Raw genomic sequence first — 72,089 nt, 5'->3', positions numbered from 1 at the left:
TCGGCCAAGCTAGTGAAGACCAGGCCTTCCAAGCCGGGTTGCTCGGTTTGATGGAGCACTTCGATGTAGTTGCTCGGTTTGAAGGAGCTCTTGAAGATGTCCATCAAGGTGAGGGAGAGACGATGGGTCTGTTGGGGTTTGCATGGAGCACGCATGAGAGAGGAGAGAAAGGGAATGTGGTGGAAGAGAAGGTGGGAACGTGTGGTAACTCGGAACAGTTTTCCCCTCTGACTTTTGGAAATCGGTCTAAGTTGTAGAAGGACATTTTCAAACTTTTTGGTCTTAAAAATTCGTGTGCCGTGCACGAGACTCATTTCCATCCAAATTGATGGCACAAACTGACGAATGGAGTCGAAAAACAAAGAGCTGGTAGTTTAGGGGGCCGGAATCTAAGCTTTGGTAGTTTGGAGTGCCATTCGGAGAATCGATGGTAGTTGGGGGGGCTAAATTGTATTTTTCCCTATATATATATATATATATATATTTATTTAAACCAAGGTTTCATCAACAAATCATCCTGCAAATCTCAAGATACACATTCCTCAATTCAAGTCTCATACCTCACAGAACCAATGCTAATGTGCTTGTGATAATCAATTCAAACAAGTGATGTCTCTCAAATCTAACAGACGAGTCAAAAGATTTCTAATGACATACAGTGTTCAACATGTTAAACAAACTAATGACATTTAAACCATAGATGCGATGTAAGCATGCTCAATCAACAACATAACATTTTTTTTTTTTGGAAAACAAATAAAAAAACAAACAGACAGATTGTGTTTCCATGCCCCAAACTTGAATCACACATTGTCCACAATGTGTAGCATAGAAATACGTTACCAGGAGAAAGGAAATATCATGGTGTAAAAAAGGCCAGGGTATCCCCCAAACTTAAACACGAGCACACCTGTCATAAACTAACAATATTTCTCATAGAAACATACATCACAAGGTCAACTGCTATTAGAAACAAAAGAAAAAGACACAAATGAAATGAAAAATGACTAAAAGAAAATGTGCGGAAAATAAAATGTAAAAGAAAAGTTACCGCACTTTCCCCAATCATTGGGATGTCCAACTAATCCATTCCACCCTTTCTTCTTTAGAATTTGATAGCCATCTAGCAGAATGTTTCGCCATCTCAGGTAGACTACTTGCTTGCTTTGAAGGATCTTCTTAGGAAGATGATTCCTAGATTTGTGACCTTGTGTGCATAGATCCTTGACAAATTTATCATAAGATGGCTCTTTGAGACATTGAAGAACTGATGCTTAGGGCTCATGAAGTGTCTCAAAAGGGATGGTGATGAAGGAATGAGCTTTAGTACTCATTTCCTTATCATTGGATAAATTTGGAGCTGGTGGGGGCTCAATTTGCTCTAGGTGCTCAACAGACTACAAGTGCTCCTCTTTCTCTTCCTCCCTAACTGCTGATGAAGAAGGGAATGATATCTTTGTGGTTTCCCCATTCTCAAGTTGTATCTCAAGAGTGGAATCCAATACCTCAACTTGCTCACATAGCATGTCAAGATCCAGATCAAATTCGAATTGAGCACAACTCTCTTTTAAAGGATCTTCTAGACTTGGCTCATTAGCAATCTCCTCAACAACGTCTTCACTCTCCAGTGTGGTGGTGGCGTGAACATGCTCATGATGAGGATTGCTGGACTCATCCTCATCAATCATGCAATGCCTTTCAGCCATCAACTGGCTTTGAAGCTTATCTTCCTCTATTCTCTTGAATTCAGGAACCAGATAATCAAACTGTCCTTCCTACCTTTCAATCGCTTGGCCTGTCTGAACCTCCATCTTGGCTTGTGCTATGCATGAAGGACTTGAGAGTGTCTTCCAAAGTTGACTGTGAAGATGAAGCTGGATAATTGTAGGATGAAGGATGGGAAGATTGGTCATTGAACTGTGGATATTCAAGATGATGCAGCTTATGGTATTGGGGAGCAAAACTTCCCATCGCTTGAGCTTGCCACGAGAAATCAGGATAGTTGCTCCAATCCGGACTGTAAAAATTTGAATTTGATTCAAACCCTAGGCTGGAGAAATTGGTGTTCATTTGCTCATGTGGAAAATTATAGACTTGACCCCAAGATAGACAATTACTAGAACTATGATAAGGATTGGTGCAAATGAACATGGTCCATACAGGTGACAATTCATGTTTTACAATCACTAGTTAACATGCAAATATCCTACCAAAAATATGAACCCCTTTTTTTTTTTTTGAAAACTAAAATTTAACTAAAAGAAAATGCAAGTGGGGTAGACAGAATTCTCTAAGGACCCAAGTTCGTTCCTAGGAAAGTGAGGGGGGTCACGTGAACCTCTTAAGTCCCAAGACTTTCCTAGCCAGAACTTGCCCAGACTCTTGGATAGCGCTATAAGCTCATACTAGCAAATTTTTATTTTTTTTACAAGTTAAAATAAACAAAAATAAATAATATAAAATCAAAAAATGAAAATTAACACAGAAGTACAAACAAATACATCAAAAATTAAAAACTACAACTTAAAAACTCACAAAATCGACCAAAAATAAATTGTTGGCAAAGTTTCACTACTGAATTGCCGCAGGTGGTGCCTTTTGCGTTGGTGTGCTTGAGCACAATTCCGTGGATTATCTCACCAAAGCTGTAAAACAATGACAGCAACTTTTTTTTTTTTGGTTAGACAATAAAGCAAAAATAAAAATAAACAAAAATTGCAAAAAGAAGAATAAAACAAAAATCTACCTAAACTAGTAGAAAAATAAAATCAATTCAAACAAAAAATCAATTTTTACAAACAAAACAATTCCTTGGCAACGTCGCCAAAAACTTGATGTGTAAATTTTATTACTCACAAGCGCATGAATCGGTTGCAATATAGTGTATGTGCAAGTGCGAGGTCGAATCTACAGGGAATTGGGTTGTGAAAATTAATTTCTATTTAAACTAATTCTATTTTAACCTAGTTCCAATTTTTTTGGTATTTTGATGGAAAATAATTAGCTAAAATAAATAGAATAAATACAATTAATAAAAAGCACTAAGGTTTTGGAATCCACCTCACCAAATCAAAGCACATATTTTCATGTTTGTTCATACATCCTATGCATGTTCTAATTTTCATAAAATTACCCATTGAAAAATTCAATGAATCCATCATTTCCACAAATCACAATGAATATCCAATTTAATTCAAAACAATCCAATGTATCCGTTTGATTAACAAATCACAATGGATATCCAAATGAAATCAAAATATTCAATGTATCCGTTGGATGAAACACATTGAATATCCAACGTTTACACATACATTAATCGAAACAATCAATTAAAAGAGTTTTAATCCTTCAATTGAATTGAAATGAACATACATTCGGATTATATGAATTAAAACATGAAAACACGAAATCTAATCAATAGCGAAGCTTCATCTTCAACCTTAGTTGAAGACTTAGCCTCTCATAACTAAAAACAACACACTAGCTTCAGTTGAAAACATAAAGAAATAAATTAAAATGACGAAGCAAGAAAGAAAAATAGAGACTAAATAACTTTAAATAAATTAGAGGAATAAATTAAAATGAAGAAGAAAGAAAGAAGAATAAAGACTAACTAACTTTAAATAAATTAAAGGAAATAACAGAAGTATAAACTTACAAAAGAAAAGAACAAGACGAGAGCTAAAACAATGCTTTGAAGAAAATTGATTATATACAATGTGCAGGATGACCTAAGTGGTACCTAGCATGGGGTATTTATAGCAAAAAATTAGGTTAAAACCCAAGTTTTACAAAATGGCACCTCTACCTCTCAAAACCCTAATAGGAGAAAAGAATGCTAGGGTTTAAGGCCATATTTTGAAAATGGTGCATCTACCCCTCAAAAACCTAATAGTAGAAAATGATGCTAGGGTTTTAGGGTGTCAGTAGCCGTCAGGAGAAAGAATTCTTGTCTGTCAATTTTTTCACGATTGCGCTCGAGCGACAAGTGCCCTTGAGTGACAGTGCTCTCAAGCGACTTGTAAGTGCGCTCGAGCAACATCACAGTGAATTGCACGTTGCACTTGAACGCCTTCCAGGTCTTTAGCTCTCCTTGTGTCTTCAACAATGCTGTCACATTAGCTCTAACACCCGTGCTTGAAGGGCTCTAAAAACGCCATTTTTCTTGAATGACCAGCAATTTACTAAAACACCACAACTAGCAGAAAACATTAGAAAATAACAAAACTAAAGGTTTAACTAATGTAAATTAAAGGGTCCAAATATACTATATCTGGCACTCATCACCTATGATTCAAGCTGATTGACAGCTCAACTCCCTTAATTCACGAGCAAACAAGTCTCCATGTTTTCTGTGAAAAGTTGCATCTCCATGTAGTGTTTCCCTTCACTTCCAGCTTTTAAGCAACAACTACTGCTCTGCACAGCTGTATTACTCGACAACCTAATATCTTCTCTTTTTCCATAATTGTTTTTCCATGTATCACCTACATGTTAACCTTCCTTAAGTTGTTTCTCTTTCGGTTCTTCTTGTAAATCTTACTGTATAGAGATCTCAGCTTCTTTGATTATAAATACATGATACACTCACCATTTTGGATTAAGTTAACCAAAATAGATTTTTCAAATCTTATATGGTATCAGAGCATATTCAAAAGCCAACGCTTCAATGGCCATGCAGTTCAAGGTCCTCTTCTTCAACTAACTGAAACACTTCAACTGATGTGCAATCTGCAACATCTTTTCTACCGAATGCTGCACACTTTTCACTCTTCAACCTTGATGGCCAAACTGCTTAGCTTGGGTATTCAAATTCATGCCTATCCTTAGAGGTCATGATTTGCTGGGGATCATGGAAGGTTTAGAACCATGTCCCCCCCCCCCCCCCCCCCCCCCCAAATCCTTGACTAATCTTGAACCTAGTGAGTAGCCCTTGAACCCTACCTCTACTTTGTGGCAGAAAAAGGATCAGCTCCTGTTAAACTCGATCATCTACTCTCTGGAACCATATCATTGTTGTCATCAATGTATGGAATAAACACCTCTCACAGAGCTTGGAATGTTCTAGCCAACCATTATTGTAACACTTGGGAAAATAACACGCTTAGATTAATAATGCATAAAAATGAATATATGCATACATGTGTATTGTATAGGATTTAGTTAATTTACATCATGTATGTAATTAACCTGTGGAATAATTAAACGTTTGAAATAAGTATTCCATATATATATGTGTCTTGAGTTGTTAATGGTGATCGATCGCCCCAACCAGGCGATTGATCGACACAGCTAGTTCATGGGTTGCATATATATATATGTGTGTGTGTGTGTGTGTGTGTGTGTGTGTGTGTGTGTGGAGTTGTCAATGGCGATTGACCGCCCAAACTAGGCGATCGATCGAATAGCTATTATAGGAATTAAACCGGCACGTACACCTATCTTTCATCCAACCAAAATCCTTCCATACACGAACCCAATCCATGGGTATTTGGTTTACCATTTCCAAACGAACCAGACTTAACTAATTAAAAGATAAATTAGTTAGGAACCAAATATTTCCTCATATGACAACCCAACGAAAGTTTATCGAGTGATTATTTAGAGATAAGAATGATTACTGATATTTAGGCAAATTCACTGAATACTACCCAAATGTTCACCTGGACAGCGCATTAGCCACATGCCTTAACCCCATTCGTCGATTATGAAACACCTGGGTTGAATTTGACCGTCAATGGTTCTATAAAATGAGTGTTTGTCTTACTCTTGGAAAACCATAATTGATGAAAAATAAAATGACTTTTAATTTAATCGTGTGTGTGTGCAACGTGTAACAAAATATTAAAAATGCGGAATTTAAATGAGACAGATATTTTGTTAACGAAGTGAAAACTCAATTAAGAGAAAAACCACTCAGGGGCAGCCAAACCTTGTAAATCCACTATCAGAAGACAAAGCTAGTACATAGACAGTAACACTCACATACCCATATGCAGCAATCGTATCTACCACTTTGACACGTAACCCAACGTGAACGTCTCCCAACCAAGTCTCCTACTTGAAGGGGTCTTCAATGGATTCATTTACCTTAGGGCTCCTCCCTAAGATAGACTTTAACACAAGCACATCAATAGCACTACGTCAATGGCTTAAGAGCAAACTAATCAGCACAATAACTCCTAAATTATACTATCTAAGCTCTAAGGAATTCAATACCGAATACTTACAAATTACATGCCTAGAGGCCTTTATTTATAGGCTATAGAAGACCTAAATCGAGTCTAAATCGATTTTCTCTAGGCGGCGTCCGGAGGGTAGCTGAGGGCATCCGGACGGACAACTGTGCAACTGGCTTTCCAAATTCGCTGATATTCTTTTCTGAATAGGACCGTGTCCGGACAGTGTTGCCCTAGTGTCCGGACGGCTGCACTCCTACTGCATGCTATTTTCATAATAAGGACTGGGCGTCCGGATAGTATAGACTAACGTCCGGACGGTTGTAGTTGTCTTCCCATATCTGTGTTTGGAAAGGAAATCCTTTTACTTGTCAAACACTGAATAGCGTCTGGACGTGCTGCTTAGACGTCCAAGCGGATGTAACCTGGAACAGTTCGAAGCTTCTGGACATAGATGGGAGTCTGGACGGAAAGATCTCATCGTTGGGACGGATGTTGCTTGACTGATGAGCGTCCGGACGGAATACCACGTTGTCTGGACGGATGCAAGGGACTTGAACTTCACTGTCTTGAATTCTGCACAGGGTCTTCTTGAAGCACAAAACTAAAGTGTAGACTCTGAATATATCAGTATCCCTGATTAATAAGCAACAATACATAGAGGTGATTTTGTCCAACAGAATGCAGCCAATCATAAACTAACAAACTCCCCCTTTGGCCATTTTGGGACAAAAATCACTTGATCAGTTAAAAATACAATCCAGGTCAAAAAATAAAATAAAAAATACTCTCCCTTTTTGTCTCAAAAGAACAAAGGGTAAAATAGAGTATAGAAAAAAAAACACAATAAAATTACTCATTCTTAATGTCTCAGTAGGACAAGGGTAAACATAGTAAAATAAATCCAAGAGTTATAAAGTATTACAAGTAATGAAGCAATAAAAGCAAAATGTCTCAAAATAAATCAAACACAACATCAAATAAAATAAATCAATCCTCCTCAGCCAGGGTAGGATGGTCCTCGTCATCATGCACCGGACGATGGTGCTGGAGACACCCCTGGATATCCAGCTGGCACTGCTCCACACGGAGGTTAATAGAATGAACCACCCATTGCATCAAGCTCATACCTCCGTGAAGTGATTATAGAGAAGCTAGAATTTGTGTCAACATTGCATTAGACTGGGGAGGTGGAGGAGCAGTCTGTGAAGATGATGCTACAACAGGCATCTCAACATGTATAGGAGGAGGCTGAGGAGCTTCATCTTGGCCTTCATGCCTTAGTTGGGCATTTGACTTCATCAGTATCTGATTGCCGAAGGGCTCCTGTATCTTCATCTTGGGTTCTCCAGAGATGTTTATACCAAACTGAATGATAATTTGCGAGATCAAGCAGCCAAAAGGAAGTCCTGTAGTATTCTCATCTCGGGCCTCCAACATAATATTGAGAATATGCTAGCAGAAGCAGAATGGCAATCTCATAATGATGGCATACAAGAACAGAGCCCTCTTCTGGATCAAATCACTTCTGCGAATAATAGGCCAGAGATTATGCAAGACAATCTTTGTGAACAGGCGGTGTGGGGGAGAAAAAGCATCAATTATGATATTTATCGCTCGCTCTTCTCCTTGAGGAATAGCATGAAAGAACTCCCTAAGATCCTCCAAAGAGGGAGCCTCCACAACCTCATTGAATGGGTTGGCAGAAATTTGAAGTACTGGTACACCAATGATCCGGCTAATGACCTATGGATCAATCTGAATCACATGCCCCTAAATAGAAGACTAAAGGACAATGCCACTGTCCTCATCCTGCACAACCTTTAGATGAGTGTAGAACTCTCTGACCAGCCTGGTGAGCACGATGCAGGCACAATTGTAGAGGTAGCCCCAATTATATGTTTGAATGATCTCATAGATGACATCAATGGGTGCTACCATCACATTAGCCTTGACGACATTCCTCTTTGGAATGACTAGTCTGTTTGCTATTCTGGTTCTGGACGTTGAAACGCCTTCCTCTATCCTCTGTCGAACTCTGCGCTGAGAGATGCTGGTAGACATGATTCTGCAAAGAATAACCAAAAATAATATTTGCCAAAAATAATACCAATGATATTAGATTTTGCTAGTCTAAAAAAAAATTTGGCATTATAACGGCAGTAAAATTAACTTCCCAAACATTACAAACACAAAAACATTCCAAATAAATGCCCTAACAGTTATTGCAAACACAACAGCAGAGAATATGCTTAACATTTATCTCAAAATAAATTCTAGAATATTAAAAAGATTAGTAGTTAATATAAAATTGAAAATAATGCACAAGTTGAAGTAAAATACCTGGAAATGAGATAAAAGTGCACAACGGGACAAAATAAACGGAGAATATGCGAGAAACCATGAGAAAACTGTACCAAAGAGACAAAAAAAATTGAGTAAAAAAAAACAAATTGTGGTGCGGCGGCTAGAGCTGAAACGCGATACTTAACCTGTAGGGTACCCGTCCGGACGTATCGCTAACCTGTCCGGACGCGGGCTGCCACATAAGCATACGACAGAACCGCGTGAGTCTGGACGTGTCACCTGACCGTCTGGCCATTTGAGCCGCACCTGTCTGGACTCAAGAGAAGACAGTCCGAACGCTTGACACTGAAAAACAGAAACTGAGGGAAAATTTGCAGAAATAATAATTTTTCCTAAAGTTTGCTTCAGAACATGCATGTATAAATAATTGATAAAAGAGTCAAACAATAAATCAAAAATATGCAAAGATATAATTGATAGTTAAGTATTCAATAAGCACAAATTTTCCTACAGATAGAAATTACTAAACTAATGCAATGTGTGTGTGTGTGTGTGTGTGTGAGAAAGCTTTTTCAATAAGGTATGATGTTCGCTGATATGATTTAAAGCAACTAAATTTTCTAAACAAGAGAGAAATCCAATGTTGGATCAGTCAAAAGTCAAACCTTATTTTACTAGGACCTAGCCACCCTCATCTGATACATTCCCACTAAGCTGTAGCACTTTTCTTTTACTTAGTCCTTTAGTGACCGTTTATTTCCGCAATGATTTGGTCATTGACTGTTTCTATAGGGACAAGTTTAAGAATAGATTTATAGCACAAAAGCAGTGGATCTTTTTATTTATCCATATTTTCTGAATTTTAAATGCTTTTTATCACTTAGTGCTACAACCTAGAAAGAATTCCAGAATTTTTAGGTTCTAGGTTTAACTAGCGAGTTAGTCAATTTGACCACTTTAGCACAAAAAATCTCTCTTATCAAAATTTTTAAAAGCCAAAAATCAAAGAGTAAAAAAAAAAAAATGTACCTTAGGGGAGTTTTGGATAGTGCACAATTTTTCATCGCATGAGAAAAGCAACTATCTAGCTTTAAGATGCACATGAAAACTTAGCAGATATCAGTCATAAACTCTCAATCATATATAAGCATATTTAATCAATACACAATGAACTGAGGTATTAGGCAAAAAGACATGCAATATTTGAAAAACTATCAAAAGAAAAAATATAAAATTTCCGCATCTTCTCCCCAATTTTTTTATTTTTTATTTTTTATGTTGAAAAAGAAGATAGAAAAACAACAAAAACATGCTAGATGAAAATAAATCCACAAACACTTCCTAGCATGTGTGATAAAATCAAACTTGTTCACATGAAAGGTTTAGAATTTATTAAGACAAAAAAAACAGCAACCTAATGTGTTTTTTCTGTCATCCCCAAATAGTACCTGTAGAAATTTCTCAAGACAACAAGAGAGAATATGGGGGATAAAATAAGATGGTTCCTCAAACAAAATAAAAAGCATGAATAAGATGTGACATGATAAACAATGTAATGCAAACATACTTGACATGCACTATGATTTAGGAACCAAAATCTTAGGCATGGTGAGACTTCACCTTTACTAGGTGAGACTTCACCTTTACTAGGTGAGTCCACTCCCCCTCAAAGGCTGAATGGTCTCATCATTCTTGACCTGCACCTGCTTGACTCGTAGAGGTGGTTTGCAGGTCTTGTCCATGTTGTCCATTCTTCTTAACATACCTTGCATCAGGCTTAGCAACCCTTCATAGCCATGGTTGCTATTGAGCTTCTACGGCTTTCTCTTGCAACGCCTTGATTTATTCTTCTTTGGTTTGCCACTCTGATTGGCAGGAACAAACTTCTGCTGATGCTATGGAGCCTGATGTAGCTATTGCTGGCAGCTCCCTCTAAACCTTCGACTTCTGAGCCTGGAGCAGTGGACATTTGGGTCGGATGTGACCGGTGATGCCACAGTGATTACAGGTGGGCATGCTTCTTTTGTTTGAATGCTTCTTGACAGTCTTTACAGATTTTAGGTTAGCATTCTTATAAATAGCACTGCCCTTACCTTTTATCTGTCTCCTATGTGGAGGGACATATTTGGATTAGAAATTTTTTTCAACTTTACCTTTTCTCAAAGCATCCTTCTTAGGGGTGTGCAGATTAACCGATTACCGCCTACCGACCGCCTACCGAACCGTGACCGAACCGAAATTAACCGCCTACCGACTTAACCGACAAAATTTGGTTCGGTAATCGGAAGAGAATCTTTTTACCGAAATGTGGTCGGTTCGGTATTCGGTCGGTTAGTCGGTTAACCGACTTTCCGAACCGGCCCGAACTAAAAATTAACCGACCCATTAACCGGTCGGTTAACCGACCGCCTATAGCGAAACGACGTCGTTTTAGTGATAAAGAAACGACGTCGTTTTGTATGGAGTATATATTCATCGCATTCTTCATTTCTTGCTCTTCATTAATCATCAGTTTCGAACTTTCGAGTCCGTGAACCTCCTTGCCCACTGCCCAGTTGCCCTTGACCTAACCTTGACGGCGTTGACGCCTTGACGGACGGCTTTTGGGCTTTGGCAGGCCGGCTATCCCGACTCCAGTGATTCGGCCATTCCCAGATCCCATCTCCGCCTACCGGTTATCGCAGCGCCTTCCCGGGACCCAGAGTCCCCACGAGTCCACGACCCCACGGTCCCCACCTGGCACCTGGCTAGCGGCCACCTGTGAGTCGGTGACCTAGTCACTTGCCCAGTGCCGAGTCGCCGAGTGCTCAGTGCAGCCGCAGCCTGTAGCCGTGCAGCAGTGCTCAGTGCCGAGTCTGCCGAGTGCCAACTGCCGACTGCCCTCTTCTGAGTCTTCTCCAAATCTCCGGTAGCTCTCTCTCTCTCTCAGTCTCTCTTCTCTTAGTCTTAATTTTTTTTTATGTATCATACTATCATTTTTAATTTTTTTTTTATGTATCATTTTTAATTTTTTTTGAAATAGCCAGTCGGCTGTCGGCCATTGCAGAGCAAGTTAGGAACTGCCGAACTTAGGTAATTTGTATTACCTAATTTTTTTAATGTACTGATTCTACTGAACATTGAACAAGAAAAATTTTGACTTGGACAAAATTAGGTAATACAAATGTTTGTTAAACACATTCCTATTTCTTAAAATGCAATTTCAAATCTTTGTTAAACATAGGAATTGTATTAGTTTTTTTTTTTTTGGATAGGTAGGAATTAACAATATTCCCATAAGTCCATAATAGTCAGTTTCTGGCTTTGTGTTTACTGTTTAGGAAGTCTTTCTGTTCATTGTAATTTGGACCTTTAGGGTATTTTAATGAATGTTGATTCCTGATTTTTTTTTTTTTTTTTTTTAATGCAAATTAGGTAGCCAAGAGGCAAGAGCAAATTAGTACAGTTTAATCCTAGAAACTAGAAAGATAGGGGTGAAGTTTGACTTGGACTCATGTGATTTATGGTAGATGATCAACTTGTTGGAAAATAAAAAATAAATAAATAAAAATCTTTCTTCAAATTTGTATGCTATGACTATGACTCTATGAGAATATGAGATGACACTGAATTGTAATATATGTGTAGCATCTTGAATAATTATTTGTGCCTTGAAGTAAATCTCCATATGTAATTTGTTGATGTGATCCTTTCAATAAGAAATTTTGATAAACCTCTAAGTTCTCTAACGATCTTTGGAATGCTTGAGCTTTTCATGGTAGTATGAAAAGTTTGATCATTATTTTTTTTTTCATAATTCAGATGGTCAGATGGATGCACCTACACCTACATCTATGGATATTGGTACCTCTACACCTACACCTGCACCTGCACTTGCACCTGCATTTGCATCTGCACCTGCATCTGCATCTGCACCTGCATCATCAGTAGCTGGATCTTGTTATCCATCTCCTCCTATTGATAGTTTAATAGGTATTGAAGAAAGCATTGATGTTGAAAGTGATTCTGATGAGTTGGAGACGGATACACAAGGGATTAGATGTGCTGGTCGTGGTGGACGACCACCACTCCCTAAGAACAAAAGAAAAAGAAATGGTAGGAAAAAATCCATGGTGTGGCAACATTTTACTAAGGATCTAGAAAGTCCTGTAGATAAACCTGTGGCACGTTGTAATTATTGTGGGGCTAACTATAAATGTCACGGAAAGAGCAATGGCACCTCTAACATGTTGTACCATATCAAAGCATGCCAACAGTAGAAGGCATTATTAGCTAATCAAGATGTATCTCAATCTAAGTTCACTATTGAGTCTGTGCCAAGTGAGGGTGATGGTGGTACTAGTAGTTGTAAGAACCTAATGATTGCGAAGTACTCTGAAAAAATCATTAGGGAGACGCTTTGTGAGATGATTATTGTGGATGAAATGCCTTTTTCAACTGTGGATAGGATGGGGTTTAAGAAATTGTTCAAGGTTCTTGAGCCGCGATTTAGGCTTCCTTCTCGCTATACATTGATGAGGGATTGTGCCAAGTTGTATATGCGGATTAAGGAAACAATGAAGACCAAGTTTTTGAAAACTAGTCAAAGGGTTTGTTTGACCACTGACACATGGACTTCGATTCAAAATATGAATTACATGTGCATCACTGGACATTTCATTGATCTTAGTTGGAAATATCAAAAAAGAGTATTGGCATTTTGCCAAGTGTCGGATCACAAGGGGTTAATGATTGCGAAAGAATTGGAGCAATGTTTGGAGGAATGGGGGATTCCAGGGTTATTGACAATATCACTTGACAATGCAAGTGCAAATGATACTGCAGTTGATTGTTTTAAAAAGCGGACTATGGCCAATAATGGAGTTATTTGTCGCCATGAGTTTATTCATGTAAGGTGTTGTGCACATATTATCAATTTAATTGTGCATGAGGGATTGAAAGATGTAGATGATTCAATCGTAAGGATCCGAAATATGGTGAAATATGTAAAGGGATCCCCTCAAAGATTGGCCATTTTCAAGTCTTGTGCGGAAAGGAAGACAGCTGGGTATCATGCTTCATTGGTTCTTGATGTTCCAACTCGATGGAACTCTACTTATATGATGTTGGATGTGGCAGAGAAGTATGAAAGTGCATTTGAACTAATGTTAGATGAAGATGTTAGTTTTGGGAACTACTTGTGTGAGGATGGTGGAGGGAGAAGGGGGTTGGGGGTTCCGCTTGATGAAGATTGGAAAAACGTTAGAAACTTTGTTAAATTTTTGTAAGTGTTTTATGAGGTGACAATTGAGATATCGGGTTCCTCATACTCGACTTCTAACAATTATTTCAATATACTCCAAAATGTTTATAATAATTTGATTGAGTATTGTGAGAGTGATGATGATTTGTTGAGTTCCATGGTGATCAGGATGAAAATAAAATATAACAAGTATTGGGGAGACTTTGAGAAAATTAACCCCTTGTTGTTTGTTGCTGCTGTGCTTGATCCACGTTACAAGATAATTATTTTAGAATTTTGGTTCAAAAGCAACATAGGTGAAGAAAAAGCAGAGAGGATTATCACCAAATTGAAGAATACATTGGAGCAGTTGTATAATCACTATGCTAAGAATGTAGCGAATATTGGAGGAAGTGGGGACAAGTCAAATGAAGAGCAGAGTTGTGGAAATTCAGCCTCAGTGGGTGTGGGTACTTCTACTACTTCTAGAAGTAAAAAAAAAAAAAAAATGCTTTAACAGACTTCCATTCATTTCGGGCATCCAAAAATTTGGCATTGTGTTGGACAGAGACAGAAAGATATTTCGCGGAAGATGTTGAGCCACCATGTAAAACTTTTGATGCTTTGATGTGGTGGAAGATAAATTCATCAAAGTTTCCGGTTCTAGCTGAGGTTGCACGAGATGTCTTGGCAATTCCAATCACCACTGTTGCTTCCGAGTCGGCATTTAGTACTGGAGGTCACGTCATAGACCCTTTTCGGAGTTCTTTAGCTCCGAAAACAGTTGAGGCTCTTATATGTACTCAGAATTGGTTGAAATCTTCTTGGGTCAGTGAGAATGATGAGTTACGTCTTCATACTTTTGAAGATGAAGATAGCTATAAGCTTGACTCAGGTAATATTTGTTAATCATATTTCTTCATTGTTCCAATTATTCGATTGAATTGATTTTTACTAATTCTTTTAAAATTTTCTTGTGGTAGAAATTATGTCTGACTCCATTACATTTGACAATGAGGCTTGAAGGATGTACTTTGTCACGTTGAAAGTAAGTGGTATGTTTTTTCATCTTATTATTTTCTTGACATTTACTTGTTTGTGATCTAATGGTCTTTTACTCTTTTTTATTGATCACTATATAGTCTATATTTATAACTTATGTTTTTTTTGATTTGTTTGATCATTGAAGGATCAAGGAAGCAAATTAAAAGTCATCACATGTCTGTTGGAGGAAGTTTTTATTTCTCTTCTCTTTTGGAGTTTTTGTTGGAGACTTGAAGCTATAATTTTTAGCTTGTTACTATTAAATTATGGTTTTGTAACTTTTGTTTGAAATTCTGGAGCTTTTGGAACTGGTAATGTTTGGAATTCTGGAGTGGTTGCCTGTTGGTGGAAACTTGATAACTGATAAGTTTATACTTATTATTGTGAGTTGGTATTGAGATAGAGATAGAAGATATTCTTTTTGTTTGATGTGTGCTATGATGAATCTTGAATTAGTGAATTTGATATTCTGATTTACCAGAATATGCAAAGGAATGAAAGGATTTCTGAGCAAATGGATGCAGACTGTCTTTCATCAGTTTCAATGTTTCATGCATTTTTTATTTTTTTTTTCTTGCATTTTTTAGGATGATAATTGATACAGATACTACTATTTTTTTCTGCTGCTTTTTTTTCCCTGTTTTTTTTAGTCTTTAGAATATATGTTTTCCTACTTTTTTTTTTCTTGCTTTTTCAATTTTTTTCCCTGCAGGGTGCAAACATGCAGCTAGCTAGTAGCTGATTAGCTGAACATTAAGTAATTTAAATTATTTTTATTTTTATTTTTATTCAAGTATTATTGCATTAATGTATTATTGAAGAAAAGTGGAGTAATTTTGTTTTGTAATTTATTATGAATGTATGATTGTGGTCTGTGGATTTGTAATTGTGCCTTTGTTCCAATTATTTGCACTCAGCAGTCAGCACTCACTCACTGAGTGTCTGAGTGCATAACAGCATAAGTGAATCAACTAAATCAAGTGAACAAGTGCTGAGTGCATAATGTGCATGCTGCATACAGTGCGTTTGAGACTTTGAGTTATTGAGTATTTCACTGTATTTGACATTTTGACTCATTTTTCAATTTGGGCTTTGGAGTTTTGCACAAAGCCTTAAGCCACAAAGGCACAAAGGCACAAAGCAGTGAAAGTGTGAAACTTGAAAGCACAACACAATTGCACATTTCAAATTTTCAGTGTTTCACATTAGCAGTCAGTGAGTCACCGGGACCAGTCCACTGCCAATGGACCACTTTTCCAGTTTTTTCTTTTTATGTATTATTGTTTTTTTTCTTTTATTTTTTTTTTAAAAAAATTATATAAAACAGTAAAAAGGACTCAAGGTTGACAACTTGACTACCCAGTGGACTAGTGTCTGTCGTGCTGGGCTGGCTAGCCCAGTAGCCCAGACTGCCCAGTGGCCCTGCTGGCTGGGCTTGCTGAGTTGCTGGCAAGTGGCAATTGGCAAATAGCCAAATGCTAAAAGTCTAAAAAATAAAGCATATTGATATAGTCATATAGGCCTTAAAAATTAAAATTATTTTGAGTCTTTTTGACTCATTAAAAAATGAGGCCCAAATTAAGAAGGGCCAGAAGGCCCATTTTAAGGCTTAATCTGAACCATAACCGATTAACCGACCATTAACCGACTCTTTAACCGACCGCCTACCGACCGCCTTAACCGCTTTAACCGAAAACTTTGAAATTTTTTCTTATCGGTTAGATGTCGGCGAATTAACCAAATTAACCGACATGCTCGGTTAACCGAACCGACCAAGCCGATTTAACCGATTTTCGAACCGCTGCACACCCCTAATCCTACTTAATCCAAGATCTGTGGGATTTTAACAAAAAACAATTTGGTCTAACGTTACCAACCTTCCCACAATTATGACACGTAGCGACAAACTTACCATGAGCTTGTGTACCTGTATCTTTGGATTTAGGCTTCACACAGTTATTTATGCAAGAATTTTCAAAATTTTCCAAACACGCAGTATCTACTATCACAGGCTTAATAACAGTAGAATCTAATTTAGAATCAGAAGTATGTGAAGTAGAAGCACTCAAATCATTAACAATTAAGTCATGCTTGTTAAAAATATATGAATGAATACAAAGCATACCTTTTAAATTATCACTAGAGATTTTTTTCAAGAGATCGTCAAATTCTTTTAATTTATTTTCAAGTGTATCTATAGTGTCAAATAGCATGGTATTCTCATATTTCAAAGGGTCAATCAAAGCATGTGATTCAAACAATTTAATGATTAAAGGCTCTTTTTCTTACTTAACCTTTTTGAGCTTTTCATTGGAATTTTTAGAAATTTTACTCAATTTAAGAAAATTCTTAATGAGCTCATTATTAGAATTCTATTTAGATAACATAGAAGAATTCATGATAAAAGAAGTCAAAAATATGGATACTCAAGAATTTAATCTACATAGAGTGTACCAAGCACTGATACCAATTGAAAAATAAATTGACTTCTAATTTAACCATGTGTGTGTGCAACATGTAACAAAATATCAAAAATGCAGAATTTAAATGAGATATATATTTTGTTAATGTAGGTTCCCTCCATTCTTTTAACAGAGATCCACGTCAATGCGCTTAAAAACGCAACACTTGTCCTAGATGAATTTTTAATATTAGACAAACATTAAAAAAAAAAAAAAAAAAAAAAAAAAAATCTGTTTGCCAAAAATAAATAAAATCTTGTCTTTCATATGAGACTGCATGGGAAATTCCAAGATCTAGGTGTGGATATTCAGGGGATAGGAGAAATACATCATAACGGATCTGTTATCTGAGTAATGAATTGTGTACTGTTACATAAAGGTTAGATATTTTGATCTGGTTACTGCATGCAATGTCATTATATGAAATCAACTATCAGAAGACAAAGCTAGTACATAGACAGAAACACTCATATACCCATATGCAGTGATTGTACCTAGCATTCTGACATATAACCCAACGTGAACACTTCCTAACCAAGTCTCCTACTTTAAGGGGTCTTTAATGGATTCCTTCAATACGAGCACATCAACAGCATTACGGCAACAACTTAAGATTAAACTAATCAGCACAATAACTCTTAAATTATACTCTCTAAGCTCTAAGGAATTCAATACCGAATACTTACAAATTACATGCCTAGAGGCCTTTATTTATAGGCTACAAAACACCTAATTCGAGTTTGAATTGATTTTCTCTAGGCGGCGTCCGAACGGTAGCTGAGGGCGTCCGGACGGACAACTGTGCAACCGGCTTTCCAAATTCGCTAATATTCTTTCCTGAATAGGGCTGCATCCGGACGATTGCACTCCTACTGCACACAATTTTCATAATAAGGACTGGGCGTCTAGACAGTATAGACTAGCGTCCGGTCGGTTGCAAATCTTCTGCAGGTCTTGCCTTATCAAGGATAGTGTCTGAATGGAATAACCACGTCGTTCGGACGGTTGCAGCTGTCTTCCCATATCTGTGTTTGGAAAGGAAATCCTTTTACTTGTCGAGCACTCAATAGTGTCCGGACGTGTTGTTGAGACGTCCGAACGGATGCAACCTGGAACAATTCAAAGCTCTTGGACACAATGGGAGTTCGGAGGGAAAGATCTCGTCGTTCGAACATATGCAAAGGACTTGAATTTCACTATCTTGAATTCTGCACAGGGTCTTCTTGAAGTACAAAACTGAAGTGTAGACACTGAATTATTCCTGATTAATAAGCAACAATACATAGAAGTAATTTTGTCCAACAGAATGCAGCTAATCACAAACTAACAATTGAAACTCTCAAACTTTCTGCAACTCCTCTTCTTTCAAAGCTTCTGAAGCCTTTCTTCTTTCTATTTCAGTATATAGGAGAGACTCTCTTCTATTTGTTTCTTGATCAGAACCGAAAAACAAGAAGAGATACTTCTCTTCTCTTCTTTTGCGTAAAAACTAGAAAACAGAGGAAGAGGAAGAAAAGCAGATTTCCAGCTCTTAGTGACCCTCTGACCTTCCTCAAAATTCTGATAAGAAGCTCCTCTCCCGGGTCTCTTAAAACAAAGGAGCAGTAAGTGGGTTCTTTCTTTTCTATTTTTCAGAACTTGCTTCTCTCTTCTTTCATCTTGTTCGGTTCCTCTTCTTTTAAATGGAAAGCCTGATATATATATATACTCATTTATTTTAAACAAAGATCTCACTTACACGCCAGTGAGTGTTTTACAAGAACAAAATGTGTGTGAACCTATGTGCTGTGTTGGACAAAGACATGTGTGTGCGGTGTTAAGCTGTGTATGTTTGATAAAGGTTTGTGCATGTTTGATGATGACGTGTGTGTGTTACTGATAGTGATATATGTGTTTTATATATCATATATATATGTTAAAGTATTTTCAAAATTATAAGTATATATATTTATTTTGTGTCTTGGAAATGTTTTAAAATGAAGGTGTTAAAGAGCATTAAATGAAAATAGTCTCACATGGGAAAAATTAAAAGTGTAGTTGGCATTTATAAGGCCCAACACACTTTAAGCATTTAAAGTAATACATGGGTGTATACACTTACGTGTATACTCTAGTACCGTACGAAGCACCGGACACACACGCGCACGCACGTGTGGCAGTGGGCGGTAGGGCACTAGTGGCGTTTTGATGGCGCACTTGGCACTTAGCATCGAAGCTCAGAGCGATCTAATCATGACCTTTCAATTTTGGATGGTCATGATCAATCAATCTGGTGGTTTCATCTAAACCATAGGATGCTTATTAGGTAGATCCAGTTGTTGGATTTATTGGACCATCACTAAAATAAACTGTAAGATCAAATCACATTTGATCTAACGGTTGAGATTAATTAATAACGATCTAATGGTTATTATTAAATAATCATTGGCAGTTATTTGATCTGATGGCCAGAATTAATTGTTTGTTAAAATTACAGTTTATGATTGTTACTTAAGCAGTTGTGGATGGTTGGATTAGCAGTTATCAACATAATACAGAAGTAACTGATGTCCTGAAATATAGAAGTAATTGATGTCCTGTTATTTAATAAAAAGATAACAAAATTTCTTTGATCTTGAGTGCTTTTCTGATACCTTCTGTATTTAATTGTTTGTCTCTTGCTATAATAGAAAAATCTGAAAGTGTTCGGGTTTAATTTTCGTTTGTCCAAAACGCAATTATACAAACAGAGGATTCTGGGCTCCATTGTATCCTTGAGAAATATTTGTTGTAACCCTTTGCATACATTTTCGGTGGGAACAAATAATTTCTTAAGAAAAGCGACATTGTAACACGCCTTAGGAGCATTCCGTTTTTCTGCTTTCTTTTACTTTTTCTAACAATATATTTACTAATAAACGTGATTTGTTTGATAAAGGAGTGTGTATGTTTGATGATGACGTGTGTGTTACTGATAGTGATATATGTGTTTTGTATACCATATATATATATTTACTAATAAACGTGATTATATATATATACACATACTCGATTTATATAACCTATATACGTGTATGTGTATTTAACTAATTGATAAAAAAGCACTAACTAACTAACTAACTAACTAACTATATATATATATATATATATATATATATATATATATATATATATATGTTGATGGATTAATTCAAAATGAAAAATGAGATATTTTTGTAGCGTCGTTACGCTACCAAAATGTTTTAAAATATTAATAGACATTTAATATATTAATGCCGTTATTCTGTCCGATTTAATAGTACAAAATATCAATATTTTATGCCGTTGTGCCATCCATTGCTATTTTAAATATGATTAACGTAAATGAGATTATTTTATCTATTCGTATAAAATATAAGGATAAGATTATGTATATATATAGCCATTGTGATGTTCGAATAAATAATAATTTCTTAATAAAATAAAGAATCGATAGATTCTCTTAGCATTATTTGCTAATTAATGGATATAAATATGTAGTTTCTGTGGACAACCATTGAAGCGGAAACTATAAGCATCTTTATACTTAATGAGAATGATGCTCATAAATTTTTCCTATAATATTGTGATTACTGTTTTTTTTTATTTATTTGCACATGTGACTTTGCATATTTTATTATTTTAATAATCTGTACAATAACAAAATAGGAATCTAGATACCAATGGGTACTTGAGGCTTCAATGGTTGCCTAAGTGCAGTGAATGAGGAAATGCCCGAAAAGAAAATAATAAATATAAAACTGGTAGATCTAGATAACCAGGGAAGACCCAGGTTTCAAGGAACCTAGACTCCCAAATAAATATAATTAAAAGTTAAATGTGAGGAAGTCTTGGACTTCAAATAAGACGCTAACCGTACCTAGGCCAACAGAGGAGTGAAAAAAGATGATGCTTAAAACTTTGCATACAATATTGTCATATTACTGCTTTATGATTATATTTATATTTAATTTATGTTTATGATTCACGACCGTAGACTATATATTGCGTATACATGTGATTATGAAGCCATATTAAATTGTGTTGCATTTATTAAATAAATCAGTTTTCATTATATTATTGGAAACAGCGGACTCACTTAGGTATTTTTGTATTATTTTTTCTCTTTATATTATATATTATTAAAGGATATTATGAGGAAGAATAACAAGATTACCCAGACTCTTAGGTGGATCCTGATGGCAGTATTTGAGGCTAACTTGCCTCTCATTTTGAGGACTTTTATGTTTTAGCCCATTATAATAATATTTTGAGAACGATATTTATATTTCTGTTGGTGTATAATAATAATATTCTAGTTATTTTGGTTTGTAAATTATATGTGCTACATGTGGCACAAATACTATCTTTATGTGTAATTATTCAGTTACACTTTATCTATCTATTTTGAGTAGAGGTGGGTATCGGTTTGGTAGGCGGTTAACTCGGTTAACTCGGTCGGTTAACTGACTTTTGTCGAAATGCAGTCGATCAATTTATTTCGATTAAGTCAGTTAAGCGGTTAATAAGCGGTCGGTTAAGTCGGTGAAGCAGTTAATAGGTGGTCGATTAAGTCGATTAAGTTGGTTAATAGGCGGTTGGTTAAGTCGGCTAAATCGGTTAACATGGGTAATGAAATGACGTCGTTTTGATTTTTTTAAAGGAATAAAAAAAAAAAAATAAAAAAAAAAAAATAAAAAAAGGTCAAACATTTCGTTCTTACTAAAACAACGTCGTTTCGTTTTATGTCAGTTTGGTTAATCAGTCGGAATAAAAAGGCAGTTTGGTTCGGTTTGGTTCGGTTGCTGCTTAAAAGGCAGTTCGGTTTGGTTTGGTTATCGAACCAGCTTTCGGAACAAAATTTTATATTGATTACTGAACTGAAATTAGTCGGAAGAGTCAGTAGGTGGTCGATGGCGGTTCGGTTCGGTTCGATAAGCGGTCGGTAGGCGGATAATTTGCCCACCCCTAATTTTGAGGTATTTCAGTTAGAACTTTGATGTGTTATTCATTTCCAAGTCTATTAGATATATATATATATATTCCGCTACCATATTATAACTCTGATGATGTCGTAATGTCACATGGAAATCGAAAAGTTTTCACTTACATTTTTTGTGAAAGCAGGGCGTTACAATTATGATGCTCAATCAAGATTCCGCATACCTCACCTTAAGAGACAACTTCAAATTATTCAACATGGAAGTAAATCCTGCACTAAGTACCTTCAGCTTATCGAGCAATGGGCAGACCAATTGGCTGCCGTTGCCAAACCAGTGGAAGATGATGATCTCATCTCCTTCATTATAAATGGATTGAATCCCATTTTCAACTCTTTCATCACTGCCTTTTCCTTTGCAGTTAGAGACACTGATATGTCATTTGTTGATTTCAAATCTAAGTTCTTAAGCAAGAATACATTACTTGAGAATCAGCAACTCCCTTCAGACTTTAGGTCCTTTGCCTTATACGCCAATAAACAAACCAATACTCCCACCTTTCACACAACAAATAGGAAGCCAAGGTATCCACCCGAAATCATATCTCGGCCATTTTTTTTTGACAAAAATGAAACAATCCACCTAACATCACTCGACCTACTCCAAATGGTACCCCTTTCACTCGAAATTAGACCAATCAATCCTTCAACAACAACAGCCACCAACTGATTCTGAAGGCCCTCCTCTTACTCCATGCCAAATATGTGGCAAAGCCAATCACAATGCCCTTGATTGCTACCACCAAATAGATTATGCCTAGGAAGGCATGCATCCACCAACCTAACTTACAGCAATGGTTGCTCATACAGACGTTGAAGTTGAAACTCAGAATTAGTTGGGAGACTCTGGTGCAAATGCTCACATCACTGCCGATCCAACCACAATCAACAATCTCAAACCTTTTGATGGAACCGAGACTATGGGAGTAGGGAATGGTACATGTTTGAACATTCAAGGCACTGGTTCTTCTCTGGTTCACTCTTAATCTTACTATTTCCTCATCAAAATTTCTCCTTAAAGGCATTCTTTATCGTCCTTCAGCTTCGGCTAACTTATTGTCAATCAATAAATTTTGCATTGACAATCACTACCTCTTTAAATTCACTAGATCTTGTATCATTGTGAAGGACAACTTAACAGGAACTGTGCTGCTTCAGAGATCGAGTGAGAATGCTCTATACCCCATTCCTCTACACCGTTTTACTCATAATAAATTGAAGGGGTTTGCTGCTTTCTTAGGCATCAAGACCATTGATATGGTATGGCACCAGAGGCTTGGACACCATTCAACTGCTATTTTTCATTGTGTTGTGAGTCACCAGCACCTTTCCATCGCTAATTCAGTTGATAAGCATAGGATTTGTGAATCATGTCAACATGGCAAGTCCAAGCAGCTGTCCTTTTTTAAGTCTTGTTGGTAGTCCTCGTTTGCATTAGAGCTTGTCCACTCTAATGTTTGGACCTCGCCAGTTCCATCCCTGACTAGTTGCAAATTCTATGTAATATTTGTTAATGACTACAGTTGTTTCACTTGATTGTATACTATGCTCAATAAAAGTGAAGTTTCTCAATGCTTTCTTAAGTTCAAATTGTTAGTTGAAAAGCAATTCGACACTTTTATAAAACAATTTCAGAGTGATAATGGTGGGGGAGCATACTTCAAATCAAGTTAAACAATATCTTGGCCAAAATGGGATTTTCATAGATTAACATGCCCCCAAACCTCTCTGCAAAATAGTATTGTTAAGAGGAAGCATAGACATGCGTGGAACTTGACCACAGTCTTCTAGCTCAATCAAGTTTACCACCTAGCATTAGGTTGATTCATTTTTAAGTGTTTATCTTATAAACTGGCTACCAACACTTATCTTGGAAAATGAATCACCATTTTCCAAACTCTTTGTTAAACGTCCTAATTACACATTTCTCAGATCTTTTGGCTGCCTCTACTAATCCCTCTTAAGGCCTTATGCAGCTCACAAGTGCAATTTCACGAGGTGCATTTTAAATATATATATATACATATATATATATATATATATATGAACAATTTTAAATGTTAAATAACATTTTTAAAAATCATGTTTTCAAATAGTGTTGTAAAATCAAAGAAAATAACAAGACAAAATAAAGAGTAAATGTGAAACTAGTTCTTCAGGAACTATGTATGATTCTTCTCTATAATTGTGTGTCTTTACATACAACTCAACACTCCCTTTTATAGACATGAAATCATAATGGGAGGTTAAGGAATATGAAAGGATAATATATGAATTAAAATGGTACATCAATGTATTACATGAATGTTATGGAATTCTAGAAGATGACATAAATGTGTAGAATTCCAAGAGATAGAACTAAATGGTCATCCACCAAATGCATGAATGCATTCATAACACTCCCCCTTAGATGACCATACACTAAGAATATGCCTCGTTAAAACCTTGCCAAGGAAAACCTAGTGGGAAAAAACCTGTGGTGAAAGAAAAAGAGTACATTATTCTTGTGTGCCATCGTATGCTTTAGGATTGCCTCATTAAAACCTTGCAAAGGAAAACCCAATGGAAAAAACCTTAGCGAAGGAAAAAGAGTACAATCAACATAATCTTTTTACTCCCCTTCATTAGTATGACAAACTTCAATTGTTTATGATGAAAGATCCTTGAGTCGTCGCATTCCAATGTTATTTACCAACTTCTTAAATATTGCAGTTGGTAATATTTTGGTAAATAAATCTGCCAAATTTTCACTTGATCGTATCTGCTTCACATCAATATCACCACTCTTCTAGAGCTCATGTGTATAAAAGAATTTCGGTGAAATGTGTTTTGTTCTATCACCTTTAATGTATCCTCCTCTGATCTGTGTGATACAAGCAACATTATCTTCATATAATATTGTCGGGCTTTCTTTGATTGTGGATAAACCACACTTTTCTCGAATGTGTTGAATTAGTGATCTTAGCCATATGCATTCCCAACTTGCTTCATGAATTGCAATAATTCCTGAGTGATTTGAAGAAGTAACAACAAGTGTTTGCTTGACAAATCACCATGAAATAGCAGTGCTTCCACATGTAAATAAATATCCTGTTTGAGATCTACATTTATGCGGATCAGAAAGAAAACCCGCATCTGCATATCCAATTATCTGTGAATTTGAACCTTTTGGATAAAATAATCCCATGTCAGTTGTTCCACGAAGATAGCGTTGAACATGTTTAACCCCATTCCAATGCCTTCGAGTTGGTGCAGAACTGTATCTTGCTAATAAATTAACTGAAAATGCTATATCAGGATGTGTGCAATTTGCAAGATACATCAAAGCACCAATTGCACTAAGATATGGTACTTCAGGACCAAGAATTTCTTCATCATCTTCTCGAGGGCGAAAAGGATCTTTTTTCACATCAAGTGATCGAACAATCATTGGAGTGCTCAAAGGATGAGCTTTCTCCATGTAAAAGTGCTTCAAGACTTTTTCTGTGTATGTTGATTGATGAACAAGAATTCCATTTTGAAAATGTTCAATCTGTAAGCCAAGACAAAATTTTGTCTTCCCAAGATCTTTCATCTCAAAGTCATTTTTTAGATAAGTGGCAGTTTTTGTGAGCTCTTCTGGAGTCCTGACAAGATTTAAATCATTTATATAAACTCCAATGATAGCAAATCCAGATTTTGATTTCTTAATGAAAACGCATGGACAAATTGGATTATTCTCAAATCCTTCTTTCAATAGATATTCACTAAGACGATTGTACCACATGCGTTCGGATTGCTTTAACCCGTATAAAAATCTTTGTAGCTTGATAGAATAAATACTTTGGGATTTTGAATTATATGCTTCAGGCATTTTGTATCCTTCAGGGATTTTCATGTATGTATCATTATCAAGTGATTCATATAAATATGTTGTAACCACATCCATTAAACGCATATCTAAACTTTCTGTAACTACCAAGCTAATCAAAAATCTAAATGTAATTGCATCCACTACAGGGTAATATGTTTCTTCATAATCAATACCTGGTTTCTGCAGGAAACCTTGTGCAACAAGTCTTGCTTTGTATCTCACAATTTCATTTTTCTCATTACGTTTTCGTACAAATACACACTTGTATCCAACAGGCGACACACCTTCAGGTGTTTGGACTACAGGTCCAAATACTTCACGTTTTGCTAGTGAGTTCAATTCTGCCTGAATTGCTTCCTTCCACATTGGCCAATCATTTCTACGTCGACATTCTTCGACGGATTGTGGTTCAATATCATCATTACTTCTGGTAATGTCAAATGCAACTTTAAATGAAAATATGTTGTCGACAACAATTTTGTTTCTATCAAATATTTCTCATGTACTTATATAATTTATTGAGATCTCATTATTTTCAGGTACCTATTCCTCTTCAGGGGGTAACTCTTCCAGGAGATTCCTCTTCAAGAGGTTCCTCTTCGGGGGATTTCTTTCCAGGAGAATTTTGTACAGAAAGTTTGGATGGATCAATTTTAATTGCCTGTTTTGTGGGTAAGGCCTCTTCAGGAGCGTTGATTTCATTTTCTTGTGCTTTTTTCTTCTGGGGAATCTTATCCTTTGCACCAATAGGTCTTCACGCTTCAGGCGTGCCTTATACTCATTTGCTACTGTATTAGTTAATTGTCCTACAAGGACTTCTATCTTCGCTGGAGTATTAGCAGCTGGAATGTGAAACTTAATTATTTTCTTGTTGTCAGTAAATGCATCCGGCAATTGATTTGCAATACTCTGCAAATGAATGATCCTTTGAACTTCTAGTTCACATTGATTTGTACGAGGATCAAAATGTGATAACATCGAATTATTCCAAGTTATTTCTTGTCGTGCTTCTGGCAACGACTTTTCTTTCCCTAGTGATGGGAATATATTTTCATCAAAATGACAATCTTCAAAACGTGCTTTAAAAATATCACCAGTTAAAGGCTCAAGGTATCTAATAATAGATGGAGAGTCAAAACCAATATAAATCCCAAGTCTACGTTGAGGTCCCATTGTAATGCGCTGAGGTGGAGCAATTGGAACATATACAACACAACCAAAAATGCGAAAATGAAAAATATTTGGTGGTTGACCAAATGCAAGTTGTAAAGGGGAATTTTTTGGTATGATGTTGGTCTGATCCAAATTAATGATGCAGCATGTAATATTGCATGTCCCCAAGCAGAAACAGGTAGTTTTGATTTCATAAGCAAAGGTCGAGCAATTAACTGAAGTCGTTTAATAAACGATTCAGCTAAACCATTTTGAGTATGTGTATGAGCAACATGATGCTCAACATTAATACCGATTGACATGCAATAATCATAAAATGCTTGAGATGTAAATTCACCCGCATTATCCATCCGAATAGATTGAATTGGATAATCAGGAAATTGTGCCCGTAATTTAATTATTTGGGCAAGAAGTCTAGCAAATGCAACATTACGAGTAGAAAGTAGGCAAACATGTGATCATCTAGTTGATGCATTTATTAAAACCATAAAATATCTAAATGACCCATATGGAGGGTGAATTGGCCCACATATATCCCCTTGAATTCTTTGTAAAAATGATGGAGATTCAACAATTACCTTAGAAGGGGATGACTTTATTACAAGTTTACCTTGAGAACATGCAGCACAAGAATAATCACTTGGTAAAAGAATCTTCTGGTTCTTTAATGGATGCCCATGAGAGTTCTCAATTATTCGACGCATCATTATTGTTCTCGGATGTCCAAGACGATCATACCAAAGTATAAACATCTTTGGATTAGAGCACTTCTGGTGCATCACAACATGTGATTCAATTGTTCTTATTGTTGTATAATACAACCCGAAAGAGAAAGCAGGCAGTTTTTCCAATATGAGCTTCTGGCCCGAAATTATTGAAGTAATATAAAGATATTCGTCACTACCTTCATTAGTGGTTTCAACATGATAACCATTTAGACGAATATCCTTAAAACTGATTAAATTTCTTCTAGATTTAGAAGAATACAAAGCATCGTTAATATAAAATTTTGTTCATTTTGGCAATACAATATTTCTTCTTCCAGAGCCTTCAATTAGGTTTGATAAACCTGATATTGTATTGACACTAGATTTGTTTAATATTATGTATTGAAAATATTTTTTATCTCTAAGAATTGTGTGCGTTGTACAACTGTCTGCTAGACACAAATTTTCACCAATCATTTTGGAATTAATCATTCCATCAGTATGACCCATACCTCCATAGATAAATAAAATAAATATTAAATTTCATTAATCAAAATAAAATAACAAAATACAATTAAAATTGACAACTTAATGAAAACGTATATATATTACTACAGGATTACTGTGATTAACAAAATTCATTTTAATCCACTTTTCTTTTTCTTTTATGGATGCTTGATATAGGTCTATCAGATGTTTAGGCGTACAGCAGGTATGCGACAAATGTCTTTTCATATTACACCTGTAACATTTATCGACCTTCATAGTTCTTTTGTAGGTTTATTCTGTAAACCTTTGTTTTTATATTCTTTCGCCTCAGTGTGGTTCCACTTCTGGTGGAAATGGATATTTCTTTTGTAAGAATTATGAGTATATTCCCATTTACCTATATATATATATATATATATATATATATATATATATATATATATATATATATATATATATATATATATATATATATATATATTTATTTATTTATTTATTTATTTATTTCTACCACGTCCACAATCATGGTTTCCTTTATTACCATGAAATGAGGTTCCATTTGCTTCAGGAAATGGTGTAGAACTCGTTGGACGAGATTGGTGATTTTTCATTAATAGCTCGTTGTCTTGCTCAGCCACTAGAAGACAAGATATTAGTTCAGAATATCTTGTAAAATTACGCTCTCGATATTGCTGCTGCAGGAGCACATTCGAGGCATGAAATATGGTATATATCATCATAAGTGCACAATTTTAACTGTGAGCTGATTTTAAAGAGTGCAACTTCAGGTACATCCAACAATAATGAGCTTTTTGGGAGGATAACTGTCTTCTGGTACTTGTATCTCTCCCTTAAATTATTCCACAAAGTCAAGGGATCTTTTACTATAAGTTACTCATTTTTATTTAATGCATCATGTAAATGATGGCGAAGAAAAATTATTGCTTTAGCGCGATCCTGCTGGGAAGCTTGATTTTCATTCATTGCTTTAGCACGATCCTGCTAGGATGCTTGGTTTTCATTCTTAATAGTATTTCCAAGATTCATAACATCAACATTCATAGCATTATAAAATGATAACATTTTAGTTCATGTTAATCTCACATGGATCATAAGATTCATATGTTTTAATATGATTCTTAAAAAATAAAAATTTCTAAGCATATGTTAGAATGTTAATTAACAAAATAGATAATAAGATTACTAAATCTTAAAAAGACTTACAATGATTTATGAATATTTCACAGATAGCTTTTGATATTGAAGATCAAAAGAACACAACAACTGACTAGAGCTTTGTGCTGATAACGTGTTGTAAAATCAAAGAAAATAACAAGACAAAATAAAGAGATTGTAAATGTGAAACTAGTTCTTCAGGAACTATGTATGATTCTTCTCTATAATTGTGTGTCTTTACATACAACTCAACACTCCCTTTTATAAACATAAAATCATAATGGGAGGTTGAAGAATATAAAAGGATAATACATGAATTAAAATGGTACATCAATGTATTACATGAATGTTATGAAATTCTAGAAGATGACATAAATATGTAGAATTCCAAAAGATGGAACTAAATAGTCATCCACCAAATACATGAATGCATTCATAACAAATAACATATTTTAAAATTATTATTTTTTTGTTATTACATTTTAAAATCACCAATCCAGACCTACCTATATCGCTTTGTGGCCCGGGTCAATGGGGTCATCGTCACAGATAAGCACGGCACTCCCTCGCAAACCTCGCAAGCACAAAAGCCTCTTCTGTCCACAAAATCGCAAGAACTTCATCTGGGTCTTAGCAAGAAGCGCAACAGCCCATCCCCAGGCTGCTTCAACAGCCTAATCAACCAAGCGCTTGTCACCTTCCCAGCTCCTGCTCTACACTGCTGTATCTTCCTTCATACTCCTCTACACACCTATCACTTGCCTAGGAAAGCCTACTTCTACGCCTAAGCGTATAGTATGTCCAGAAAAGGAGCAGCAGCAGCTTCTCTTCAGAAGGACGCCCCATGGAGAGCGGCACCCTCTGCAAAGCCCTTCCCCAGAATTCACCACTCCCCTGTGCTCCGACTCCCCCAATCTCCCGCTTCCAATTATGGCCTCTCCGTCATGAAGGTCGGCTCGTTTCCTTCTCTCTCACTCTATCCACGCACGCACACATGACACATGTATGTTTTTTGGTATTAGTTTGTGTGCGTGAATTTAGTTGGTAGTGTTTATTGCTATAATGGATTATATTATTCATTTCCGAGTTTCTGGGCTTGCCGTTGGGGTTTTTTTTTGCAGCATCCAAATCCGATAGGAAGTGGATTAGCAATGGAAGCCATAGTGGAAGCGGCGGGACCAGAGTGCATTGTCCCAGGACAGATTACACCCATCAAATTACTCGGCGTCAAGGTTCTTCTTTTTCATCAGAAAGATGGTCTTATTTAAATTTAGTTTATTTTTACTCTTAGAATTTGCAAATTTGACGAATTAGTATGTGGGTTCCTTTTTGATTTCATAATTCTCACATGCTCGAATACGATTGATTTTCTTTGGTCAATTTGTTGTCATATTTGTCTTGTGGAGAAGATTTCTATAGGCACTTGTGAGTGTGACATGGCTAAAAACTAAATTCAGCTTTACAATGTATCGAATGCTAGGTTTCAACTTAGGGGACTTTAGTGCTAAAAATGAAATGGAAAATCCATTTGTTGCATCTTCATTTGATGATTCATTGTTTGTTTCGTCCTATTAGCTTCCCTCAGTTATGGCAGCTTATCTTGTTAAGGCTCTTGGTTGTGGTGAAATTCATGGAACAAATATCATTATACAACTTCAAGGATCAAGGTTTTGGTGAGGTGTTGTTCAGCTTTTAAATAAATTTTAGTCATGCTTGAAATTTGACCTAATTTCGCAGCTGCAAATAATAGGATTGTTGTCTGGCTTCTTTGTGGGGACAGGGGCTGATATCTCTCATCTTTTGTTTGCTGATGACATATTCGCATTTTACGGAGCTTGTTATTATTTATTATTTGAAGCTGTGTCGAGTTCGACGGCGAACTTAGCCAAGTCGGAATTGGTTTCTGCGGGAAATGTTGATAATGTGGCTGGGCTGGCTTGGATTTTGGGTTGTAGGGTTGTGTCCCTGTCTTTGAAGTATCTCAGTCTTCCTTTGGGGGCATCTTTTAAGGCCAAGCATATATGGGATGGTGTTATCGAAAAGATATAACATTGGTTGGCTAATTGGAAAATATTGTATTTGTCTAAGGGTGGTAGGTTTACTGTTTACCCTTATGAAGAGCACCATATCCAACTTACTTATGTACTTCATGTCCCTCTTTCTTCTCCCTTAGAGTATTGCAAACCGTATTGAGAAGCTTCAACGTGATTTTTTATGGGGTAGGCTAGGCAAAGCATTCAAATATCATCTGGTGAGTTGGCCAAAGGTGTGTGCGCCGATCTCTAAGGGAGGTTGGGGATTAGGAATATGTTGAGGTTCAATTATGCTCTCTTAAGTAAATGGCTTTGGCGATAAGGTCTTAAGAGACAGGCTTGGTGGAGAGTGGAGAGTGGTGGTGGACTCTAAAAATGAAAGTTCATGGGGAGGGCAGTGTTCTAGTGAGCCTGTTGGGGCATATGGGATGGGTTTATGGAAGAATATTAGGAAGGGTTGATGGAAGTTCTATAGTCACACCAGATTTGAAATAAGAGATGGCTCCAATGTTAGATTCTAGCATGAACTTTGGTGTGGGGATGTGACCCTTAAGGATACTTTTCCAGTTTGGTATTGCTCGCGCAAAGGATGCTCCTGTTGAGGCTCACATGGATTTTTCTGGAAGTGTCATTCAATGGAACGTGAGCTTTGCTAGAGCGGCTCAAGATTGGGAGGTGGATGCCTTTGCCTCATTCTACACGATGTATTTAGTAAGAATAAGATCGGAAGAGGAAAACAGGTTGTGGTGGATCCCTTCCAAAAGAGGGTTGTTTGGTGTTAAATCCTTTTACAGTGTCTTGAGTTGTCATGATGGTTTCCGTTTCCATTGGAAGAGTGTTTGGAGGACTAAGGTTCCTTTGAGGGTGGCCTTTTTTGTGTGTTCGGCGGTCCTAGGAAAGATCCTTACCACAGACAATCTCTGAAAGCGGCGTGTCATTGTGGTTGATGGGTGTGTTATGTGCAAAAGGAATGGGAAGTCTGAGGACCATCTTCTTCTTCATTGTGAGGTTGTTTGTGCCATTTGGAATGTCTTCTTCAATCGATTCAGGTTATCTTGGGTTATACCTAAATGAGTAGCCTATTTGTTTGCTTGTTGGTGGACTATTGGCCACACTCTGGGTGCTGCTATATGGAAGATGGTGCCTTTTGTGGTGTCTATGAAGGGAAATGAATTATACGTGTTTTGAGGACCACGAGAGAACTTTGGAGGAATTGATATTTTTATTCTTTAACTCTTTGTTTCTTTGGACAGCTGCTTATATTTCTCATTTAATAATTAGTTATAATGATTTTCTTTTTCTTTTTGCTTGTACTACCTAGGTGGCTTCTCTTGTAATGAGTATTGGCAGGGGTGAACATCTATATTGTCTTCAAGTGTTTGACACGACAAATAAGGAACTTGTTCTATCATATTATTGGACATGTACTCAACTTTGTTTTAAAGTGAAAGTATATGAGGAGACATATTTACTAAACTGAGAGGCACGAGTCTCATGAGCATTCACCCCTTACTCTTTTTTGGAAAAAAATGTTCTGGTGATGTGATTGCATACAGCAGCTGCCGACACAGGGCTTCACTAGGACATGTAGAATTTCCTTAAACACTTATGCCTTGTTTTTCTCTTTCCTTAGGGTGGTTAATCACTTTTAAAAAGGCCGCAGTTGTGGCATCAAATTCATTTTCCTACGTGTTTATATCCGATAGTAAATGTGATTTATGCTCTTTTAAACACTTCCAAACCAGTTATCCTAAGACATCAGTGCCACCCATATCGTGTGTAATAGTAAACTGATGTGATCTTTTGCCCAGATTGTGTGCCATGCCCAGAATTTAGGACGTGACAGGGGTTTAAGCAAGCTTAGTGCAGCATGGGCGGATGTCTCGTACAAGATACATTAGGTTTCAGGATGATTTGAAAGTTTTGGTTTGGTCATGGTAGGCGGTATTAAAAATGGTTGAAGACCAAGATTGCAAGGACATTGACTTTGTTAACTTGTACCATTTTAGGAAACTTCTGCTATGATTGCATGTTATTTGTTGTTTCTGAGCTACTACAGGTTGTTGGTGGTTACAGGTAGATTGTCTGTGGCAGATTTACAGTAATCCATCATCCTCATTGAAGATTTCTGGTCCCTCCCTCCCTCCCTCAACAAAGTAGTAATTTATTTAGTAATATAGTAACTTGATTACTTATGTTAATTTTGTGATGCTAACATGGCAAGGATAATCTCTAAGAGAGAGCATTCAGACTCATTAATTAATTTTTTTTTTTTTTTTGATAAGTCAGACTCATTAATTAATTAGTGTGGTGTTTGGTTAAAGTTTTGTTTTGCTTCCCTTGGAAGTTTTTTGTTCTGCTGTTCTTTATTTTTTTTTATAAGATATCAATTTTAATTTGTAATATTGACTTTGTGACAATGCATTATGTCTAAGTTAAGTTTATGCTGTCTCATGTTATCACATGGAGAGCTGTATTTGCTTTTGATGCTCTCTGAGAGAGTCTTGGAGGATTATTTTCTAAACGTTACGTTGGGTCTGATACTCGGAAAGATTTTACGGTTCATTCGCTTTATATTTTACCATGGTGTTTGTTATAACTAGTTTTGCTTTACATGCATATTCTTCTGTTGTTTCCTTCTTGTTAATTCGTCTTTTGCATATTGACAGGTATGGCCTATAAATGTCAACCTGAAATTTTTGGAACCAGTTGGACGAGAACTCAAGTCGATTGGGAAGGTAAAACTTCCTGTTTCTAGATTCGTTTTCTTCTTCCATTAACTCTTTTACGTTTTTTCTTTTTCTTAAATGTCAATGAAGTGTCCACAAATTAAGTTTGTTCATGCATCTGATATTGTTGAAATGGTTTGGAGCCAAAACTTGATAATATCCTTGTGGGTAGGCCAAAGAGAGATTCCTAGATTATATGTAACTACTGTTGTGAATCCTCAAATCAGTTAAAAGGATCAGTCATTTCCAATTTTCAGTCCCTTGAATTTGTACTGACAATTTACATGATTTGATTTAGCTTTGTGTGTTAAACCACCAATTTTCCTAAAAGTTTAAGCTGATAGAAAGATGTAAATTTAATCAGTTAATCAATACTTTAATACTCTCTCTCACATGTGAGTTCAAACTACCTTTTTAATAGGTGGGGTCTAATACGTGAAATATTTCATTAAAGTTGGAGTAAATGATGGAGTCAAGGTTCGAACTCAAGATCTTTGGCTCTGATACCATATTAAATCATCATTTGTCCCAAAAGCTTAAGTTTATAGGAAGAGATAAATTTAATCAGTTAATCAATACTTTAACAGTGAGATACTCATAGTGAATGACAAATTATGCTTGTATGGAATAGTTGGTGACTAGTCTTTAATGTAATTTTGGTAAAAACTGTAAAAACTGAAATTGCTTCAGATTTGTAGGGAAAAGATTAATTCTTCCAAACTAATAGTGGCCTTTGGTTCACTTGTTCATTCATTGATTTGATAGTAGATAGACAAGTGCAACATATTCTTTCATTCATCAAACATGAAATTCGGCATTTTTGGCAGTGTTCCATGATCAATTTGTTTACTGGTTTCTTTGATGCAGTTCATGGATGATGCGGTGAACCTGATGAACAAATCATTTATAGATCGCTAGTGGCAGTTTTTGAGAGAACAGTTGGCTGCGCATTTCGGCTCGCAAGATTTTGTACTATTTTTCCCAATGAGCAGAAGCTAGCCAGGCAGTGTGACCGTAAATAAGATCTCAAAAAGTGATCATTGCTCGTTGCTTGATTTGAGAGCACTTTGTGAACTTAAAGAATAGCATTTTCCGGGATGATTTCATTAGTGCCCTATTTGGAGCTGTTTCTATTCATCTTTATTAGGGTTCAGAAGGTAGCAGAAAATAACCAACTAGCACCACGAAATCTATTTCATTTGATCACCACACTGAATCTGAATGATAAAGAAAAATATACAGGTACCAAAAGTTGATGCGCATATATGGGGGGGGGGGGGGGGGGGGGGGGGGTTTGAGATCCCCCGTTATAAAGCTAGTTGAATGACAGAAATTTGAGCAGTCTAAGAGAGGGAAGTTGCGGGGCCTACTTGCCTCGGTTAGGTGGGTCTTGCATTTTAGGCTACTTGAAACAAGTGGGCTTTGTAACCTCTTCCCTAAAGTTATTTAAATTTTTGTGTTATTCGTGCAGTCTAATAACATAGAATCCTTACGGCCGGTGTGTATAGAGAGAGAATCTAAATTTCTTGAGGCAAAGGTTCGGGTCGTTGTGGCAAGCGGTGTCGATGGGGGAGAGGTGAGAATGGACGAGGAGATCCGATGGGGTGGAGCCGCGTGAGGGGGTTGATGGTGGTGCGGATAGTGTGGAGCTGATGGAAGAGGTGGTTATGGATTCGAGCTTGAGGGAGGTCTCTTGGGAGTTTGAAGTGAGGAGGTAGAAAGAATAAAGAAATTACAAAAAAGATAAATAACAAAGAAAAAATAATAAAATAATACTTAAATGGTATAGAAAAAGAGCAGAAGCAATTGTAGAAGCGATTGTAGAATGTAATTTTGATTAAGAAATCAAAAAGTAACTTAGTTTTCTAATTTTTATTTTATTTTATTTTTTTTTGAAAAAAAAAAAAAATTAAGAAAAACTGTTGGGAGTGGAGCAGCCAGCATAGCAGAAGTAAAGAAAACCTTAGGGGGGCGGAGCAAAATGGTCCAACGGGAGATACTTGTTGCCCAATGGCCATGTACATGAGTGGGTGGACACAATTGGAGCCCAACTATCTAATCAAAGCATCTCTTCGGCAGCCAGCTCGAGTCTGTATCTTTTCCGTAGAAATAAAATCTAATGAGAAGATCCGGATGCTGCTACTTGGTTCCTTTAATTGCTACTCTCCAAAACACTATCCCTACCCTTTGCCTTTTCTCTTTGACACCTGGAGTTTAATAATGAGCAGAGACCAAAACTATCTATGCCTTCCAATACTTTAATTTGCATGTAGAGCCAAAAATGGTGTTGCATAAAGGGAGATAGATCGAACTCAATGCATTCATTCTTAGGGAACGAAATTATATCAAAATTCATGGCATGGATAGATTAGCCAATGGTGGAGTTCCCACAAACTAGTGTTGCGGTCCACCTATATATGTTTCCTCGTATAAAAAGACCAGAAACCTCTGAGTTTGTTTCAGACGATAATGGCTAATTATCAAGCAGCCATGCAAGGAGAGAAAATGCGCAAAGGGACTTGGATCGAAGAGGAAGATGAGCGGCTTATAAGCTTTGTCACCCTTATGGGGGAACGGAGGTGGGATTCCCTAGCGAGAGAATCAGGTATATATATAGATATATATGATTGATATGAATGAACGGAGCAGATCACTCGTTATTTGTTTCATTCCATAAACAAAGCTTACAGAGAAGTTGTTTACATTTAGGTCTACAAAGGAGTGGTAAAAGCTGCAGACTGCGGTGGCTGAACTATCTTCGTCCCAATCTTAAGCATGGTCATATGAGCATTGAAGAAGAGCGGATCATTCTTCAACTTCATGAGCTATGGGGTAACAAGTAAGCTTTTTGAAGAAACTTAAATACAAAAGCAAAGAAAGAGAAAGCTAGACAAATATTTACGGGTGGTAAATCTCAAGTGATAAGGGTCTGGGTCTTGGTGGCATTCCCATCAGATTTAAGGTTCGAATCCTCTTGGGTGCAAATAATTCCTTGGGGCCACGCCCGCTATCGAAGCCAGAATCTTACCCAATCCGTGTGGAGAGAGCGTTTTTTATGGGTTCAAAGTTTGTCCAACAAGCTAGGGTGGTTGCACGAAATGGCCTTTCCTTGAAGAGGTTTCCCGTCCATAAATAAAAGAATAAAAATTTACGGGTGCATGGTTTCGTGTTAGTTAGATACGTACATTCACCACTAAAGTAGAGTCAAAATGATGTATTACATCTTTCTCTTATTCTTTGATAATATTTGCAGTACAAAAGACTTTTATTTATAAGAGAATTAGGATAGGTGAATTGAGATAAAGATAAATATAGTAATCAATCATACTTGATTACAATTAATCTTAGAAGATAATTATCCTATAATTAAGGTTAATATATAGATATACCGTCTCATATATTCTTGATATTCTAGGATTCTCTTTACCAAGCTATTGTTTTTATAGGTGGTCAAGGATTGCTCAAAGGTTGCCGGGAAGAACAGATAATAAGATAAAGAATTACTGGAGGACTCATTTAAGGAAGAAAGAACAGGCAGAAAACTTTCATTATAGACTAGGCAATGGTCAACAAGATTTATTCTTTCAAAAAGGTGACAGGAGTGCCCTGAAATATAACTGTGGAAACAAAGGGTCTGTCGAAGAGTTTAGCAGCAACAGTACAAACGATACCTTCGATGTTGTTGGGTTATCAGACCTTGGATTGACAAGTTCTCCATATGAAACCAGGTTAATATCGGATTGGATGTCGGAGCTGTCAAATGATCAAAGTGAAATAAAACGTCACGAGGGCTGTAAAAGCCTAGATCCGACAACATGGATTCCAGATGATAGCATTAATATATGGGACCATTCAAGTTCCCTATGGAAGATTGATTAAGCTGACATTTACTGCATGTCATGAGATGTGGATATATGGAGCCTTTTCAAACTGTAAACCATGCATGAGTCATGTGTTGCATCGTGCATCAATAAATTGTGGAAATAAAATAGAATGTAAAGTAATAAGAGTTGATGTTGATGTTTGCACCAAGACTTTCAATTAGAGTGTGAAGCAAACAAATTGAGATATCTTCAAGTTGAGTCGAACCGAGTATTAGATATTCAAATCTAATTCATTTAATTTTGTTTTGAAAACGGACTGAACTCAATTGGACTTATCATTGCAGTAGATAATTTGCTTAAACTCGATTAATTTATTTTTGAATGAATTTGAACTTGTTCCACAAGCTACTCAATTAACTCATCCATTCCTTATATAAGAGTAAATATCGTCGTTGTTTATATATTTTTTTTCGTAAATCCCTACAAATAATTAGTTCCTTAATTATTGTTAAGATTTTATTATCCAATTAAGTTAATTAGATAAATTAGTTTTTATTTATACACTTACAAAAAAATAACTTCGTCAATCTTATATTTGTAATAAATCATACATTGCTTTTTATCATAAAATGGACAATTTATATTATATCTTATAATCTTATCTGAAACATTAAACAATTCAATCTCAAATTTATGTAATTAAGCATGTTTTACAATATGCATATTCATCATACATACATATACTCAAACAAACACATGCACGCGTGCACACATATATGTTAAAGCATTGATTAAATTTATCCCTTCTTATTAACTCAAGTTTTTTAGATAAGTGGTGATTTAATATGGTATCAGAACAGAGATTCTGAGTTCGAACATTATCTTCATCATTTACCTCATATTTCAATTAAATTTTCACGTGTTGGGCCTCACCTATTAAAATAGAGTTTGAGCCTACACGTAAGGAGAGTGTTAAAATATTAATTAAATTCTTAAGCTTTTGGAATAAATAATGATTTAACAATATATATGCGTACATATCTATATATACATGCATACACTCATATCTATATCAAGACTCACAATCACAAGGAATCAAGTTATATCCGTCATATTATAAAGAAAATTTATTTTTATCTTTTTAAATACTTAAGATATTCTCATTATAAAATTATAATATTATAAAGGATAATAAAAATGAAGTCATAAAATTTGAACCAACTTTATACAAATTTGACTTATTTACTAAATGAGTCTAAAATTTTGTTTATGTTAGATTAGTTTATTAAATTATCCAAACTCGAGTTGAGTTTAATTACACGAATCAAGTTTGAGCTATTTATGAAAGAAAAATGCTATTTTGCATTCTCCCATCATACTCGGTTGACGTGAAATGCTCTATCCATCATTAAATCAATCTTAATTAAAAAAAAAAAAAAAAAAAGGATGAATTGAATATACAACATCAACTAAATATGTTGAAGAAAAATGCAAAATAACATTTTTCTTTAGGAAAACTTCACTTACCACAATTGATCTTTTATTACTTTTGTAATTATACTTTTAAACTTTAACAAGTGTCAATTTAGGGTTACCATCTTTTAATTTTTTTACAATTTCAACCATCCATCCAAATTCAATGTTAAATTCTAACAGAAAAAGCAAAATTTTCAGAATATCATTTCCTTCTAAACAAAAAATTGGAACAATGTGACCCCTGGAGGTCCCAAAGACCCACCGGTGGGTCACATTTTGACCCACCGGTGGGCTAGACTTGATTTTTTTTTTTAAAAAAAAAAAAATTAATTTGTAATTATTAAATCAAGGTATTTTGTAATTTTATAAACATGCATCTTAGGGGCATAAGGGACATTTTACTTGTCAACCGTTTGATTTAACCTTGAATTTTGACGGAAGAGTTGACATTGTAAAAAATTGAAAGATAATGACCCTAAATTAACGTACTTTTTAAAGTTTAAGAATATAATTATAAAAATAATAAAAAATAAAAGATAGAGTTGTAAGTAAAGTTTTTCCTTTTTCTTTTCAGGGTTCATTCGGATTTGAGTAGTCACAAGTAGAGCGGTGAATGCAATTATAGTAAGGTGATTGTAATTAATCTTAATGAGCCATAGGGATTGGGTCAACTGCAATAAAGAAGCAGAAGATAATTAATATTATCCCTTTGGCAAAAGGCCATGAGTTGAGAGGCAGATAAGCCAACGTAATTAAACTCAACAAACCTCGATCAGTAGGCGTCACAGCATGCTTTTAAGGAAAAAGAAATCGATATGCCCAGTTCGTCTCCTCATTTTATGTCTTGAGAGCCTGAATTTGGTATTATAAATTTATATCCTAACAGGGATACCTCATCTCCTATCCAATCTAGCCAGATTTGTCTCAGTTACCAGCTTTTGACTGATCAATGGATATAAAGTTCAAAGGCCACTAATTAACTCTATGAAGTTGTTGATTTTAAATTAGTGATCAACTCCATTGGAATTTGGAAGTACATTTATATATAGTTTTTATCCATACCCAATAACTAGTTTTTTAATTTAATTATTACCATAAATAAAAAGGGATACCATCAAATTAGGAACTCAAACAGCCAGCTACCCAACAAGTTGTTGGGGTCATAGAAAAATAAAAAGTGGCATTACATAGTGGAGGACAAAAGTTCTCTATCCCCTATACTTAGCATCTATGGATTGATTATCTTAATTATGTAATACATTGTTGTGCTTTAGTAAGCAATACTTCTTTCTAACTATAACATGACATTCTTCCTTTTCCTTTTTCTTTTTTATTCTTTTTTTTTTTTAAGTTTCTTCTTGGTTTATAAGTAACGAAATAATAAAGATTGATTTTTCTTTCAAACTAATTCTTATTTGAATTTATTTCACGTTTGATACATAGAATGATCATTCCTTTATGAGTAGGAATACAATGAATTAGAATGGAAAAATCATTTTTTTTCTTTAGTTTGGTGAAAGCATATATTCTCTTACTAGAATTGAATCAAAATTTCTTAAATACTAAATATTTATTAAAACAAATTGGAGGGGGCACTACTAAAAAAAGGGCATTTATAGACAGTTTTTTTCTAGACGGTTTCTAAACAAAATTTGCAGACGGTTTTTTCGAAAACCATTAATTTGTAGAAAAATTATTATGGACGGTTTGATTAAACCGTCCATAAAATTCCAGAAGGTTTTTATAAAACCGTCTGGAAATTTACATTTCTGTAAATTTATAGACGATTTCTTCTGAAACCGTCTGTAAATGTTATTCCTAGAGAATTTTATGGACGATTTTTACGAAACCGTCCATAAAGTTTCAGTTCCAGACGGTTTCTTTTGAAACTGTCTCGAAATATTTGGCTAAACCAAGACATTTTCTCTTCCCTAGTTGGTCTGAATCCGCATGATGCCCCCAGATTTCACCACATCCATCCGATTTTTTTTCCAGCCAAAATCACAACCGTCCGTTTCTTTTGAAAGCCACAAAATTTCCCAACCAAATCTCAACCCCAATATTCAACAAACAAATACAAAACCCTAACCCTCTAGCCCCTGAATCGAGCCGATCTGATTCTCAAACAAACGCAGACTGCCCGGAGAAAGTCGACGGGGGAAAGACTTCTTCTTCACCAGCTTCTTCTTCATCGGTCTTCTCCCACTACGATAGCACCTTCCAGCTCCCAAGTCGGTTTCATGTTCATCCCCACCGGAAAGATCGACCCCAATCAGACCGAATCCTTCTCCTTGATGGCCTCGAAAACCGTCAGAGCCATGGGCCCCCAGCTTGCCAGTAGTGGGTTCCGCGTGAACCTGTGGGGCTTCTTCCGCGTAAACCTTGCATCTGGTTTTGATTGGATTTGAGTGGCTAGATTTGATCTGGGTGTTGATTTTGGTGTTTCCGGATAGATTTGGTCATTGACCCGACGGCATTTTTCCGCCTAGATTTGGTCGGCCGTCTTCTCCATTGTTGACGAAAATTAATGTAATGAAAATAATATCATTTATAATTAATTATATTAATATATAAAAATAGAAATAAATCTCGACAAAAAATAAATAAATAAATAAATCCAGATAGGGAAAAAAAAAATTACAAATCTGGGCCCAAACCGTCTAGAATTCTGGATCGTTTGGACCAAACCGTCCAGAAATCCATTTCGTGACTTTTTATTTGAGACGATTTTAAACCGTCCAGAATAAACCATCTGGAATTGATTCCATACAGTTTTTTTGCATTTCTAGACGGTTTAAAACCGTCTAGAATTTGCATTTTTTTTTTTTTGTAGTGGGGAGAGGTTAGCCAAGCTTGTCGGAGGTGGTCTTAGCCACCCTTACTGTTCAGTTAGGGTGGTCAGCCATCCTTTGGGGTGGTTGGCCATTCATAGCATGTTTTGAATTTTTCTTTTCGAAAAAGAGAAAATTAAGTTTGTAGGAAAAGAGGGAGAGGGTAAAAAACTTATTTTATTTCCTCAAGGATTAGCGATTCCTCTTATTTTTTAGAGGAATAGTTATTCCTAAATTTAGGAGAATAGCAATTCCCATGAAAATAGTTGTTGAGACAGTTTTCAATACAGTGTGAACTGCACGTTCTTTGATGTTCGTCACACTCCCCCAATCACTACGAAGCAACTAAAATTAAGAGACTTTCGGGGGTCTCGCTTCGATGCCTAAATTAGCTTCTGAGATAAAAGTATGCTTAATGCATAAAATAATCAATCTGTCGTTTATATCTGAGGTATGAGCATATATATATAGACAAAGAGATGGAGTCAAACCTGAATTAGGTTTATTATTTTCACTTAAATTAAGAGTGTCTAGAGTTTGATTTGTTTGGAGAGTTCTATCTCCATTCAACTGGGAGTTGGACTGTTGATTAGATTCTTTAAAGAGTCCTTATTAGACCCAGATTGTGACTACTACCCCAATTTGACTTGGAGTAGGATTATTCTCAACAATGGTCATTTCCAAGGCACAATGTGCAACCAAATAAAGGAATTACCATTCTAATGGTCTATTTTGTTTACCAAATATGCCCCCTACAGAATTATTGTTGTTTCTTTCTAAACCATGAGCTCTTCCCATGAGAATGGGGCTATTCTCAGGCATAACGTGCAACCAAAAAAACATAAAATTAATCCATAGAAGTAGTCATTTCATTTTATCGAATACGTTTTAAAATTTTTTCAGGTTTTTTGCGTTCTAAGAGCTCTTTAGTTTTAACTAATATTAAGTGAGAAAGAAAATTGATAACTTAATTTCTCATTAGATGTCATAACATGAGGGTTATTTTATAAAATAACAAGCATGAGAATGCAATCAAAAGGGATAGGAGAGTAGTAGAGGTAGAAGGCGACAGTGGCAAGCTGCTCCCCCACATATCATCCGTGTAGTCTGGGCCTGACCCGAAACCCGTTCCACCAACATTGGGTCCTGTGCTCCACATTCCCAGGTTGTTGTCCCTGCGTTTTTATCCATATATTAGATTCTACAATATTGTATGCATTTTTAAACCCTTTAAAAACCACAACATACGTATTGTAGTTCTTTTTTACAGTATTTAAGCCAAATCCAACTCGGACTATTCCAGTCAAGGAGTGGAAAAATGAGCCAAAGTTGTGTCCCATATTCTTATCACTAAAGTGCCAACACCTCAACGTGAATGAGAGTGTGTTTGGCATTGAAATTTTACGCATCAAAAGTATGAGCCTAATAAACCGAATCGTAGAAAATGTATCGTTTAAAAATGTGTTTTTAAAATGTGAGATTTGTAAAACGTAAAAAGATCTATGTTTTTAAAAAATTACATTTTCAAATAACACATTTTAAAATCGTTATCTTTTAAATCGCAAATTCAAACGGGCTTCAAGTTTGAGCCTCTAGTTTCTTCCCCAGCTAACAGTTTGGATGAAGCCATCCAATTTACATATGAACTGGACTTTCTACATCTAAATTGCAATATATAAAGGAGACTATGCGTCACAATTGAAACAGTGAAAGGAGATGGTCAAAAGTGAACAAAAGTAAAAGGAGAAAATTAAAAAAAAAAAATAGAAAGAAGAAAAAAACAGAGGATAAAAGAGAAAGCGAGAAAAAGAGAAAGTGTGAGAAAGAAAATTGCAAACCTGCCACCAACTCCGAGAACACCAGCGTGCATGACGATCTGGTCGATGAGCACAACGGATTTGGGCTCCACGCTATAAGCCTTCTCGTACTTGACCTCTACACCCTCACCGGACGCCACAAAGAATGCTCCGTTCACCATTATATCCCCCTCCGACCTCCAGTTCCATCCCCTCCATTTTTCTTCTGCTGTCTCCACCCTCTTCGTCACCTGCCACACGGACCGAACCTATATATCAATTTTGACAAACTTATTCTAATTTTGATAGAGGGTTTTTTGTTTTTTTTTTTTTTTCTTCGAAGAAGGGCGTTTCACATATTCTCATATGTTCGCTTCTTGATGCGACAAAAATAACAAATGAAAGTAAATATAGCATCATTCAATAATAATGAGTTTTATTGTCACGTCAAGAAATCAACACTTGAAAGTATGTATAACAATTTTTTTTTTTTTAAAAAAAAAAAAAGAAGAAAAGTGTTTTAATGTAATATAAAGGTAAAATAGTTTGACAAGGTCCAAATGTATAGGTATATATATTTTCCTACTTGGATTAAGATCCTTTCAAATTATCTGTCAAAATTTGAAAAAATTCAGACAGGTAATTATGAAATAGCACTTATAAGTTCCACCCACTTATCTGGTTATTATTATTATTTTTTTTTTTTTGGACACGCCAAAAAACGCACTTATCTGGTTAGGTGCCAACTAAAGGTCAACTTTAAAAAATAAAAAAATAAAAAAATAAAAAGAGAGAGAGAGAGATGCTTTACTTCTTAAAATGTTTTTCTCAAAATTGGTTCTCAAGCGATTTGTTGCCATTTAATAGATCTCATCCACGATTTACACATTATTTGATAATAAACTTTAAAAAATAAATAAATAAATAAATATTTGGTAAGTATAGCGCTTCTAAAAAAAATATTAAAACACACCCAAAAAAAAAAAAAAAAAAAAGAAAAAGAAAAAGAAAGAGAGGATTAAAAGACAACATGTATACCTCCTTGGCATTGCGATCAATGGGGGCGGTGTAGCGGTTCCCTTGGCTATTAATGGTAGGGTTACCGCTACCACCAATAGCATACATCTCCCACTGCGTGAAGTCGTTGTTGACGACGTGGATATAGCCACGTCGGCACCTGGGCATCCTCTGGACCAGCTTCTCGCCGAAGTGATTGAAGGCTATGGTCACCTGCATCCCCGAGTCCGGCAAGTACTCGTCGCTGTGGCCCAGCAACATCACCTCATCGTGATGCGAGAAATAGTTGTTCGATATCGTGATCCCGGTCGACCCCATCACCGCGTCAATCAGGCCGTCCCTGCAGTGCGATAGGGAACAATGGTCCACCCATATGTCTCGAGACCCGAATATGGAGATCCCATCACCGTCCGATTTCGTGCGATACCCGTAGTGGGTTGGGCTCGACCGCACATTAGTATCCCCTGCACATGGTTCCTTCCAACTTTTTCAAGTTTCACTTTAAAATGTTACTGTAAGAGAAAATCAAATAAAAATCCATCCGTTTTAATCCTTTACCCCTTTGTTCATAAAGAAAGAATTCAGTTTGAAGATTTTCTTTTTTCTTTTTTCTTTTTTCTTTTTTCTTTTTTTTTCTTTTTTTTTTTTTTTTTTTTGTAGAAATGTTAGAATACATCTTTTACTAAGAAATGAATACTAAAATAATGTAGAACTTATCCACCGGAAAAGATCAAAACACTTGATAAAAAGAAATGTTATAGATACTAATAAATAAACTTCATGTCATTTTAGTACTTATCTCATGATAAAAGATTTGGTATCCTTACCATGTCTTTTTTTTTTTTTTTTTTTTAATAATCGAGCACTCAAGGCTTCGCTGACTAGATTTTCATTTTCAGAATAATGTGCAAAGCGTCTTCTCTACACATGTCAAGTAAGATTCGGGCTCTTCGTATGGGAGGTAGGTAGCTCCAAAAAATCATTTGCATTAAAGGAGCCGAACTTTAGACCTAAAACTTCTTAAGGCACTACAGCCAAGTGACTTAACGGCCACTTTACACCGACTCGATTAGGATCCTCTTCAGTTAAAAGCAATTGGAGAGGAACCAATCCTTTATATCATAAGGGTATAATAGTAATTTTATTTTTTATTTAAACAATTATACCTTTATGTTTTACCGGACTGGCTCATCTCCCGTTACTTTCAAAACAGAGATGATCCTCATGCACACAGACTAGGGTTTAGTTTGAAGTGATTAGCAGACTTCTTGTAATAAGATCAAACTTGGTAGATAAGAATTGTAGGAGATGAGATGTGATCGGCTGAAGTTCAAAAGTAGACTATTTTCTAAAATTTTAAAGAAATGGGAAGGAAAAATATATATATGCTGCTTTCATGATATATATGCTGCTTTTACAGCATCATGACCTGCTCACGCATAGCAAATCAATACAGAAAAGGACTAGAGGATTTTCTGACCTGACGGATGACAATGGTGGATATGTATGTTGTGAATAATGACATTGGTTATATATTGCAGAGTAATGCAGCCGCCGCCGACAATGTGGACGTTAGCCCCACGCCCATCGAGAGTCTTGTAGCTGTTAAAGATGAGCTCCTGAGAGAGCTTGATGAGCATGTTGCTGGGGAACACAATCCAGAGAGGCTCAGTCTGAATCACAGCATATCGTAGCGTGCCAGGCTTAGGATTCACAGCGTCGTCGTCTGAGGAGTCGGTGACTATATAGAATTCGCCATTCTTGCCGCCAAGAGCGTACTGGCCGAACCCAATAGCGCAATCTGCTAGTCTCTGCCGGTTGTTCGCCCATTCTGGGTCACATTTCCAGCAGTCGTCTATGGGGTTTCCGGTTAGGCATGGAGACTGGTCTTTCTGGGAGACTTGTAGCATTTCCCTTCTCGCTAAAGACGCATTTACCTTCCTGCAAGAGAAGAAAACAAATGACCCAGATCCAGGGGAAGAAAAACAGAGTAATTAAGCCTAGGAAAAACAGAGTACCTGTGAATTTCTTGGACAACTGCTTCCGGGTCGGGATGCTGGCCGGGAAGAGTGAGGTTGAGAACCGCTCTACCAAGTGGAGAAAATGAGCAGAAAAGAGAGATCAAGACAATGCAGGTCCTTTGGAGCATTGTTTGATGAAGAACAAGTTCACTCTCAGAAATTTTCCAATTTTTATGTTCATAAAATTTGCGCTTTTCAGCAGCGTTTAGTTAGTAAGATGCATTGTTGAGAAGGAAAATCCTGTGATTAGCTTTAATGGAGTCCAGTAATTACTAACCTAAACTGTACATTTGTGTTATTTGAGTGAGAAGACAACCACCTCAGATTCTCTCACCACTTCTGTGTATCACAGTGTATCATCTACATTCCGATTTTTGTCTTCTTTTATAATCATTGATTGCTACACTTTTTCGGGGAATTCACTTAATGCGGTTAAAAGGGCGAGAGAGAGAATAGGAGAATGGAAAGAGAAAGGGAATCCACCTGTTCTCGAGGAAATGGGATCTCGCTCACTACCCCATCCATGTTGCAGCGGAAAACGGTACCGTTTTCTATTTTAAAAATTATTAGAATTTAAAATTTATAAATAATAATAATAATAATAATTAAAATGTAAAAAAAATTAAAAACTAGAAGAAAAAAAAAAAAACAAAACAAAAGCAAAAACAAAAGAGGTGGCCATTGGAATGTGAATACGAATACTTAAAAATGATAGCCGCATTCGAATCTATTATGCAGATGCGAATACAAGTATTGTTAATTCGCATCCACATTTTCGCCTATGTATACACAACAAAATAAAATTTTAAGCATTAAAAGTCTGTTTAGGTTTGCGATTTCAAAAAGTGCGATTTGAAAAAAATGATTTTTAATAACTCAATTAAGTATTTAACAAAATCGCAGTTTCGCCTTTAAAATCAAAGATTAGCCTTTAAAATTTTGCATTTTTAAAAATGCACATCCTTAGATGCGATTTGAAAAATCAATTTTCTGTATTTTCAAATCTCAATATTTTAAAAACGTAAAATTCTCAAATGATTCATTTTCTAAAAATTTGTTTAAAATTACACTTTTTATCTACAAAATCGCAATCTCAAACGTACTCTAAGAAAATCTTGTCAGTTGGGCGGAGAGATTTTCACGTTGAGTAATACTTAATGTCTCACTTTCATCCCATTTTTATCACACATTTATATAAGTAGACCAATAATATAAAAGATAACAAAAAAAATATAATAAAATTTTAACTTTTTAACAATATTATTAGTCCATATAAACACGAAGGAAATGAAAGTAGTCCCCAAACATTCCTCCTTCGCGCTATGGCTAAGTAGTCCTAGTGGCAGCTGACATCTGGCAGGTTGATTGGGCCGTTCAAGGGCATGTCACGCGCACTGTTATCTTGGGGATATGCCTTGCTTTTTGACTTTTGGACCACAATGTCGTTAAAATCAAATAAGAATGAGATGCGAAAGGAGACAAGGAGGGGCGTGTTTGGCTAATAATTGTTTTTTTTACTGTATTTTATTATTTTCGTTAAAACATGATTTGGGTTGTTTTTAAACATTTTAATTCTAATAAGATTTTATTCATTTTTTTTTTAATTTTGTCTCAAGTTTTTTTAAATCATCAAAACTTAATTTTAAAAAATATGTTCTCTCGGTATTAACAATTTTGAATATTATACAAAATAGTAAAATATAATATAAAAAAATCGCATCTAAACGAGCCCTTAATGTGACTTTTTGGAAGGGAAAAAATTTTAACCTTACGACTAAATATACATTGGCTTTTTGAACTAGTAGTTATTTTTTATTTAATCTCATAAATTGACATATGTGATATTTAGATATATCAAATTATTATTTTGTTGAGCATTTTTAGTAACCTTACCAAATTTTACTAACCAAAACGAATAAAAACTATTTTTTTTTCTATTATGGTAAACCACTTTTTTAATGTCCCCCAACAGCTTCACCATTTTAATTATTCATTATCACTATTCCATTTAAATAATTTTTTTTTCATATTTCTTTATTTTTTTTTTCCTCTTGTTAATCTTTTTTGAATGTTTATTTTTTTCCTATCAGACATATTTTTTAATATTTGTCTTATTCTAATGATCATACTGTAAAACGTTTATCAAGTCTGTGGGCCAAGTGTTAGTCCTTCTCTAAGAAGGAAAGGCTTTGATTTGTTTTGTCCTACATGAAATCCAAGACTCACTTATATTGGGTTTACTTCTCCAAATTGAAGTTTGATTGGTTTTGCTCCTTATAAAAGGAGTGCTGCATAGAGATCTTCAAAGTGTGCAAAAATTGAGAGAAAGAAGAATGAGAGCACCAAAAGAAAGTGAGTTTTTTCTTTTTTTTGTTATTATGAGAATTTGGTGTATTGGGGCTTTGGGTTTGAGTGGTTTTCTCGCCCTATTACTTTCTTGTACTCATCTTTTGATAGCGAATTTTCTCCGGGAGATTGCCTCTGCCAGTGGATATATCTCATAGTGAGGAAACCACTTAAATCTTGGTGTCTATTGTGATTTATTTAATTTTGTTGTCTTCTTATTTTTTGCATCCCATGGGTCTTGAGAAATAGATAAATTTCCTAACACATTTTTAAAAATTTGCATTATATTATATTATTCTTTACTATATTTAAAATTGTGAATACTGAGAAAATTTGTTTTTTAAAATTATGTTTGGATGGTTTAGAGAACTCAAGACAAAATTGAAAAAAGTTTGATAAAACTTGAGTAGAATTTGAATTAAAAAAACCTACCCAAACATGTTTTTAAAAAATAATCAAAAATAAAATGCTACCCAAACACGTCCTTTCAATTTCACAAAACTTGTCAGAATATGTGAACAAGAAATTTGTACGGCATTAGATGTCTAAAGTGTGAAAATATTGGAGTTTAAGAGAAAATAAAAATATACTTTTAGCCTAAAACATTGCAGAATGAAACAAAGCTGTGAGTAAAATAAAAAAATGAAGAGAGAGAAATTACCAAATTGGTTTTTGTGTGTTATCACCAAATAAGAATGCTCTAATTAAGCTCCTATATTAGTGTTCACCATTTGTTTGGATAGAAATATTATCTTTGACCAATTTTTTTTCTCTCGAAATTATCCTTGTTTTGACCCTTGAAAATATAAATTTATCTTCTATAATTATTAATCAATAAAAAATAATAATATTTGAAAACATGAATTAAAAAAAAAAATTGAAAACTGAGGGTGGCTGAGGGTGGCTCAACCACCCCCAGTGGGTTGGCGGGTGGCTTGCGAGCCACTCCTATGAGCTGGGGGTAGCCACGAACCATCCCAACCACATCTAGGGGTGGACCCCCACCCTAATGTTGGGTGGCCAAACCTTTTTAGGTTGTGCAATCCTTTCTTCTTTTCATTTTTTTTTTTTTTACTTTCGTTTTATCAGTATTTAATTATTATTTTGGTTTTAAAGAAATTAGGGGTACTATAGGACGGCTAACATAAAAGTTGTCATGTGCATTGCCATGTTTGAGAGAAAATAAGGCTCTAGGACTCAAGTCCTAAACCCCTGTAAGCAATGATGAAACCTATCGTAAGTGCGAACCTTTCGACCTTCAAATCAAAGATACACATGTAAGAGAATTTGGTAATTATGAGTTGGTTCGAAATGATATAGAACGAATAACAACAGATAATTCTGCAATGGTTCGAATAGGAAATACTTCAGGTGAAAACACTTAGGTAAATAAAGTGTAAGCATATTTCAATATGTGGAAATTTTGTTCATCGTTTGACAATAGTCTTAAATGTATTAATCCTATTGTTTAAACGCCTCAAAATAAACAAATTGTTTATAATTTTTGGTTTCACTGCTAACACGTGTTTCATGTCTATAGGTATAAATGGCGCCTTGTAAATATAGACATTTAATCAATCCATCAGTCTCCGTACCACGACACCAACCAATAGGCACCGACAACGAGACCCAACGGCCGGACCGGGAGACACAAGATTCACCCGCACCCATCACTAGACTTGATGCACATTCGTCCCCCATAGCACAGGACCTTCATGGGTGGCCATCCCTAAGCACCCTGAGGGCCCAACGAACGGTTTATAAAAATGGGGAGGTCATGACTATTGGAATGCAGTTTGTTTATGATTCAATAGTTTGTTTTACTTATATTTTAGCATTGTATAATCTGTTTTTTTTACTTAAGTTCTTTTTAAATTACAAATGAGACTTAAATTCGCGATACATGTAGCATAGGTGGATCGAGAAATGTTTGGGCATTGCATGGTGGACTGCGAATTGTTGTTCTAATGAATAATGATGGTCAGGTAGTTGGAGTGGGTAGCAAGAAGTTCTCTCTCTTTTGCTCTTCCCTTGTGAGAACAGCTAGCTTGTGCCCTCTAATCCCCAACGACCGGAGGTCTGTGCCAAATGACAAAAAAGTAGCAATGTGGGAGATTGTTCATGTAAGAAAATAAATTTATATATACATTTGCTATTTTTAGTTGTTTTTGTTAATTATATCCACTATCACTATCTGTTGGAATGATAGTACTGACACCGTTATGGTTATAACTTCTATGTAGAGGAAGTTCGAGTTTAAGACGAACCTCCCACTGAAGGTTGCAAAACAACACGCATACTTGGAATTGGCAAAAATGAGGGAGTATAAATATGAACTTAAGAATTCATTGAACATCCAGCCAGGTGAGTCTGCAGAACATGTAATTGCCAAGACTGATCTGCAATACATTAGCAACCCTATGGATTTTGAAGCAGAAGTTCCATATTGGTGTGATCCCAAAGTGCAGGTAACAATGTATCTTTATTACCATCCCAACATTTGTTACGCTTATTAATCTCATTATTTTATTGAAAATATGTAGATGAAGGTCGTTAAAAATAAGGAACGCCGGGCCATGCAAACCATGCTCCACACATCCTGGTTAAAAAGCTTAGCTTGGGTTTATTTTGAGGAGGTACGCATTGAAAGAGATATTTAATGGGTCATGCATTAGATGGCTTTTAAGATAATTCGTTTTGTATGTATGATTTTAAATTCATAATATGTAGGAGTCTAGATTAGGGAAAGGCCATGACAGAAGCTCATTATTTATTGAAACGCACACACACAAGGATGGCACTTCTATGACAACAGAGGCAGGGGAGAAAATTGTATGTGTGTTTTATTTATTTTGTTAGTATAATTGCTCTCTTTTTTTTTTGAGTGTTTTTTTAATTGGTGTCATAGAAGGAGGTTACAAGACAACCGGTGATTTGCTAATCCATTTATCTTGTTACAAGCACTAATCAAGGAGATTATGTCACAACTGCCTCCATCGACGCGAACGCCTACATAGGGTTGTATTTTTTGTGATCCAAATGACGCATATGGACAAGTATTTGGCAAAGAACGGCCTGGATGTGTACGTGGAGTGGGCGTTAGGTGTGCATCTGGCTTGGTGGCCATGTCCTCTTTCGCTTTACAAGTCCCATAAAACTTTCCACAATATGTTGACATGATGAAGTTTGTCAAGGACTTTGAGGCTTTTAAAGCTGCATTTGAGGATTTGCACCCATCAGTAAATACATTACATTATCTTTAGCATATATAATGAATACCTTTTTTCATATTGTGATCAAAATATTTGGTGTATACAGATGTTCAGTCAGCCGAACTTTAACTTTGATTATATACATATTTTCCCCGAATGTGTCACCAATGCATATTGTGACAATGATGAAGTGGATATTGTGGAAGAAGATGATTAGGTATAAACTTTAAATCCCCAATGTTTGACATGAATTAGTAGGGGCATATGATGAAAAGATTTTTGTTTTTCAATGTTAACTTATTAATAGCTTAGCTTGTTGTTCACTGAAAGCTAGCTGATTTTGTCACATGCTGTGGATGGGTATTATAAGAGGCTGAGAGTCACACTTGCTACTTTTGTTTTGTTTTGTTTTTTTTTTCTTCCATTTTTAGCTTTTAGGTTGATCATGGGCATAAAACACAACAAATATTTTCCCTTTTTTTCTTGACAGTGAATACCTTCGCCACCCAAACTTCTTTTATTTTACATGATTGTGATTGCTTTGCCAATTCCTTGGTCCTTATTCTTTTCATGCAATACCAAGAATTAAAATTCACTTGGATGACTGTTTCTATGCAGGCAAATAGTAGTGTTGATGATGTAATTCTGGGGGATTTTGTTCATCAGTGAAGGAGAAAGAAACTAAAGGAAGAATTTTGTGGTAACAACAAATGTTTTAGTTTATCAAGGATCTATGATGTTTAATTTGTTCATCACTAATGGTTATTGTGAATGGTGTTTCATTTGTTTTTAGGATTTGTTTAAGAATTTAATTTATTAGGATATGTTATGGTGGATGACCTTTAGTTTTTTTATAAGAACATTTTTAGTTATTGTGGATGATATTTAGTTTGTTTCTGAATTTGTTTATCAGAACATGTTTAAGTAATTTGTTTATCAGAACATGTTTAAGTAATTAGTTTATCAAAATTTGTGTATAAAGTTTAATTTTTTTGTTTATTAGGATTTTGGCACTTTTGAAACCGATTTTATAGGTTTTAAAATGTTTGGTTATACGGGATTAATACAAATTAATTAAATATAATTACTGGCTTCATCATTCATGTCGCATGGATATGCGCCTGGAAGAGCAAACTCTCCCTAGTGCATAGGCATGCGCCAGGATGAAGCGTGTGGTGCCAGAAGTAATTCCTGGCGCAACATGCTTCATTCTTGGTGCAATAATTTGCGCTAGGATAATTTGGCACATATATGCCAGTAACTACAACTTTTCTAGACACTGCATTAGTGGCAATTACTAATCAAATGCTCGGAACATGTTTCCTGACAGTTATTGATACATTCCAGACATTTAAAAAATGCCAGGAATGAGCATTTATGTTTTTGTAGTGGTTGTTCTTCCTTGGTCACATGAAAAGTCATGGTTATCTTCTTAGTTAAATATGAAAATACTCTAGAACCCTTCCCTAACCCTTATATATACCCTAAGCATGCTTCCAAGCCTCTCATTCCATCATATCTCTCAAAGCCCTTCTTCTATCTTGTACAAGTGTAGTCCAACCCAAGTTTTTTCTATTGCTGTATTATTTTATAAATAAGAGGAAGAATTTCACTAATAACCTTTAATCTTTCATCACTTTCTAAAAATGGTACTAAAACTTTAAAAAGTGTCAATTTAAGCTATCAATCTTCTATTTTTTTATTTTTTATTTTCAATTTCAACCATTTATTAGAATTTTCTATTAAATCTTGTCAAAATTCACAAAATACCTCTCATTTTTTTAGGAAAAAAAATTGGTAGGATTTAGGTGTTGGTTAGAATTTAATGGAGTTTTCAAAAATACCCATGCCTAAATATTGGAAAATTTTTATAATTTTTTTTTAAATAAACACAAGGGTATTTTTGGGAATTTTGATAGAATTTATCGGAAAATTCTAACGGATGATTGAAATTGAAAAAAATTGAAAGATGGATACCTTAAATTGACACTTTTTAAAGTTTAGGTACATTTTTTCAAAAGTAATGAAAGATCAAGGGTTATAACTGAAGTTTTCGCTAAATACGAATTACATTTTCCATTTAGTTTTGATCTTTCTTCTACTTTTGGTTGTGAGTCATTGGGCTAGTATAACTTTGTTGCACTACTTGAGAATCAGTTGTTCCTAATATTTGGACACTGTATTTCTCTTCATCATGTGAGTCCAAAAGAGTGGGGTGTTTTTTTATTTTATTTTTCTTAAAAAAAAAAAAAAAAACACATTCAAATAGGCATTAAACATCTAGAAAAATCCAACTTTGATTGGTTGGGGTCCAACTTCAAATGTTTGACATCGAGCGTTCGAGAGCCAACTTCAAACGTTCGGGAGACACAAGAATTCTTAGAAGTCCAAAATTCTAACCCTAATATATATACTCAATTATACCAATTAGAGCGTACTTAATTTCATTAATGTTCCATTTGTTTCAGCGTAAAATATTTTTTGGAAAATGTTTTCGGCATTTTCCGGTGATTGGTGGGGGCGAAAATAATGGTCAACGGAAATCATTTTCAGTTTGACCATAAAATCTTCTTTAATTTTTGGAAAACGATTTAAAACCGTAAATCGTTTTCTGGATTTAAACACTTAATTATTGCACTCACGTTTGTGGAGATTCGCCATTGTTGAGCACTGGAGTTTATTGGTAACCCAACTTTACCACCGAAGATCCCCGAATTTTAGTATCGGATTGCCGGAATTCTGCGACTTTGCCAGATTCTGGCAAATCAAATTCCAGCCAGTTTGGCCGAAATCTGACTGGCACGGCCGAAATCTGGCCAGCTTTGCTAGAATCTAAAAATTTCTGCCATTCCGACAAACAAGATTCAGGGACGGCAGTCAGACGTCGTCAAATTCCGACAACAATTGTCGAATTGCGTTTTACACTATTGGTAATTTTTTTATCGAAACAAATGAAGCATAAATCTAAAAGTATCACATTGCTAGGGTATCTTCTCTCCTATTCATGGTTCCTTTTTCTCTTTCTCCTTAGCTACTTTGTATCTTGACTTCAAAGTCCTAAAATATATATATCATTCCATGTTTTGTCAAAAACGTATTCTGTTTCATACGAAGCCTACATGCCCACGTTCGAATTTCTCCAATTTTTGATTTACGGTTTTGAAAATCGTACATCGTTTTTCAAAAATTAAAGAAGCTTTTACAGTCAAAGTGAAAATAATTTTCGTTGAGCATTATTTTCACCCCTACCAAACACCGTAAAATGCCGAAATCATTTTTTAGAAATCATTTTATACCGAAACAAATAGAGCATCAGTCTATATATTTTCTGGGCGCTACAGCTAGCATAAAGAGGGTCAAAACGACATAGTGGAACGATAAGTGAGAAGTAGATGGATCGGAATGGCGGTTGGCCGAATTCCTTTCTAAGACTGGGTGGTAGTAGGTTAAATAGGAGAGGGAGAGGGAGGATGTGGTAGAAAGACAATGAGACAAATGTTCTCAAATTTCTCACCTCTTGACTTGAAAATTTGCACCTAATTTGGTGTTAATTGTTGACCAAAATAATTCTGCCTACACCAAAAATGTGAAAAATGTTTTGCATGTTACGTAACTTTAGAGTATTCACATCAGCTTCTTTAAAAGAGGTTTGTTCCTTAAGTTTATGAAAAATTTCAAAAAAGTTACAAAAACCTCTCCACAGCAGCTTCTCTAAAATTTTCGTTTCTCTGGAAATTGAATAGTGCTTTCCATTTCTCATTCAATTGTTTATTCATAAAATATATTATCTCTCTCATACTTTATTTTTTTTTTCTTACTTTTAATTATAGTAAAAGTAAAAAAATAATATTTTAATGATATAGGAAAAAATGAAAAGAAGTTGATGTGAGATGCTGTTTAATAGATAAATAAAAAGTAGTTTTATTTTTTATATTTAAAAAAAAACAATTAAAAAGCTTCTGAAAATGCACTTACTTAATTTTGGGTGTAAATTGAGTCCATTTCACGAGGTTTTGAACCCATGAAGCATTCTGATTGGTAGCCACCACCTAACCACGGTGGTCAGAAAGTAACCATGGTGGTCTAAGCCTGAGGAGTAAAGGTGATCGAAGGGCCTACGCTATAAAGTGTCTGATAGCGCCCAGCTACCAATAGAGGTGGCCCTCAATATCCGGCACCAGATTGTGCGCGCGCGCCACTTACTCTTCCTCTTCTTTTGGTGGGACATTGGGCCCCAGTTAGAGGAATATATTTCTTGTATGAAATTATAGAATATTGAAAAAAAGACATAAAAACTGTAACTTTTCATTTCCAGATCCCATGAACAGGCTACCTTTATTTCAGCTTTAACGAGAGGAGCCTCTCTCACTTTTCTTTATATATATATATATATATTTTTTCAATGTCTCGATTTGATTTGAATTCAAAATATAATATAATATTTTTTTTTTAACCTGTTAATTTTTAATACAACTTGTAAACACAATAGAAATTCAACAAAAAAAAATTATTGATAACAGTTGTATTTTCAAAGTTTCTTCCTATTGGGCTCACACTTCTTGATTGGACATTAATGAATCGAATTTTAGTGTATCTTTTGATGCCAAAAAAAAAAAAAAAAAAAATATTGAACAAAAATACTTCTTCTAACACTCAACCGAAAGAGCGTGTATATGGCAGTTATTCGGCATTATTATGGTAGATTCCTCCAAAAGTGGTTTGATTTGTTTGCTGTGACTTGTATCCAAAAACCATAGATAAGATTGTCTGATGATCAGATGACGTAGGAAAAGAGAAGCATTCATATTCCTTTCCTCTCCAACATGTAAAGTACATGCCCTCTCTAGTCTCTACCCTCTTTATTACTGGGCCCATTTAGTTTAAGAAATTCAAAAAGCACCCATTCCGATTTCCGAGCATTAGGTTTTACTTCATTAAAAATTTTAAAAGATCCGCGTTTGGCAATCTCCTTCTCCTTTTTCTTTTTTCCTTTTTTAATTTTTAATTTTTTAAAAAAGGGGTTAAATTGTTAAATACGTTACCCACGTGGTTTAACTTTTTTATATTTTTCTTTCATGTGGTTCATTTCGTATCGCAAATGGTACTTTAGTTTTAGCGAAAAACAAAGATGATAATTCTATTAAAAAATTAATGGAAGTCCACATCAGTGCCTCAACATCTTTCAAGTGTTGACATGTGTCCTATGCATTAAAACAAATTAAAAAATTTAAAATAATAAAACTTAAAAAGATTAAAAGTATTGAAAAATGAAAAATAAAAATAAAAATAGAAGGGGCCACCCCGATGGCCGGTTTGGGGGTGGCCGAACCACCCCCTTTGGGTCATGGTGGTGGTTCGGCCACCCCCAAAGAAAAAATGTGGGTGGCCGAAACCACCACCCAAAAGCCTTGAGAGTGGCTCAGCCATCCCCACAAGGCCAAAGAGCAATAAAAAGGGGGGAGGGGGGGGGGGGGGGGTTAGAGGGTTTAGACCACTCCCAAAAGTTATGAGAGTGGTTTGGCCACCCTCATTTTTCTCTTTGGAGGTGGCCGAACCACCTCCTTTGGGCCATGGGGGTGGTTCGACCACTCCCAAATTGGCATTTTATATATATATATATATATATATATATATATATATATATATATATATATATTAATGCTTTTATTTTTTATTTTTAAGTTTTTTTAAGTTTTTTTATGTGTAAGACACATGTCAACACCATAGAGGTGTTGACGTGAACTACCGTTAATTTTTTGACAAAAATTTAGACAGAAGTACCATCTCTGTCTTTTGCCATAATCAACGTACCATATTCGATATGAAATGAACTACAAACAACAAAAAATAAAAAGAGTTAAATTACATAGGGCAAAAATATATTTAACCTTTTTTTGAATAAAAAAATTAAACTCCTTTCTTTAATTTTAGTCCTTAGCAAACAACTATCTTAATTTTCCACTCATACAAAATTCAAAACTCATTTTACCTTTATTTCACATGAACCCCATTTCTTTCTCTTTTCTCCTCTAGCTTTAGAAAGTTTTGACAATCACCCTTTAATTTCTTTTCAAATTAACAACGATTGTGAATAAACTAGTACTGAAAACTAACTCAAGTACAATCTTCTCATTTTTTTTTATCGTTTGGCTACCAAGAGGGTACTCGGTTCTTCATTAAATTTGTCCACATAAAGAATCTAATTCTGATAGCCAACTCGGCATATTTCATTTTTTTTTTTTTTTTTTTTTTTTTTTTTTTTAATTTTTTTTTTTCTTTTTTTAAAGAAAGAAAAAAAAAAAGAAAAGAAGAAGAGGCATTTCTACCTTTTAATGTCTTAAAATTTATAGTGAAATAAAATACCACAGAGGTCTTTGTGGTTTGAGGGATGACAATTGATATTCATGAATCGAGCATGAGTATAAAGTTATATAGGTTAATATTTAATTTGGTCTATTTAATTAAACGGGTTAGACCCTTAAATCATAACTTGCTAATTTCTTGTTGGGTTCATATCGGATTCGTCGGTTTTGTAAAATATTGTCAACCCTAGATGTCGTGTGTCAAATTCGAGTTATGTCGAAACATAGGTATATGTTATATTCGTTAACCCTAACTTAATACATTTAATTAAATGGATCAAATCTCTCCACCCTAATCCAGTAATTTCATATTGGGTTCGTGTAAAAAATTAGCAACCCAGGCTTGACCTTCTATTAAATCACTCTCGAGGATTTAAAACGCATGATATCACTTCTTAAGATATGCATTGTTATCAAATCACTCACTTCTTTAACTTTTTTAACAATAAGCAATGGCATGTAGGCTGATGACTGCATTATATCTAACAAAAATTTAACACGTCCACATGACGTTGGATTAGACCCAATAACTTTATCACATCAGAAAAATAAAACACAAAAAACGAACAAAAAAAAAAAAAAAGTGTAGTTCAGTCCCTAGTAGTGACGATTTCCCATCCTGGTCAAAGATGGTGATCGGTCATCCCTAAAGACCAATTAAGTTTGAAGGCTATGGCGGGTTGGGGTGGTTTGGCCACGGTGAATGAGCTCTTTCATTTTCAGTTTTTTTTTTTTTTTTTTTTCCTATGTGACAAAGCTAATTAGTGGTACACGTGTTAAAAGTTTATTAGATATGATGTGGCCATGTTATTACTCATCATTAAAACATGCAACGGAGGGAGTAATCAGATTACAATGCATACCCTGAGAAATGATTTGATGCGTTTAAAACTTGATAAAGTAATTTAATAAAAAGTCAAACCAAATTAATTTGAAACTAGATGGAATGATTTAAAAAGTTGCATATATGGTACAAGGCCTGATTTAGTATATTTTTCTAAATCTTAGGGCAAGCTGAGAATTATGAAATTATGAAGCTCTATTTGGTAAATCATTGTCTGGTGTGTTTAGAAATAGATTAGTCGGGGACTCGGGGGGGGGTCTATATTAGGCTTTAGCAAGAAAATGATGATGGAATTGAGGCCCACTGAAGGGTAACTTTTTGACTTTTTATCCCTTGGTAGGTCCCATCTCTTTGACGGTAATAAGGCCGTGTTTGGTGGCTTGCACGAAATGCCCATTTTCTCCCTGACGATGTGCATCCAAAGTCAAGGCATTACTGACATTATTCAGCATTTTTTGAGACTTATCAACAATGTGTTTGACAATATACAACCACGTTTCAGTCGTTTCTACTCAATCATATCCCTAGAATCTAGATAGCACGCTTTTAGAGCATTTCTGACATTTTGCATCTTTATACAGCTCTTCATTTCAATTTTTTTTTAATCAAAATTTGATAAAAAACTTAAAAATGTGAATTTCAAAATTTGGTCTGATTGTCAACAGAATTGAATTAGGATTCTTTTCTATTCATCTCTACTTTTTTTAAAAATAAATTATATTTTATTTAACTTTTTCAAATTTTATCTTACAAAGTCAAACTTCGAAATTCGCGCAATGAATTAGAATTCTATTCTAAGTTCAAAAAATTTAATTCCCAAACGCAATATATTCTCTATAATTTTTCTATTTTATCTTTTGTCAGAATTTTACTCTAAATGTGGCTTACATATTTCATGAGCTATTAAATATTTAATCATTTCTCTCTATTTTCGCATCACTTTTTACTTTTCATTTCTTCTCATTTGTTAGGAGTGATTGTTTAAAATTAATAAAAAATTAATATTTAGTTTAAATAAAGAAATATTTGGAGAGCTTGATGTAAGAAGTTTGTTAAAAGTAGTGGTTAAAATAACAAAAGTGTTTTTTCTTTAGTTTAGTTTAGTAGATTGTAGATTAGTAGATTGTTTTTTCTTTTTCTAAAGCACACATTTTGCTTTATGATTAGTTTGTTTTAGGTAGGCACTATAACTTATGTATTATTCTTCTTAATGAGTTCTCTCTCTTTGCTATTATCATTTCTCTCTCTCTCTCTCTCCTTTTCTCTTCGTGGTTTAAGAAAACAAATATTAAGAAATAATATTTAAAAAAGAATAGAGAATGGAATAGAAAATCTGTTAGAGTTTTAGTAGTAGGTAAGTAAACAAATAGTGCTTTGAGTAATGTTTTTTGTACAATTCTTACACAACTTTGGCACAATTCTAACTTTACATATATATATATATATATATATATATATATATATATATATATATAATCAATCATTTGATTTGTTCTTACATGTGAGGTCTAAATATTCAATTTTTGATATTTAAAAAGAGGTTGTTAGAGCTGTACAAAAGTTGTGCAAGAAACATTACTCTAGTGCTTTTGATTAGCTGAAAGAGATAACTGTATTTTTGGTTCCTGTGGTTTAGAGTTTTGAAAAATAGCTTATTGAGTTTTAAAAAGTGATTAATTACTAATTGAGTAAGCAAAAAGAACAAATTAGTCAATGCCGTTAGAAAAGTTGACAGAATCTGTTAATATGCTAAATGAAAGTGGTTCAACCACTCTCATGGTCTTGAGGGTGGTTCGGCTACCTGTAGCCACCCTCATGGCGCCATTGGTAATAGTTCAGTCACCTCCTAATGGCGAAAAAAAATTGAAGGGGTGGTGGGGTGAACCGCTCCCAATGGCTATGGGGTGATTTAACCACTCCTCTGGCTGGTTCGATTCGTGTTGATGTGGCACATTAACGGATTCTGTCAACATTTTTAATGCTAATGACTAATCACTTTTTAGAAACCATAGAGCTATTTGTCAAAACTCCAAACCACAGGGATCAAAAATGCATTTATCCTTAGCCGAAATGCATAACATTGTTGAAGATGCTCATATGTAGGTCTCTCCGCCTATTTTGATAATTTTATTATTTTTATGGCATGGTAGGATTGAGTTAGTGGAGTAGGCAAGGGCCACGATTGAATAAACTTTGGTTAAATGTGATAGCCCCTAAGATTCAAAAAAGCCCTTTGGTTAATATATCATTAATTAGATGCATAAACTTTCAATCTTAATCATGAAATGAATATTATCCATTTTATTTGAAATAGAGAAGGATCCTTGCCTCGTAAAGTGCGCCATACTCTTGAGATTACCTCTTAACAATCAAGCACTACTAAAACAATAGTATTTTGGGTCGTTTCTTTTTATGTCGTTTAATCCAAACGACACTTAATTCTCTTTTTGATATCATTTAGTAACAAATGAAAATATCGTTGGTTGATTTAAATGGTATAAACAAATTATATTTACATCGTTTTAATTAAACCGACGTAACAATAATAATTTTTGGGCATTTTTTGAGTTTTTAACGACACCAAACGTTGATCTTTTAAAGTGTAACCGACGACAAAAGTTGTTTTTTGCGTCCTTTAACGAAGGACAAGAATTAATGCTATGAACATTTCACGTCTTTTCCTTTTTCACTTTCACACGCCTCTGTAATGCTCTGAACATTGGCCTTGTTTGGCAAAGACATGCAATAGCCGGAGTAGTGCTTAAGTACTATTCATGTAATTTTTCTTACTTTTTCATATTTTATAATAACAATCAACATAAAAACATTTCAACTTTTTTCACTTTTTACATCACATCAATAATTTTTTTATTACTATTCAAATAAAAAAAAATCACTACAATATAAAACTTTTTCACTTTTCTATACAAATTCTTTTTACTTTATATCACATCATCACTTTTTATTAATTCTAAAATTAACAACCCACTACTCTATTCTGTACAAACATTTGCCAAACAAGGCCATTTACTCTTCCCTATTATGCTTAGCTTCATTTTCCAAGCAAGTCTCATCTTCTCTATCTCTCTCTCTCTCTCTCTCTCTCTCTCTCTCTCGTAACTCCAAAGAACGAAGAGGCTTTTCAGACACGAAGAGGAAGTTGGAGGAAGTGTTGACATACAACTCAAATCGGATATTGAGTAGTTTCTCGATAGTGACTGCTCTTGTGAAGCCGAGACTCCCCCATCCCCTTCTCTATAACTCAAGATGCAGAGAGAGAGAGAGATCGAGTAAGAGAGAGAGGGACAATCGTGAGGACTGGCCGTCGTCATGGGTTGCGGAGTACCGTAGGCACTAGCGGATTTTGAGCCCTAGCCAGCGAGCAAAAAACCGTGTTTTGGTCCCTATGCTTTTCCAAAAATTTAACTAGGTTCACGTCATTTTTCGTAAAAATGACATAAAAAAATTTACATGGTATTTTTTTTTTGAAAACAATGTGAAAAGATTCAGGTCATTTAATTTTTTGAACGACGTAAATTTTTTTTACATCCTTTAAAACCAAACGACATCAATTCTTTTAGTTTGGCATTTAAACGACACAAATTAAATTCCTCCACTCTGCGTTTTTTTTATTATTTTGTTTTTTGTTTTATTACTCATATAGCTTTGTTCGAGACCAAAGTCATACACGTTTCAAGGTTTTATCCTATTTAAAACTAACTTAGACACTTGGGCTTGACCAGCATTTTGTTTTTTACTGGTTTAGCTTCTAGTGAAAGGTTATTCTATCTATACAATTAATTAGTCTCTTCCTATGAATAACATGATCTCCACTACTATTGGGAGAAACGTTTGAGAGAAAATAGAAATTCACCTTCGATTTTGTAGCTTTTATAGACTGGTTGCATGATGATTCCCGACTCTCCAATGGTCACCGAGGAAAGGAACAACTCTATTAAATATTTTTTGGCCCAAATCAATCGGTTTTCATACACCAAACATCTTCGAATATGGCAGAGCAAAATCGAGCACGAAGCTTAAGGAGTCAAGAGCCTTGATGAATCACGTAGAAAGTATATCTGCTAACAACTCATATCCAGTAGTACTATGGCTTCCTAAACCCCACATGAAAGACGCCCTACGTGCATTATTTTTCGTTAGAAGAATAATATAAACTTAATCTCAGTTTTGAAAACCTGTTTATAAGAGGAAGATGTTCAAGAACTTTTATGTGTGTGTGTGTGTGTGTGTGTGTGTGTTTAAGCTATGTGGGATACTTAGGATCGTAATATATCATTATTCTATGGCGGCTAACCATGTTATTGACACTGACTCGATAATAACTTTTTTGTACTTGTGGTGATTCCACTCATCTATTAAGTCGATAGTCGCAAGCTATGTGGGACACTTAGGATCGTAATATATCATCATTCTATGGCGGCCAACCATTTTATTGACACTGACCGATAATAACTTTTTCACTTGTGGTGATTCCACTCATCTATTAAGTCGATAGTCGCCTTTCTATGACTTGACCACAAGCCATAACCCATTCTCCATTTAATCCTATATTCGACGAGCTGCGCCTGATGTTATACTCAACATGATGGTTGTTCTAATACCAAATGATAAAAGCGTCAAATAAAATTTATTTTTTAAAAACTGACTAAGAAGAAAAGAGTGTCTAAAAATTAATATGCACACAATTAAGATTGTACTTTTATGTCTTAATATAGTAGAAAAAACCTTACAGTGAAATGATAAAGGCTGGCTTGAAGAAACGCATTACGATCGATACAGCATTCGCGAGTGGGAAGTGCTGGTGAGGTGATGAGTGTCTGATATTAATTTTGTGTGGGGGCTTACTTTAATTTCAAAATAACAATCATAAAAATATCAGCTTAGAAACAAACCAAATCATAGAAATATCAAATAATAGGCAACTTTACCGAATGTTGGGTCCATGAAGAATTTTCTTTTAACTTTTATTACCTTTTCAAGGTATCCTGTTTGGTTAAAGTCAATCAGTGGAAGATTAAAAATGCTTTATGGTTCTGTGAAAGCTTGAGAGCGCGACATTTCAGGCTTTTTGTAACTGTAGACTAGTCCATCTTTGCTGAGGAAGGGCCCTTTTTTCTGGGTCATCTTTGGAAGGCGTAAATGACTGAAGTTAGATGATGATGCGCCTGCCGCCTGGGGAGAAAAACCTCTTTTCATGCTGTTTATATAGACTGTGGAGTGGGGAGGCCTCAGGCCCTCAGGCATGTGAACAACAATAATTAGTAGCTTTGAGTCTTTTAAGTTAATTTCCTCTTTTTTCTGTTTAATATTTTAGTTAGGGATGTATACGAAGTTTGCTTTCCTACAAAACAAGAACACTACTATTGTATGGGTTGAATTCCTTGTCTTAGGGAGTGAAACACTCTAGGAAGTTTCAATATATATATATATACGTGTGTGTGTGTACTACTTTAACTTGAAAATTTAAGCTATGAGTTTTGCTGGTTATTTTCTAACAATCACCACTATCTACAAAAAAAAATCAGTTATCAGCAACAACGTACAAAAATCGTTGCTGATGCTCAAAAAGTAGTCGCTAATGAACATTAGAATTGTTGTGGTAATTGTGTCGAGAATAATCATCAACAACGACCTAAAGAGTCATCCCTAATAATATTATATGTTGTCATGAAAACATTACCCATGTGAGCTCACATTCTGCTTAGATCATGTTAGCAACAACAACAAACGCTAATAATATATATTTCTATCAATGACAACCTTTTGTTGTTGATACTATAAAGGGAAAAATATAAGTAGCCCTTCAAACTATTACTATTTTTTTGGATGGCTCTTCAAACTACCAAGACTTGTATTTTGGCCCCCAAAACTATCAAAACCTTTGAAAAATGTCAATTTTGGCAAAATATCCCTATAATACCCCTGCTATGTGTCATTTTTCAATTAAAAAAATAATTAAATAATTAAAAAATTCAACAAAAAAAATTCAAAAAATGAAAAAAGAATTTAAAAAATAAATAAACTAAAATTTTATTTCTTAATTTTATTTTTATTTTTTTAAAAAAAGATGGGTGTTTGGGGTTTACCAACCACGACCCGATCTTCTTGACACCCCTCCGGTCACCATCCATTTCTCCGTCAGAAACCGATCGAGGTCTTCCACAGCAATGATAGACTTGCTCGTCGTTTGTAACAAAACAAAATTCAGATTGGAATTATTCATTTGACACCCCTCCGGTCACCATCCATTTCTTCGTCAGAAATCGATCGAAGTCTTCCACAGCAATCATAGACTTCCTCATCGTTTGTAACAAAACAAAATTCAGATTAGAATTATTTATAACCTTCGAAAGATCAATATCATAGACATCGAATGATAGGAAATTAGCCATGTTTGCATTCGGAGAGGCAGAGACGAGTTCACTGAGCTGCAGGCGTGCATCATGCCCAACAATGATGCTGAAAAGAAGCAGTTTGTCCATCGATCAATCGCAATATTTTTTTTTCAAAATAAAAAAGTAGAAAGTAAAATTTTAGTTTTTTTATTTTTATTAGTTTTTAATTTTTATAAATTTAATTTTTTTGATTTTTTTAATTGAAAATGACACGTGACGGGGTATTATGGGGATATTTCGCAAAAAGGGACATTTTTCAAAAATTTTGATAGTTTGGGGGACTAGAGTGCAAGCTTTAATAGTTTGGGAACCCATCCGAAAAAATGGTGGTAGTTTGGGGGGCTATATTGTATTTTTCCCTAATATAAAAGTTGTCGACGTTTGTATTGACAACAACGCATCGTCAATAATATTATCAGCGACGACAAAGTTATGTCATCGCATATATTAATATTATTAGGGGCAACCAAGTTTTGTCATTGTTGATAGTATTAATATAGCGACGACAGATACTTGTTCTCACTGATAAGGACATATCAACGACAACAGGGATCCTGTTCTAGTTGATGTCAATTTTATCAGCGACGACAATCCTGTTGACACTGATCATCAATTTTTTGTATCTTTGCCAATTTTATTTTTATTTTTTATTTTTTTTTATGTCAATATCTTGGAGCAGTTTTAACAACACCATGCAAAATTTCAAGTACCACTGAACACATTAATTGTGAAATTACACCTTGCCTATAAATGAAGAAAACAAAATTTAACATGCTTTACATCAACTCCAATAACAAAATACAAGTATCTCTCAAGACAAACTCAAAGTTTATAGCACTCCATTAAATAAGACACAAAAAAATGTTCTCATAAGCTGCAGACTAGAGTAAGTGAAGATGGAAAATCTTCAACGGGCCTCGATCAACTTACATGACTGTACATGGACTTTTTGAGAAAGAACAAGACACCTTCATGAAGAGGGGGAGAACATGCATGTTGAAACATCAGATAATTTAATCCCCACAAAATGTCTTGATCCATCTTATTCAAATGAAATCAATGATGCGTCCAACATTTTAGCCATAAAACTGTACCTGTCAGAAGCTTCATCAATCTGTAAGTTGAAGGCCCCACGACCAATAATTAATAAGCAGACAATAAGACAGAACACAAGCTCAAGCATCACATATTTCAGACTCCCATGTGATGCAGAACCCGTTGAAGTGTGAAGATGGTATTAGGAGTATATCAAGTGTCTTTATTTTCTTTATCCTTTAATTAGTTGTTTTATTTGTTATTCAGTTCCAGTTTAAGTCCAAATCTATTTCAGAGTTCTAGTCCAACGTTTATGTTATTAGGTAGTCTATAAATATATCAGTATTCAATGGGTTACAGGGAATTAATGAGATGAGAATTTGTTTTCAGTAAACTATGTGAGTTGTGATTACTCTTGTGGTGAGATACCATAACCCTGGTGTGAAGCCAGATTTTATATTTTCTGTTCTTATTCCATTCGTGGGAAAATTATTCCCGAGCTGCATCACCATGTTTTCAGGACAACAACATAGAACTACACTATCTGAGAAAATATTTTCAGGAGTTGGCTGCCAAAACACATGCTCAAGCACATCTATACTTGGCAATTCAGATTCCGTTTGTTTTGGTGTGAAATGTCATTTTTCAGGAAAATGTTTTCTGTTGAACATATTTTTCAGCGTTTGGCAAATACAGAAAATCATAAATATTTTTTATATTTTCATTAAATCATATTAACCTATAAAAATCAAATTTTATTCACAACATAAAAATATTAATATAAAATATTTTTTTTAAAAAATTTAACCTAATAATTTGAGATCTAACAGTGGTTTGGAGGAGGCCTATCGGTGGTTCAGTGATAGTCCAACGGTGGCATGGTGATGGTTTGACGGTAGTTTAGGGGTGGCTCGGTGGTGGTCTAGCAGTGGTCCGGTGATGGTCTAGCGGTTTGTGAATAAGAAACTCAAACTTGAAAAATGATTTACAAAATTTAAAAGTGGAAATCATTTTTCGAAATTAAAGAAGCTATTTTTATCAAACCGAAAATATTTTCAGTCGCACCTAACACCGAAAATACGAATTATTATTATTCTTATTTTTATTTATTTTTTTCAGAAAAAATTTTTTATGTCAAAACAAACAGAGCATTAGTGTATGCAATTTCTGAAATTGACACCAAGAATCACATATTTCAGACATATATACACTAAAAGAAACTTGCACATTAGCGGCCAAATTTTTAGCGGCGACCGCTAATAGTCAATCATTAGCAGTGACTTGGGGTCGCCGCTATTGACCTATTATCAGCAACGACATTCACATGTCGCTGCTAATGCGAGATCATCAGTGACAAGATGTGAGATCCTCCGTTGATGGTCCAATGTCGCCGCTAATGATCAAGAATTAGCAGTGACTTCATATCGCCGCTAATGATCTAGCCACATGTCACCGCTGATAATGGGTCAATAGCAGTGACACCAATTGTTGTTGCTATTGACCCATGCAAAAAAAAAAAAAAAAAAAAAAAAAAAAAAAAATTCATATTATAGCCTATTAAGATTATATTAGCCTATTAAAAGTTTTAAAACAATTAAAACCTATAGAGATTTTTTTTTTAAAAAAAAATTTATTAGTGAATTGAAGTTTTCTATTTTCTATTCTTAGTTTCTATACGTTGTTTATTTTTTTTAGATATGTATTAATTGTTTTTGTAACGATTGATCTTAGTGCATTGGATTCTAGTCTTGGTCAAATGTATCATAAACAAAACACAATGACCTCATGTATCATTCTTCTAGTGTATTAGACTGATCGATCGTGATATGATCATAGGATCGATAGAAGATCCCATTAATCTTAATGCATTATTGTGATCAATCATGATAGAGTTCAATTAATCAAACTTGGCACAACGAATGTTCAATCTAATGTACGATTGATCCTAAGTACTAATTTGATCGATCATGATAGATTCATAGGATCGATAGAAGACTTGATCATGAACCTATTGCATTAGTATGATCAATCATGATAGAATTCTATCTATCAAACTTGACATAGTGAAAGTTTGATTGCACATCCGATCGATCTTAGTATACTAGTCTGATTGATTATGATAGAATAATAGGATCGATAGACCATCTGATCGATCTTAGTACATTAGTCTTGTCGATTATGATAGAATTCGATCAATCAAACTTTACACAATAAATGTTCGATCTAACGTGCGATTGATCCTAAGTACTAGTCCGATCGATCATGATAGGATCATAGGAACGATAGAAGATCCAATCGATCTAAGTGTATTACTTTGATCGATCAAATATTCGATCGAACCTATTGCATTTGTTTGATTAATTGTGATAGAGCTCAATTGATCAAACTCGACATAGTGAAGGTTTGATCGAATGTCTAATCGATCCTAGTGTACTAGTCTGGTCGATCATGATAGAATAAAAGGATCGATAGACCATTTGATCGATCATAGTGCATTAATCCGATCGGTCAATCCTAGTGCATTAGTCTGATCGATCGTGATAAAGTTTGATCAATCAAACTTAACACAGTGAAGGTTCGATTTAACGCATGATTGATCATAAGTACTAATCTGATCGATCATGATAAGATCATAGGATCAATAGAAGATTTGATCGTTCGAACATCCAATCGATCTTAGTGCATTAGTCCGATCGATCGTGATAGAGTTCAATTAATCATACTTGACACGGTGAAAGTTTAATCTAACGTGCGATTGATCCTAAGTACTAGTTTGATCGATCATGATAGGATCATAGGATCGATAGATCATCCAATCGATCCTAGTGTATTACTTTGATCGATCCTAGTGTATTAGTCTAATCGATTGTGATACGATCAAATGATCGATCAAACTTGACACAGTGAAGGTTTTAACCTTTTGGGGTAGCATCACTTAACCCCCTGAATTGTCACCACTTTTGGCAATGTTCCCCCTAAAGTTCAATTTCTCTTAATTTAGTTCAATATTTTTTTAACGGGGGTATTTTGGTAATATTTATGGGATTTAACGAAAAATCTTAATAGATGGGTGACATTGTAAAAAATTGAAAGATGGATACATTAAATTGAAATAAATTGAACTTTAGGGGGGACATTGCAAAAGTTGTGATAATTAAGGGGGATTAAGTGAAATTTTTTCTATTTTTTTTTTTAATAATTTTATCAAACCAGTTTGTTATTTTTCTTTTAATTTTTTATTCAGGTTCAATAGCAGTGTCACCGCTTATACTAAAACAACTAGGCACGCTTAAGTCTGATATTGGTGCGATCAGAAATTTTAGGCCCAATTTTTTTTTTTAATCTCCCGCCCCTCTACTTTCCTCAAAACCCTGAACACCCTCCTTTTTTCTTCTCTGCAATGTGTGTGAGAGTTAGAGAGAGAGAGAGAGAGAGAGAGAGAGAGAGAGAGGCTAGAAGAAGAAGAAAAAGAAGGAGGTTGGGACCAAAGGATTTTTAGCCATTGAGAAGGTAAAATCTCAAGCTTTTACTTGTAATTTGGTTATACCCACTTACTCTGGTTTTATAATGGTAAAAACCTTCCCGTATGATTTTAATTTGTTAGATTGATGTGGAATTTTAGAGTTCGTTCGAATTGGGGATTGTTTGATTCTTAATAGATGTTTTGTGTTACGTGCCTAATTACTTAAACACGTAATAGATAGATAAGAGTAGTTTGAGAAACTCTAATACCTCCCAAATCAACTCAAGAACTGAATATTAATAATCTTTTCTTACCTTATTCATTAACACAATAGATTTATATAGAGCTACAAAGAAATGTGATAAACATAAACTACTCTCATAGAGATGTATCCTATCACTAACATTTCGTAGAGATGTATCATATGACTATCATATCACTAACAACTATTAATAAAGATAATAATAAACATAAGAATAAAGATAATAGACAACTACTTAGGGATAACATACTATCCCTTTAGTCTCTACTATTCTCTACTACTAGAATTTTAAAAGAGACAATACTCTCATAGATAAATAACATCTCTTTTCATATGACTGTGGACTCGTAACATTTGGGTTTGAATTTTGTTGAAATTTTGGTGATGTTTGGGTAGCATCACCTATAAATGCCAAACATGCTTAGTTTTCAATACGTGATAAAAGCTTGTTCTAATATTATGGAGATTTGGAGTTTTTTCATGGGCTGTTGCTTATTGGGTGGTTGACTTTTTGGGAGATGCTTGTTTTGTGTTACAGTCCTGAGGACAGAGGACTTCACTCTTTTCCGATACAAAAGAGTTTATCTGATTTTGTGCGTAATTTGTATGGTATTTGGCGTTGAAGTTCAAAGCATATTAACAGTTAGATCAAATTTTTTTAATGTAAAAAGCAAACCACCTTGTAGTTTATTGATTCAGTTCTTGGGTTTTTCAAATTCTTAATTTTTTCCACAATCTTTTACATTTTCATTCTCTTTGTTTTTCCATTTAATCTGATTCATTGTTGGCAGACTAGTAAAGGGAGGATTTTGTCT

The 72,089-nt window shown here is 35.0% G+C and overlaps 3 protein-coding genes across 3 annotated transcripts; 2 read left to right on the top strand and 1 right to left on the bottom strand.

The window, feature by feature from the left end:
* Positions 1-30,133: 30,133 nt before the first annotated feature.
* Positions 30,134-35,499, top strand: LOC133873464 (uncharacterized). Its single transcript, XM_062311166.1, has 4 exons — positions 30,134-30,557; positions 30,729-30,839; positions 34,310-34,378; positions 35,237-35,499. The coding sequence occupies exons 1-4, from the start codon at positions 30,405-30,407 to the stop codon at positions 35,285-35,287; spliced, it is 384 nt and encodes a 127-aa protein (XP_062167150.1). The 5' UTR covers positions 30,134-30,404; the 3' UTR covers positions 35,288-35,499.
* A 1,228-nt stretch (positions 35,500-36,727) lies between these two features.
* LOC133872371 (transcription factor MYB27) lies at positions 36,728-38,276 on the top strand. Its single transcript, XM_062309869.1, has 3 exons — positions 36,728-36,974; positions 37,079-37,208; positions 37,816-38,276. The coding sequence occupies exons 1-3, from the start codon at positions 36,839-36,841 to the stop codon at positions 38,246-38,248; spliced, it is 699 nt and encodes a 232-aa protein (XP_062165853.1). The 5' UTR covers positions 36,728-36,838; the 3' UTR covers positions 38,249-38,276.
* A 5,183-nt stretch (positions 38,277-43,459) lies between these two features.
* Positions 43,460-47,701, bottom strand: LOC133873907 (probable pectate lyase 12). Its single transcript, XM_062311709.1, has 5 exons — positions 47,332-47,701; positions 46,794-47,254; positions 45,335-45,777; positions 44,339-44,547; positions 43,460-43,675 (listed from the first exon to the last, which is right to left on the bottom strand). Exons 1-5 carry the CDS (start codon positions 47,460-47,462, stop codon positions 43,486-43,488), a joined length of 1,434 nt encoding a protein of 477 aa, XP_062167693.1. The 5' UTR covers positions 47,463-47,701; the 3' UTR covers positions 43,460-43,485.
* Between the last annotated feature and the right edge of the window lie 24,388 nt (positions 47,702-72,089).

This window comes from Alnus glutinosa, chromosome 7, assembly GCF_958979055.1.
Source record: "Alnus glutinosa chromosome 7, dhAlnGlut1.1, whole genome shotgun sequence".
In the NCBI taxonomy this organism is placed as follows: domain Eukaryota; kingdom Viridiplantae; phylum Streptophyta; class Magnoliopsida; order Fagales; family Betulaceae; genus Alnus; species Alnus glutinosa.
This window is presented reverse-complemented; position numbering and strand designations above follow the sequence as displayed.

Excerpts from the sequence above, each read along its gene's own strand:
- LOC133872371 (XM_062309869.1), top strand. The coding sequence starts at position 36,839 with ATGGCTAATTATCAAGCAGCCATGCAAGGAGAGAAAATGCGCAAAGGG. Across the intron at positions 36,975-37,078 it reads TTCCCTAGCGAGAGAATCAG|GTCTACAAAGGAGTGGTAAA; the intron begins GTATATATATAG and ends GTTTACATTTAG. Across the intron at positions 37,209-37,815 it reads CATGAGCTATGGGGTAACAA|GTGGTCAAGGATTGCTCAAA; the intron begins GTAAGCTTTTTG and ends TTGTTTTTATAG.
- LOC133873464 (XM_062311166.1), top strand. The coding sequence starts at position 30,405 with ATGTCCAGAAAAGGAGCAGCAGCAGCTTCTCTTCAGAAGGACGCCCCA. Across the intron at positions 30,558-30,728 it reads ATGGCCTCTCCGTCATGAAG|CATCCAAATCCGATAGGAAG; the intron begins GTCGGCTCGTTT and ends TTTTTTTTGCAG. Across the intron at positions 30,840-34,309 it reads TCAAATTACTCGGCGTCAAG|GTATGGCCTATAAATGTCAA; the intron begins GTTCTTCTTTTT and ends GCATATTGACAG.
- LOC133873907 (XM_062311709.1), bottom strand. The coding sequence starts at position 47,462 with ATGCTCCAAAGGACCTGCATTGTCTTGATCTCTCTTTTCTGCTCATTT. Across the intron at positions 45,778-46,793 it reads CCACCATTGTCATCCGTCAG|GGGATACTAATGTGCGGTCG; the intron begins GTCAGAAAATCC and ends AACCATGTGCAG. Across the intron at positions 44,548-45,334 it reads TTGATCGCAATGCCAAGGAG|GTGACGAAGAGGGTGGAGAC; the intron begins GTATACATGTTG and ends TCCGTGTGGCAG.